The following is a 72089-nucleotide window of genomic DNA, read 5'->3' on the forward strand; positions in this document are numbered from 1 at the left end:
GGTTTCTGTCTTATGCATCTTGACTACGCACAGCAGCGGATTCTTCATCCAGGTGAGGACCATACAGGACCTGCACAGTGCCAGCCCTTCTAACTCAGGCTGTGCTATGCAGAAACCACCCAACGGAAGAGTGCAGGGTAATTAGGTTCTAGTGGGGATCAATTAACAATCACTTCAACATGTTTCCATAGAAAGAAGAGAATATGACTCAATGATTCTATCCACCCCATGGGTTTTTTTCAAAATGAATGAAATAAACATAGAAGTTTCCACAAAACAAATCAAAACTAACCAAAAAATCTAGCCATCTTGCATGCACTGAGGCTTCTGCAGGAGCCTGAGCAGGATCAAGCCCTTAACTTAAAATAAGGACAGGTGTAAAATGCAGAGAAGAGTCATTTATTTTTCAAGTGAACATCATCAAGTGTTCAGCAACCAACTTTGGACAGATGGCAAATTTGACTCTAGTTATTTTAGATTCTCTTTAAGAACAAGCATTTTATTTTGCTTTGAATACAATAGCAACTCAGATTGACTTTTCTTATATTACAAAGTTTTCATTGCCAAAGAGGAGAGATAAGTAGGCAAATATATACATATATGTTCAACTCATGTATGTATCAACTTTTTCTATATTATTAATTAATCTTTATATATGTATGAGTTGAAATCAAATCAGATCATCAGGAGAAGCATTGTTTTTCTTAATACTAAGCCAATAAATTGATGCTGTTTGTAAATATTCAGAAGTATAGCATATGTATGGACCTTAAAAGTGATCCTGAGAAGACTCGATTCCATATTTTCATTAAATTGTACCCCAGAGCTTCTGTCCAACATCCAGGTGTCCCAAATACTTCAACATAGTGACATCAATGAGTGACAAACATTGCATGGCCATATTCAGGATAATAAATAAGAATCCAGTTTTCAGATCATTTTCTTTATTTTTGAATAGGTAACAGAAGTAACAGCATAAAACACAGAGCAGGCTGACGGTGTCACAGATCCCAGTGGGTAGGAGCTCAACTTTAAAGCCGTAATTCAAAGAAAGTTCTATGAAAGAAAGGAAGACCTGGTTCTATATATTGAGTGGATCTATCTTTTATCTCAAAAAATTAAAAAAAAATCAATGCAGGACAATCAATTAGAAAACACATCCTCATAAAATTATAGAACTTTAAAAATAAAGAAAAGATCCCTCTGGGATTCCATGCAGAATCAGAAAGTTAATTACAAAGAAAAGAAAATCAGGCTGGCCTCCCACAGCCGTCAAAGCCAGATAGAGATGCAACAGCACCCTCCACACTTGAAGAGGTATCATGACTAGCCAGGCTGCTCCTCAGAGGCTGAGGACACCCAGGAGTCCTTCCTGCAGAACCCACCAGAGCGTGAACTTCATTTAGCAAAGAGATGATTAAGGAATTTAATGAAAGAGCTAGTAAAAAGGATTAAATATACTTACTTAAAGCTATCTGGCTGTTACATAGGTGGGAATGGGAAAGAAAAAAAATAGTAGACAAATATCCTTTGCTCTGTCAAAGTCAAAGTAACAAAACAAAACAGGAAAGACAAGTAAAACAGAATATAAAGGGTAAATACTAATATGTATAACTTTCACTTTACAGAAATTTATTTTCAATTTAAAAATAGATGATATGAAAAAGTACAAAGAAAAGAGAATTAAGAACTTGCACCTATTTTATCACCAAACATTGTGGATATGGTATTTTTTACACTAACAAGCCTTTTCAATATTTTTTGTCAGCCAACAGAAGTGACACTTAACTGCGAAGATCAGGCTATTCCTGAAGAGGAAACAGACCAGTACCTGTCATTCTGTCCCTCTGTCCCCTTCTTAGTGACACTCAGCCACTCTTGGTCCTTAAGCACAGATCAATCACAATTATATCCTGTAATTAAGTAAGAAATTTAATTATCCCAACTAAAAGTGAATGCTGATGGATATAAGAATCCACTGGAAGCTAAATAACTAGTTTTTACAATTCTAAATCTTTCCTACCTCCACACATTTCTGTTCAGATCTGATTGGATGGTCCTTCAATTTCCTTCTGGCACTAAAATGTGGTACTTCTCTGAAATGTAAAATAGAAAGAAACTAGGGCATGCATTTGTAAGTTAGTTTTTTTGGTGAAATTTTCTTAAAGTTATCTAAAAATCAATCCAGACCATGCCGTCTAATACATCTTGACATCTTCCCTTACAGCATGAAGTTAGTTGCCAGGCAAAAGCAGGTTCTTAATAATTTATGCTGTTTACTTTGTGATGACTTCATGAAGGCTGGCGAAATGAATCAATATTTTTTTAGCATCCCCAAAATAAATCGGAGATAATTGTTAAAGTAATACACATTAATTTAGCCTGCCAAATTAATTTCTTAACACTCCTTATACTACAAGAGTCTTAATTAAGAAACAACTAAGATTGCCTTTTCTTTTTATAGACACTGCTGAGCCACCGGCTCTGAACAAAGCCATTTAACTCCTTTGATGTATGTGATTTAAAGAACAGAGAAAATCTACAAAGCATTAGCTATAGCTTGAATTGTAAAAGGCTTTTTACAGTTTGCAAAGCAATTCCATGTTCTGTTCTGCAAACTGTTTTCTGTTCTGCAAGATGTAATCGAGATCTCCTGTGAAGCCATTTCAATACTGTGAGGGGTGTCCCATCCCAGGCGCCACATTTTCAGAGGCTCTATCATGAATTAGTGGCTCCAAGAGAGAAAAGTAAGTAATAAAATCTGTTGAAATTATAGTAAGAAGGAGGTTTGAAGGATCTGAAAATATTTAACCAAAACCCCAGATGTAATATCATAATAATTTAGGGGATCCTCTCTGTCCGGCATGTCTCATGTTGAAGAGGGCCTAATTTAATCTCTTGTTCCAGATACAGAGTCGGCACTGATGATGAATAATTACAAGGAGGCAGAGACTGTGTCACTTAAGAGTCCTTTTATGATAGAAAAGCCTTCCTGGTGAGAAAGCATTCCATGTGGTGAAGTGAGGGACAGTCCTCCAAGGCCACAGTCTCAGGCTTTCAATAAGTCCAAGTTTCAACGAATAAAATTCATTCAAGGAGCAGCCTCATATCCCTGATCCAGCCCCTACCTTGACCCTTGTTACAACTGTGAGATGGATATTTCAAAATTTTAAGGACAGGAAATTATCAAAATGCCTGCCCGTCCCGTATGGCATGCCACGCCAGGCTTGGGTGCTACCAATTATCATATTATAGAGCTGGCTACTATGAAGGTATTAGCTGGACTGTGTGAGACCAAGGGCATCATGCATCCTTCCAGAAGCTTGGGAAGGGCACTGCTGTTCATGCACAACCTGCTAGACTCTGTCAATCAATCTCCCCAAGCACTAACTTCATGATACTTAGTTACAATACCCTGATATGATGAGCTCTGAGAGAGCAGAAAACATTCCATTTATCTCTATAACTCCATGGCTTATCCAAATGTCAGCATTTATAAGATATTCAGTACATGATTAATCAGGTATAAATGCATTTCATTCCAAATAAGCATTACATCCATGCAGGCACTCTATCAACAGCAAGATTCAGTTAATATAAGACACTGTCCCTACCCTTACAGAGGGTGAGTGAGTGAGGGTGTGTATACGGGGGAGTTCTGCCTTTTAAGATTTCTTTCAACTTGAAGGATCTATAAATCCATGTTTCTTTCATCAATTAAGATATCTTAGATTCAAAGGCAGGAAAAATGGCCATGCTATATTAGGATTTTCATAGGCTTTTAATCTACGAGGGGCAACATTATTGATGAGCTTCTAGAAAATCAAATAATTCAAATAATCTATATGGGATTCTTTTAGTGAAAATGGATTTCTTTTAGTTAATTTAAAGAGGGAAGAGATCTCAGTAGAAATTTGTGTCAAATCCATACAAAGTGTACTTTTCTCATATTAAGAAAAAAAAAGGGTCCTAGAATTTAAAGAATATGGTGATTTTCTCTACATATTAACTGAAGAATCCATGCTATTAAATTTATATTAAAAAAGAATAATAGGCACTGACTATATTTACTCCCTACCAAACACAGGTTCCCAGATTACACCTCTTGAATGAGATGTGGTTACCTTTATTATGACTCTCCTTTTACAAAGCATGAGACCAGGCTTAGAGGCTGTCATTTTCCTTGTATCAGGAATAGGAAGTAGTGGAGCCAGAGAGTTGAGAACCAGAGTTGAGTTTCACAATCCCTTCCTAGATCGCCTTGTAGAATAATCTTCTCTTACATCATGATAGGAATTTTGTTTCTTACATTATATTTTCATTCTTTTTTCAAGAGTCACATAAAATAAAGTCAGTGATCCATGATTCTGATGTAGTCGAGGCCAAAGCCATGCACAGGATTTGAGTGCAGAGGTGCAAAGCAATATGGTACCCTTTAGTAGGAAAAGAGGGGTCAAGTACCCCAGCCCTTTATTCCACTTCTCTGCATTATCCATTCAAATCCATTTACTGGCTATCCTTTCCACCCCATCCCTCATGTTCAGGTTTAAAAGGTCTCAGTTGTATTAAATAAATGCTTATTTGATTAAATGCAAATATATTACGGTACACATTCACATATGTGCAAGACAAGTGGTCAACTGCATTCCAAAGGCATTTTAACTTGCTCAGAGCTAAGATGCTTGCTCTATAAAGCTATGTGCACTTTATTTTGGACCTGAATGATCTTTCCTTGACTTAGTTTTGCATATATTCTGTTTTTCATTTTGTACTCTAAATAGTTAGTTAATTGGGACTATTAAGCAGATTGTAGATGTTGCTGCTGGGAGTCATTGTATCTCAACAATAACTGAAGGAATTTCTACTTAATTTGCTCGTTGGTTCCAGGTTTGCTAGAGAAGGACCTTGCCCCCTGCAGTTGGATTCAAAGAGTTGAGAAGAGGCTGAAGTGTTCTGCTGTGGGAGGCCATTCATTTCATGTGCAAGTCATTCATATTCTTTTGTAAACAAATTAATGGAGAGTTGCCAGTGTGTTTTCATCCCACCAAATCACCTTAGCAACATGGCTATAAAAGCAGCATGAATCTGCCTGCAGAGGCTCAGTCGTTCTGACAACAAGGATTCTGCAACAAATGGGATAGCAAAATTCTCCATTTATTTTAATCCTTTACAGTGAGTGTTGGAGTTTTCATAGAACATTTTAGACTCCAAAGGTAAAATAGGAAGGGGCTGAATTCCTCATATATAGTATATAAAATGATTAGTAAACTCTCAACCGGCTGTATTCGATACCTTTCCTGACATGACAGAAAATACCACGGACCTTTTGTTCCACCAAGTTAATGTAGCACAAAAAGAAATGGAAGAGATATCTCCGAGAACCAGGTGAGGCTAATTTGAATAGTGGACCCTTTGGTTGCAAGTCACACTGCTTTACACTTCTGTGTGAGGAATGTGATCCCTGGACACTGAGAGCTCTAGACCTAGAGCCCAAGGAAGGCCTGGGATGGGGCTCACTAGAATCTCCACGGGCATCTTTTCCATCTCAGTCACATCCAGAAGACACCCCACTGTCTGTAGGGGGCACGGTCCCTGCCTTTCCTCGTGGGATGCAATCTTATTTTTGACTTTTGATATTGATAGAGATGGGCAATCTCATGCCCAGAGCTCTCAATCCACAGGCCTAGGACTGGATACTGGGGCTGTCACTGTCACCTTGCCACAGTTGTCCTTTTGTGGCCAGAGTGGAGTGTGGTCCTAGTGTGTGCAACAGTTTGGCTTTAGGTCTGCATCTGCTACTTGGCCCCTCCCTACCATTATGCTGACACGGGGGACTAGGTGACACTTTAGGCCCCTGGCTACCAGTGTTATCTCCAGTCCTATGATCAGGAGTCATTAAATGTCTGGGTCTCCTGCTCCCCAGTGTGAGGCCACCAATAGGCTGTCACAGCTGGAATCCTTACCACATCTACTTGCAGTGGTGCCTGGGCCTGTCCTAATGGGTGCCTGGTCTGTCACCAGTCCATGACTTCTGGGTCAGAAAACTGATTCCAGCTTAAAAAGAGGGTGGAGAGACATGACCTCTCACTGGAACAGCTTCCTGCTTCAGGCTCCTGATCATCTGCCCTTGACTTCTTCCATGGGACACATTCAGTGCTGCCTTGCTGACCTCCCATCCCTCTTGTCCCAGAGACACATGTTCTGTGAACCACTCCACAGCTCCACATGGCCAGGCCCCTGCCACCCCACCACATACTGTACTGCCATTAATCTAACCACGCCCTCATCATCAGGGAGCCAACATTAGCAGGTCTCCCATGGAAAGATACTACTGAGTCCTCAGAGGACCAGCATGTTTTTCGGGTATTGGAAAGCGCGTGTCTCTGGGCCGTCCACACACAGTTGGCCGATTCTTCAGCATGATCACTGCTCCAACCCCTATTGGCACGGAAATTCCAGAATTTCTAGGCCATAGGTGCAGGACCAGGGAAAGCAGGAGAGCCTGAACAGACAAGGGCTCTGGAATGGGTCACACCCATGTCCCCTTCTCAAGTTTGGTGTCTCACTGCTTTCTCCCCAGGCCCTGGCCTTAGCTTGACAGACGTGACGGGCAGGGGTAGAGCATCCAACTTTTCAAATGATCCAGTACTTTTAAAGTCAATTCTTCAAAAGTTTCTGCTCTTTCACAACAGGAAACAAAGTTGTTGTTGTTGTTGTTGTTGTTGTTGTTGTTGTTTTAAGCTTTTTTCCATGAAAACTAACTTTCATATTTTGACTTAAATTGGTTTTTCATTTTCCTGTGATGATTGAGCCATCAGATTCCCTTTCTCTTATTAGTACTCTTCCTGCTCACCTTCCCATGTCTGTGCTGTTTCACCTGCCTGCTCCTATGTTAGGGCATCACCTAGGAGAGTTTTGACAATCGCAGGCCAGGCGCTAGCCACATGCCTGGCCACATCTACCTACCACTGACAGGACCCTTCTTCCCAGCCAGCTGGCAGGCAGTACGGCCCCACGATCATCAGCCTCCTGAGACCACTCCTGGCATCAGTGGTCTTAGATTGAATTCCAAAGAAACAAACCCCGGGATAGAGAACGGTGTCCAGTGCCCTAGTGGCAATAGTCCAAGGAAGGACTGTGGGAGAGAAGGGAATGGGGCTAAGGGAGGAGGAATTAAATGGAAATGCCTTGGCTGGTCACTTGGGGAGCTCTGAAGCTGGAAAGCCTCATAGGGGAGGAGAGAGAGGTGGACCTTGTGATTTCCTTCCTTGGGGTCCTTGGGAGTCAGTGGCTGACGGGGAGGGCTGAGACCAGTGGACATGGCAGCTCCTTTTACACAAGAGAAATTCCTGGAGACATCAGCTATCAGCCAGCCACAACCCTACAGCCAGAGGCAAGTGCCCTGTCCTGAGGACTGAGCCATGCGCCAGACACCTACCTCCTGGTGTGGACTACCTGTGCTCTGGAGGCACCATAGGTAACTAACTTTTACTAAGTTGGTATTTTTAACACTGGTACCTACCTGAACAACCCAAACGACATGAACAGAGATGATCTAGACTATTTGGGGCAAAAGGAAAAAATAAAAATACACTTAACAAGCTTCAGAAGTACAGCACCCACACACCCAAGTAATCAAGAACTGTGTGTTGAGGAGTGTACAAGTGCCCTTGTGTTGAGAGCAGAGTTTCTTACTCTGTGGGTATCCAGAAACAGATCTCTACAGCAAGAGGGAAAGGAGCTGTCTTCTCATCTGACATTCTTTAGAGGTTGGTGTGAAGTATGAGCTCACAGTGCGATTCTTTTGCAGTAAAGAAAAAGAAAACGCCAGACTACTGGAGAATTACAAGTTTCCACAGTCTCTGTACCATACTTGAATGTGTGTGTGAGTGTGTGTGTGTGTGTGTGTGTGTACCCGTAAGCGTGTGTTACCATTATTGGTCAATGGTCAGCAATAAGTAGACTGCAGTAATGAATTAGGGAGGTTGGAGTTGTGATACTTGGTTACAATAATGGGACAAAAAACAAAGCAGGTTATCCCAAAGAGAACCATCTTTGTAACCAAACAAATGACCCAAGTGACAAAGATAAAGTAGATTTGAGAATGAGAACTTGTGTCTCTGGATGGCTGGTTAGCTTTGATTTTCTCAAGTGGCATTAAAGGCAATAATGGGCGACATGAGGACACTCAGATCATCCATTCTTTAGGTACAAATCATATAATCAGTCTTTTTAAAAAATGAAATGAATTAAATGTGAGCTAAAAATAATTATCAAAATTCATTAAATAGTAAAATAATTCAGAACTGCTTGAGCTGGCCACATGGCTGGTCTTCTTACTCAGACATCCATGTGTCCACAACACTAATGATATTTAAATGCATGAAACTGAACCATGTCACCAAGGTATTCATTTCCTTCTCATTCTTCTCTCATGCATACTATGTTTCAGACATTACCAGGTGCAAGGGATAAGAGAAGCAATTCCTGTCCTTAAGATCTCACAGCTTTTCAGGCAGACAGACATATAAGCATATATGAACAACTACAGAACAATATACAGAAGAGAGCAAGTCATTACGTGGGACATGTATTGACTGCATATCATGTTCCAGGTTCCGATATTCAAAAGGTAGGAATAAAACAAGTTCTCAGTGCACTCAGGGAGGGAGGGAATGTTCCACCTGGGTAGACTTGTGTTTCAACATGAAGACAAACAATTCATCATATTACCAGGGCTATGGGTGAGGAATTGCAATGTTTTAAGCTCATGTTTAAGAGTTGCAAGTGCCCAAGTGAAATAGGAAGGCTCTGGGTGCTCTCAAAGAGCTGGTGGTGTGTGTATGTATGTGTGTGTGTGGGGGGGTCCTCAAGCAATAACCAGCCCCCTGGGTATCGGGCATGGGGCTGAGAAGGGAAATTCAGCCCTGAAGGTGGGAAGTGCAGGCTGAGCTGAGGGTACAGAGACGGGAAAGGGCTGAGAGGGTCAGCAAGAGTCGCTCAGCTTCATGGACGGTCATGTTTCTGTACCAGAATGCCACGCACTGTAGAGCAAAGCGACTGTTGAAATTGCCTCCCCAAGAAGCTGGTGAGAGCAGGCAAGGGGTGAAGTAGAATCTGGAATGACGTGAAGTTCCACCTTGAGGGTGAGTCCCTGAGGTTTGGTATTTCGAAGGAGGAGCCTGCTAAATGGGAAAAGCAGCAGAGTTCAGGAGTCAGTGAATTGAGAAGGTCAAGAGCACAGAGGTCGCGTATCCGCAGTTGCAAGTGGACAGATGGTGGTAGTACTGGGATGGAGAGGAAGGTGGTGAGCCGCTGTTATCCCTGGTGGAAGGATGGCCACCACTCAGGAGCTCACTTGTCCTGCCCTCCTCAGAAGTGCATTTCCCTGGCCAGAGAAGGAAGGGAATGGGAATCACACCCCAACAGGCCCGTTTTACCTTGATCCCTACATCCCTGTTAGAAGGTGCCCAGGCTTCTAAATGGGCATCACAGAGGGATAATTTACCTCTGGACACAAGGACTGGGAGTTAGCGACTTTAAAGCTCTTTTTACTTTATTGAGTTAAAATTTCTCCTTAAAAAGAATATTCTGCCTGACTGCTCCCTAATTAGAAGGATGTGGGGTAACAGAAAACTCACTGTTCTGGGTCTCAAAAAAATCTTTATTGACCTAGTTCTTTATCCTGGATTTAGTTGTCTTTTATTCCTTACCTTCAGTTGGGGAAGAAGAGCATTTGGGAATAACCTGAGATGGGAAGAAATACCTTGCTAGAGAAATGGAAAGAAACCATTGAAGTTGGAAAAGACAGTGAGGGCTGAGACAGTCAAATGAATAGCAGATAGAAGTCCCCAAGACACCTGCTGGATAGCATCATTGTGATCTTATTTTTTTCTTTAACTAGGAAAAGAGAATTTGAGTCACTTTAAGATTCCTATCATTCAAGATAGAGCTAAGAAAACACAAGCTACTCTAAGACTTTCAAAAAGATGGATCTGGTTACACAGCTTCCCGTCTTACGATTCTCCACCAAGGACAGTGTGAGATGAGGATCCCTATGTGTCTGAGGATGGGTATTTTAGGAAGAGCTGGTGAGGGAGGAAGCAAAGCAAGGCTGCGGCTTAAGTTGAGTTCAGTGTTTTTGCTTGATCCACAGGGGAAGGAACTAGGATTCATCACAAAATTGTCTCCTCCCTGGTGCAAGAGAACTGCATTTTATAACCTGAATTATTGTTATCATTACAGCTGCCACAGGCCCGTCTTGGTGGAGGAGGCCAGTTCTGGGTCCTTAACAGTCTCAAGTTCACAGCAGGGGTTGTTGAGTGCATGGATCCAGTAAGATCTAGACAGCTAGAGCATCTTCTAGGCAGCTGAAGGGAAGAACAGAGAAGAGGTGATGGATGGCGAAGCCCCCTGGGGTGCAGCAACAGCCAGAATTAGCACCCCTAGGCCTTGGAAAAACAATAAGACCCCCCACCTCCCCACCCCACCTTGACATCTTGGCATTGGCCAGGGGGATTTGGGACCACAGAAAGAGGGTGCCTTGCAGAAATTGGAATTATGGAAGAAGTGTTGCAGGAGGCCCTGAAAACCTAAGGAAAAGGAAGAGGAGGAGGAGGAGAAGGAAGAGGAGGAACACATCACTGCTATCTCCCCATCCCTGACCTCAACCTTGCCTCCCGTGGTGTGAAACTTCCAGAGAGCACAAGAGCCTGGGGAAGATAGAGACCTGCCAGGCAGAACCCAGGAAGGCATGGGAAGAGATCAGATGCCACCTTCAAGTTAACGAGCTCCCCCTAGAGAAACCGAGGCTGTTGCCCTTAGAAGGCTGAACCCCATCATCTGATGACAGTGTTCAGTATACAATTTCTAGGTGGTCAGATTGTCTGAATTTGTGGCTCTTAGAGTTTGTGAAAGGAAAGATGTTAGGATGCTGGGTCTCTGAAGCTGCCCAAGGCATTTCAGGGCCCCATGGCCACTTTCAGCCCCCATGGTTGCCATATAAAGGAGTAGACCCCCTTTGCATTTTAAAGTATATAAGTAGACCCCCTTTGCATCTTGAAGTAAATAAGTAGATAAGCCACAATTCTTAACAATAATGCCTGGTGCATGCTCTGAGTTTACAGATGCATGTTCTGAGCATGTGCACCTTTCTTACTTTCTAAAGGAGTAAAACTCTATTTAGAGTAAATGAGGTGGGTAGGACTCCAAGACTCAGTCAGCTTTAGGGAAGAGAGACTTGCAGTGCTATTCCTGGCCTTAAAGTGCATTGTGAGATCCACAACTGTGGCACCAGCAGAGACGAATCCCTGGGGAATGGAAATGGAGCTGATAGTTGGGTTAAAACCATTATAGAAAGCAAAACAGAACAAGAGAGCACACAGGTTTTAGGAAAAACTTACCTTTTTATCTTTCACTCTCTGCTTAAAATGGATTTCTATATTTTTACATCTATTAATTTTATTGGTCACTCTGATTTATTTTGTTGATCACGCTCTTCAGTGTGACCATGAGATGTGCACTGTGTGACCTGTAGGACACCCTCCTGCTCCTACAAGTGACCTAGTATAATTTTGATTAAATGCTTTCTCCCAGTCCCATGCGTGGGTCCTGGTATTGCACAGGATCATTTGCAGGAAGTTCCCTGTGTTTAAATTGCTAATTTATAACTTGGTAATAGCATATGCAGGCATTTCCTTGTCTTGGGACTCAGGTATCTTAACTGAATTGAGAACATCGCTATTTGAGTCTCCTGAAGTATTCGTGGGCAGGCGTTTCTCTGCCTATGAAGGGGTTCTGGAGGCGGAAAGCTCTGGCGCATGCAGAAGGCACGTCCTGTCCCTGTGAGGACCCTACAGGGAGCAAGAGCGTGTTTTTATGCGAGAACTTGAAGTGCTCAGAGCAACTGCTGAGGCATCTGGGAGGCCTGGTGGCTTCAAGGGTCCTTCCTGAGAAATCCTAAATGTTAGCTTGCCAAGAATGTGTGATCAGAGGAGAAAGGGAAAGAGTGTGCTTGGTAGCATGCCCCCAAGGAAGCAAGGACGTTGCCTGCAGGAGAAGCATGGTCTGCTTTTAACTTTAGAAATTCCTCTTTTGTGTCCCTACAGGGTTGATCATCTTCGTGTCTTAATATTGCTTGATCGGGTAAGTGACAAGAAATAGAACGCTGGAAACTCAAGTGGCCGCGATGGGTAGGGACTGTATTTGAGACCCACTGGCAAGGGGCAGCCTCCAGCTACCATATTGTGGGCAGTGGGCAGAGAGCTGCGCTGCACTCTCTCTCCCATCCATTAAGCAAAATTACAGGAAACTTGTAAGAAACCCCTTAAAATATTACATAAATTCTAGTAAACTATTCAACATATGGCCACCCCATCTCTATGGTCACAACAGCTCCAAGTAGACAGTTGGATTTGTGCAAGTTACCAAAAAAAAAAAAAAAAAAAAAAAACACCAAAAAACCAAGAAAGCTCTCTTGGTCACATATCATCATCCCAGCGAGATGGAGACTTTTCTAGAGGAACTTAGTCTAGGTGTATGGCTTCCCTCCACTTTTCAAGGCACCCCCCCACCCCCTCACACACTTTAGTCCCCAAGTTCCAGAGGTTTCTAGACCACACAGATTCATTGGGCTCCCACCTGGAGAGATAGACACTGCATTGTTCTGCAGAGGGTCCAAAAGGAAGGGAGCTACTTCTGACATCCAGGAGGTGCCCACTCACCGCCTCCCTCACATTTCCACAATGTGATGATCCTCTTTCAAGATTGAGCACTTTCCGGCCCTCTATGAGCTCCCCATGCATAATTGTGTTTTCTGAGTGTCTCTGACTTTCTGGAATCAGAAACTACTAAAATAAGGGGAGAGAGTGGCTGCAGGCTGGAGTGGCTGGGAGAGCCTTCTGAAATGAGAAGATGTGAAGGATCAGCTTGTCAGTCAGAGTGGATCTGCAGGAGGGTGGAGGACAAGGGATGAGGGCCCTCCAAAGACTCAGGTCCTGTTCCTATTAAACCAAGGCTGAAACTCTGGATCACATAGATCAGTGGCTCTCAAACTTCAGGTCAGTTCTGTCCAGGGGAAATGTAATGCAAGCCAAACACATAACTTTAAAATTTCTAGCAGGTATGCTAAACAAGTAAAACATATAGGTGGCATTCATGATACTGGTGTATTTTTTTGTTTAATACAGAATGTATTATCATTTGGCATGGGATTAATTTAAAATATCACATATGTGATTTTTAAATTTTTATTTTTGAATGAGGCCTTTGAAAGGCAGAGCATCTTTATATATAGCACATCTCAGATTGGATTAGATGTTCTGTGATAAAGCCACATGTAGCCAAAGGCTACTATGTTGAGCAGCGCGGGTTGGAAATACATCCAGACTCTACTGCTGTATACCAAGGAGTGAATCAAGCTAATTTTTTAATACAATAAAACATCAAGCACACACTAACATGCCTACAAAGGCCGTGGGAGGAAGGAAACCAATGCAGGGTGAGGAGGAGTAATACCAGCAGTAAATCCGTAAGCACATACTGTCTAAATCACAAGGCAGCGTAGATTACACTTGTCAGGCCTGATCTCCAGGGGGCAGTCCTGTCCTGTTATTGTCCCCAATTCGTGTCCCCTCCTCTTGCTCCTACTCTCTCCCCTCCCAGGCCAGACTAGGCACTTTCTTCAAGATTCTTATCCTTTAGGAAGTAGGCTCTTCCTGAGCCTTCATCAGGTGAAAAACTGGCAAATGAGTTCTCTGGATCTTAGAATCAGCTAAAACCAGGAACCATGCCAGCTAAGGTCAGCAGCTCATGAAGAAGCATCTCCAGTCTTTAGGCTGAAAACGGGGTCAGCTTGGGTGGCTCTCAGACATAAATGCATGAGGAAGACAGGGATTTCAAGACCTTGGGTCACAGTGTCTATCAAGTGCCATGGGCACACACTCTCTGAAGGCAGAGATGGATTGTTGCCAATAAGCCACAGAACGTAGGTCAAAACAAGGCAACGGAGATAAGCCACAATAATAACTGACGCTCGTGGTAAGGGATGCCCACGGCACATCACCTGGTCTATGGAATTTGCCTGTCCCACCAATCAGTAACCAACAGAAACAGCTGAAGAGGTCTGGCAGGCATAGGTCAGCATGTGTTTAAATCAGCTATTCATGTTGATGGTGGTTTCTTTCTATGTCAGAGTTAGCAGTGCGTCCAGAGCTTGCTCATAGAAACCTTGATAAGATTCTTAACAAGGTTTTACACTAAGCTGCCATTACTGTTGGTGCAGGAAGAGATGTCTCTGGAAGGATCACAGCAGTTCCCAGAGGGGAGGGGACATTGGGCTCAGGACCAACAGGGTTCTCACTTAACAATCTCAGCTCACACCAGGCAAAGGCATAGACCAAGGTTTATTTAGGGACTAGATACACATTGAGGAGAGGATAGGAGCCATCCCAAGAGAGCCGCCATTGGGGTGGAGCAAGGACTGAACATTCAAGGGACAGTGGAGTTATCTACAAAGGGAGAGGACTGCGGCCGCAGTCTGCAGTGTGGGGTGGGGTGCTAACACCTACAGTGGACTGGTCCTCAGGCTGGAGAGAGTGCACCTGGTAGAGGGTGTGGTTTCATGCCAATCTTCCCTGCGCACACGCATGCCCTCCTGTTCCAAGGGCATGGCTAGGGGCACGTTCTTCAGGACCTGCTCCTGAGCACCCTGTGCATCTCAATGGCTCCTGGGCAGTTCCCTTGAGACTCAGTACGTCTCTTTGTCCTCAATCCCACCTCACCTTTACTCCATCCTAGATTCCTTTTCTCCCTCCTATATTTTCTTCCCATTCCCTTGACATCTCCTTTTTTAAAAAAATCCATATTCATTAAAAACATTCCCACCAAGTCCATTAACAAATTTCTGAGCCCAATTAGCAATTAAATTGTGTCCTTGAGCCTAATTTTAAATCTGAAGAGTCTCATTTCTTTTTACAACTTGTCCCTTGAAATTGCTCACTCAATCTTGCTCTGGGCCAGAGATTCTATTTTCCTAAAATAAATTTATCCCATTCCCAGATCCATGATCAGGATGCTACAGAGTGCCACCCATTGTCTTCCAGGCAATCCCATGACTTCCACACACTGGCTTAACCACATTTCTGACATCGAATGTGTGGATTTCCTGCACCAGAACTAACTCTCTCTGGATACCAGTGAGGTGTCCCGTGTCTTAATTCAATTCTGAGGCTAACCACCTGGAGTTAGAACAGACTTTATAGATCAGGAGTCAATCTTACATGCCTGCCCCATTCAGGCAAGTAGTACTATGCAAGGAGTGAGTCCCCAGATTATCCACATTGGTACTTGATGCGGCTACAAACTGGGGGTCTCTCCTATTTGAATAATTTTCTGTGACATCCCACTGAGCTCAGGGAAACACTTTATCTACATTTACTGGTTTATTGTAAAGAAATAAAATTAACAAACAGGTGGAGAGATACATAGGACCACATCCAGAAGGGTCCTGAGAACAGGAGATCTGTCCCTGTGGGGCTGAGAAAACTTTCAGCTCTAATCATTACTCAGTCTTTTGGGGATCAGCCCCAACTAGAGGCTATTTAAGGGTCCCCAGCCAGCAGTCATCTGTTAGCATACAAAAAGACACTCATCACTCTGGAGATTGTAAGGATTTAGAAGTTCCTATTGTCAGGAACCAAGAACCAAGAGCAAATATTGTTTTTAAAAGTGCTCCTAGTACCTCTATCACTCTGGAAACTATAATCTCTATGCTAGAAACTGAACAGAGACAAACTATATATTCTTACAATATTATTTGCCTTGTTAGCTGATTAAGAATAGGCAATTGCTGTATTGTAATTTCTGATTCTTCACAGTCATTGAATCTTGATTCAAAACAAAAGGTCTTGAGATACTTATTATCTCTGTCATCCTAACTTTTTTAAAAAAAATAAAGTTAAAGGTTATTTGGATTTAAAGCTTAAAATACACAATTAGTGAACAAGTTCAGTATTTTAAATGGTATGAATAAAAATGGTTCATCAAGCAGCTGGGGTTGTAGCTCAGTGGTAAAGTGCTTGTATAGCATGTGTGAGGCACTGGGTTTATTTCTCAGCACCACATTTAAAAAAAATTAAATAAAGGTCCATCAACAGCTAGGGGAAAAAAAAAAAGGTTCATCAAGCCTTTCCAGGCAGAAGTAATTCAGAACATTTAACTTGTGAAATTAATGAAACTGAAGTTTCAAAACCCTCATTTCTGAGACCCCAGAATAGAACGGAGTCAGCATCTATTTGAAGGACATCTTTAGGTGTTGATGTTCTTGTTACAACTCACATAAATCTTATGGTTCTTGTTCGAAGAAACTCAGCAAATATTTCTCCACCCAAGGAAGGCCTGATTGGATTTCTTCAAGGTGCTGTGCTGTGTAAGCTTGGGAAAGACGTTCATCAGAGCTTGCATTTCTGGAAAAGATTGTTCTTGCTAGTATGCTGAGTAGGCGTTGGAACATTCATTCTGGGTAAACTCCTTACAATGGAATCTGCCAGAAAACAGCTACTGCAGATACAATACCCATAGTCTCCTTTAATTAGCATTTTCGGAAACTTCTAAGAGAACTCTTGCACAGATCAGCACTCATGAATATTAAACACCAAGGATAAAAATCTTACAAGTAATCGCTGCCCTGTAAGCACTCACTTGGTTAAGCAAATCTTTTGTATTTATCAACTAATTCTTGACTGGATCTTAATTCTTTTCAAATGAGCTAGCTTCCTACTTGGGTCTCATGCAGATCACAGCTTGGTTTTGAACCTACGCAGCAAAATTAAGCCACACAAATATCATTCCACAACATGGTGCCCTCAGAAAGACCTGGTCTCACACAGCAGTACAGGAGTGCAGGCTGGAAGCCCTCGGTGGATCCACCCTCCTCAATTATGCTGCAAATCTTGGCTGATCTGTGAGGGGAAAAGGAAAGAAATTGGTGGAGAAAATTTTGATTCAAATTTTGATAAACGATGCTAAAAATTTGAAAAATACAAGAATATGGAAAAAATTTAAGCCACCCTCCCTCTTCTACTCAAAGAAAATATCAGCATTTTAATTATCATCTTTTAATGGTTTTTGAATGCAGAGACCCTCAGGGATAAGGCTGACTAAGTCAGAATTCCTGTAGGGAGGCCTCATAGAGATTAAATCTTAGGGCCTTGCTGTCACCTGAGAAGAATATAAACACAGGTATGTTCTAGAAGCACTGGTTCTGACAGAAAAAGAGGGTAAACTCTTGATTATAAATGTGTGTGTGTTAATGTGGGTGTGAACAGTGCTGCTGGGATTATTTAAAAGAATTGTATTTGTGTATTGCCACAAAGGGAAAACTTTTTAAATGTCAAATGATAACAAAACCTGGGAACGATTTCAACTGAAAAGGTAAAAGTATCGTACCACCTTTCATATGTTTCTCTTTGCCTTGGCTACTATAATATTCAAGACTCATTTTTTATATCTAACTGTAGTATCAAACCTAAATTCAAATCTCATCGTTTAAAAAAAAAAAATGTGGTTCCACTCCTCAGTCCCGGCTTGGCTATCACCTTTACATGAGTTTTTGGTGTGGATTACATTTATTTTTATTATAATTTGCTCCAATGACTATTTTTTTTTTCAATTTTGTATTGGTTTTGAGAAATAAATGGGACATAATTTGATTAAAAGTTAAACATAAAGCCTGGGGGAGGGGAAAATCCAAACTTCCTACAGCTAGCAAAAATGAAGCCAGCCAACCCGTTGCTAGATGATAACTCTGAGGACTCAGTGCAGAATTTAAGCTATGTTTCACCAGTGGAGTGGCTCACCCCCAGTCACTGTCCTGCCTGCTCTTGCAGAATCCTTCCTTCCTCCTGTACCTCCTCCACCCTCTCCCTCCCTCCCTCCCTGGCCTGCCCCAGGTGCAGCTAGGCTATCCAGGAGCTGCTTGACAGGCAGGTGCTGGGCTCGAACTTCTATTTCCACCAGGGGATCTTGCTGCTGTGCATCTACCCCTTCTTCTGGGCACTCTGGCTTCTATGGACAGATGCAGGGCTTCCTCTAAGAATGTCCCTGCCCTCTTCTCCTCAAGCACAGCTGTCTGTCTTGTGGGTTGGCCACTGTGCCCTTGTGTCCACTGGTTCCCATCTTAGTCACCTCTGAAGCCTACTGCACAGAGCTGCCTATGTGACTCGTGGTGAGGACAAGCGAGGATCCATGCTATTCCCCAAAATGTGTGGGAGCCATCTGTGGGAGCCATGTGGTGGTGTACCCCACAAAACCTGTGGGACCCAATATCTTAAGCAGCTTCCAAGATCACGGTATCTTCTCCTTCTGATGACTAAGCTTCTCCTCTAGGATATTTCTTTCTTTTTTCCCCACATTTTTTTATTCATGCACTGCAGTGGTGCACAGTGCTGGGGTTTGTTGTCATGTCCTCACACACGCATACAGTACAGCGATATGGTCTGGCCAGTGTCCCTCCCCAGCACTTGCCGAAGTCTGGCTGCAGCAAAATAACTGGGTGGCGGGGGGGGGGGGGGGGGGGTGGCGAGCAACTTGTGTAAATTGATACAGCAGGAGTGGGAGCCGTTTATTGTAGGACAGGAGGGGTATTTAGACATTCCACACAGCTTATGCTGTGATTCTAGTTGCTCAATTGTGCAAGCAGGACTTTTTGCTTTTATCTAACTTAGTACCCATTGAACAGCCTTTCTTCATTTCTTACCCCCTGACACATACTCTCCACAGCCTCCACCATCTACTCTCACATCTGTGGAACCAGCTGTTGGATATTCCACATACGAGTGACACCATGTAGTTCTTGTCTTCCTGTGCCTGACTCACTTTACTATCACAATGATCTCCAGTTCCACCCATGTTGTCACAAAGGGCAGGATTTCTTTCTTTTTATGGCTGAGTAGTATTCTACGGTGTAATTAATTGTATTACATTTTCTTTAGTGATTCATTGGTTATCATACACACACAGGTTGTGTTCATTTTCTTGGCTGTTGGTGATAGCACCACCACAAATATGGGGGAGTGCGTGCCTCTTCAACATACTTATTTTATTTCCTTTGAGTGTGTATCTGGGAGTGAAATTGCTGGATCACACAGTAGTTCTATTTTTGATTTTTTTTAGGACCCTCCATACTATTTTCCAAATGGCTAACCTAATTTACACTCCTACCCGTGGTGTGCAAGCGTTCCCTGTTCTCCACCTCTCACCAGCTCTTGCTGTCTCTAGTCTAGTTCTATTGAGCCACCATTCTTGTTGGTGAGGTGATTTCTCACTGTAGTTTGATCTTTTTATATACCTGGTCATTTGAATGCCCTGTCCTGTTATATGTCTACATAGGTCTGTTTCCCCCTTTTCACGCAGGGTATTTGGATTTTTTTCTATTGAGTTATTTGAGTTTCTGTGATATTTATTAGTTCATCCGTCCAAATATAGCCATCAATAAGTGAGGTTTACAAAGACAACGTGCTTAGAAAAGAAGCAAGTGGATGGTTTTCTGACTCAGAAAAGGATCTTTCACAATCCTATTAAAAGTCAAAACAAGAAGTAGCATTTTCGAGAAATAAAATTTGCTTAAACTTACTGGAAAGCCATGGGGTAAACCCATATTTATGTACTCTTGGAAATACCCTAAGCCACATAGAATACAAAGTCATTAACACACTAATGAAGAGGTGTTAAAATGTCAAAGAGGGACATAGTGCTTTTGTCAGTTTTTATGGATGGCAGTTGATCTTTTCCAATAATCCATTGGAATAATACGCTCACTTTTTCATGGTGAGAAAATGCCATTAAAAAGGAAAAAAAAATCAACTGCTAGTTTCGTGTTTAAAAATGAAGAAGTTTAATTAACTGCAGAATTGAAAACTAGCATGTATAACCTTTTAAAAAATTATCAAAAGCCCTGTGCTTGATGTTAGCCTGACATTTTCCCATTTGGAAACTTTTACAAAGAAACCAAGGAAGTTGCCTTGTGAGAAATTGTCCATCTCCAGGTCCCTCTGCAGGGATAAGGGTGGAGGGTTCATGCGGCTTGCTCATTTACTGTGTGCAGTAAATGACATGCCCACCTGCGACCAGCCCTCAGCCCCACACACTCCCTCTTCCCATCTGCACCTCCTGCAAGCAAGGCCCTCCCAACTCTTAATAAGCCACAGGAAGATTTAAATCCAGCCACCAATGGCCCTGTGGCGAAGGCATGCTGGCCGGCAGCTAAACAGGACACAGGATCCCAAGAAACTCTCTCACCTGGGAATAAGAACTGGGGATCTGGAGATGGTGACAGTAGCTCCTTTCACCATTTCTGCCTTTATAGAATTAGTGTCTACTAAGTCCCAGCTGTGAAAAGGCTTCAGGGCTGGTACCAGGAAACCAATACCATACCGAGTAAGCTCTACCCGGGCCCTGCCCCGAGGACACTCACGTTTTGTCTGGGGTTAGCACTAACCCATTCACTCCCCACAGTTAAATGACAGTGAGGAGTATTCCAGAGTAGGATTTGGGGGTGCTGTGGAAATGTGGAATGGTGACTCTGGAGACCAAGATGCTTCCTGGACACCATGGATCTGAGTTCTGAAGAAGCAGCAAGAACAAACAAGGCTGGAACAGAAGGAAGAACATTCAGGAAGATGTGGCGGACCTTTCCTCCAAGATCCTAACTTGGAAAGAGCAGTACCAATCATTGTTGCGTGAGAAAAGACCAAGAACATGATGTGCATAGATTAGACCTTTTGGGGAATGGTTTCAGTCCCTCTCTGCCAGGAAGACCCTGGGCAGTGGTCCCTGGGCCCATAGCTATAATCCCCTTGAGTGAAGTCTGCTTTAGCAACTTTAAAAAAAGTTAGACCGTGTGAAGGTGCTTCATAACCATACAACTGTGCACAAGGGGTTAGAAATTTCATTTTGTCTATAGGGAGGGGAGAATGTGACATAGAAAACTGTTTGGTTCAAACATCTCACGTTCTCTTATGTAATAACGAACACAAAGCTCTGGAGATTCTAGAGAGTCCTCCATAGAAACGACTTTCCTAGAGAGTAGTACAGTGTTAGGTCCTGCATCAGGTTCCCTGGGGGCTTCATCTGAAAGCCATTTCAGCTTCCTTCAGAGATAGAGAGGCCCACTCCCCTGGCCTGACGTGGAGCCACTTAACAGGGTTGGGCAGTCAGCAGACTGCGCCCCAGCCTGGCTTCTCTTTCCTCCAACCCTCCTGCATAACAGTCGCTCACCCAGGCGGACCCAGACCAGTGCCGCCAAGTTCATGCCAACTTCAGTCTCACAACCTGCTTCCCAGGGTACCCCATATGTCGAAGATCACGAATAAATAAAATAATTCCATTATCTCCACTTTTATTAAGCATCTACTGAAGGTCATTATCAATGCAAAAAGATAAGAAAAAGAAGAAAAGATACAAGGTTGCACAGGAGGAAAGAAAGCTGTAGATGGCTGTATGCTCTATTTGCACACAGACAGCAGGAGTGTACGCAGGAAACTGTAAATGTTCTATTAATAAAGTATCAGAATCAGTTTTTAAAATTAGCAATATTTCTGGAAACTTTTTTTATACATTCTAACCCAAAAATAATTTAAGTTTTTAAAAATATGTCATTTATGATAGCATAAAATAAGATGCCTAAGAATAAATTTAGTCAGTGGTTTTCAAGACATTCACACAGAAAACCAGAAATTATGATTGAGAATAAATTAAAGAAGACCTAAATGAACAAAAGGAAATGCCAAGGTTGTGCCCTGGAAAACTCAGAACATTGCAAAGATGTCAGGGCCACTCAGGTTGATTTATGGAGTAAATGCAATCCTGATTTTATCAGCAAGCAGTCACGATGACAAACTGTGGATCAAGCCATCCTCACAGTCACGGCTGCACAGCCAAGGTCATCTGTTTCTCACGGGTCCATGGCGAGGGGTTGCCCACATGAGCTGTGGCCAGTGGGCTCCAAGAAGAAGGCCGATGTAGGGGTGCCCCGTGTGCCTTGGTTGCTAGGGACCAGTGGATGCCAGAGGTGTATATTCTTATGTAAGGAGAGAGATTCAAAAATTAAACCCAACAGAGCAAGCCCATTGCCAGCTGCTTCCCACATCTGTCCACAAACTCCATGTCATTGCCAAAGCCATTCACGTGGCCAAGCCTCCCATCAACAGAGGAAGAAGCATCCTTCTTTTACAAGGGTTCCTGGGGAAACTGGGTGAACATTTGCAAACCACAATTACATCTTCCGCATCTGTTAAGCTGAACACCATTATGTACTTTTCTATGTGTACATGATGGTAAAAATGAAAGAGAAAATTTGAAAAAAATATTTTAATCTGTATGACATTGAACAATACGGTCTACAAAGGGTTTAAGGCACAGCAAATAGATCACATGTAACTTTTCATTTAATAAACTTTTCTTGAATTGTTACTTTACGCCTCAAGCTGGTGAGCATCATGGGTGACACTGTGTGCTGTAACAGACTGTGTGCTGCCTCTCAGGAGTCAAAAATACTCAGAATGACTAATCTGAATAAAGAGAGGGTATTTTAAACAAATACATGGGAATAATTTATTTTAACATATTTTCTTTGGATATGGCAAAGATGATATTCCCACAAGCTGGAAGTGCCAACTACTTTATTATATACCCTTCCCAAATCCTTTTAGATTTAGATAGAATATTTCTATCTTTGGAAATCTTTATGACCAGAGTAAATATACTATCATGTGCTTCATTCTTTCCTTTCTCATTTATGAATGGTCTCCCATGTATTCAATTATTCCACATTTGTGGCTCCCAAATGACAACCTAAGCTCCACTAGTACTTCTAGATCATTCCATTTATGAAGCCAGTTCTCTAGATCTGACTTATTTTCAAATTTTCATTCTTGAGATTTTCTATTTTCAAAAGCATGTGTTTACATTGTGTGTGTGTGTGTGTGTGTGTGTGTGTGTGTGTGTGTGTGTGTTCTTATTCTGGCTTATTTTCTCAGTGTGTTTTTTAAATAAACATTTTATTTTAAAGAAAATTTCAATGTTACAAACAAAAGGAATCGACCTCCTCAGTAAGGGCGTCCCTCCTCACAGCGCTGGAGACCTGGGCGGTACACGCCCAGCACAGGGCTCTGTGCTCACTCTGGCCTCCAGAGCTTCATGGAAATCCTGAATATCTCACGTTGTGATTTTATTACAACCTTTAAGGCTTGAATTTTCAAGATTATCCAAATGAGTTTTTCTTTCCTGGATATGATTTAACCAATCACATTTGTTAGAATAACGAGAGTCAAGGAAGAAAATAAATTAAATAGGAGTAGCTTTGATTGAGTGTCTACTAAGCGCTGTCTTCACAACTCGTCTGTGTTCTATCATTTAATCCCAACAACAACTCAGAAGTGTTGGGACATGATACCTCTTCAGGCAAAGGCTGTCCAAAGTACCTGGCTTGTAAACCAGAGAACACATTGAATTTGTTTAACTGCAAAGTAGACCATAGTTCTAACCCAACCTGAACGCAGTTCAAAACCACATCACAGTTAATAATTATATTTCATTATTTTCTAAATACACACACCATCCCTCAAACACACAAACACATGTATGAAAGAAACTAAAAGTATTGGAGGCTATTATAGGTCCAAACTTTGGGGAAACTGTGTTTATTTGTCCCCCAAGTCCTCCAATAAGCTTAAGGCACACACACATTTTTTGCCATTATGAGAGCTGATTTGCACACCTCACATGTTTTGTTATTCTCAACAAAGACAGATCTGCTCATAAATATTTTATGAAACCTTCATGGGCTGTAGCAGAGTTTAATTTTCATATATATTAGAATTCAACTGGAACAAAGCATTTTGATATTTGGGCTTTATATTTACAAAGGCATATGATGACTCATCTCCTTAAAATGGACTTTAATGTTTCTTGAGAATAAAGACGCAGTCCACAGGATAACTGAGAGCCTGTGTTAGCAAGAGAGGCAGGAGTGTGTTTTTTTCATCTCTTCCAGTCCACACTTGGTCTACCTAAATTTCATAGGTAGAAATGCCCATGGGTTCTGCTGGAGGCTTTATTCAAAAAAGCCTCCATTTGACAGCTTAATGTTTTAGCAACATCCACGACTTCATCTGAAAACCACAACAGAAGAACTGCAAAGGACAGTTGCTAGAACCTCAGGAAGAAAAACCGTGCTCCTCAATTGGATATGAAGCACAGGGTGGGCCTGCTGGGGAGATGGGCTGGAACTGGACATAGGCTTTTCTCTCTTACCACGGAATGGGGTTGAAAGGAGTGAAAAGCATAAGGCTTGAATCCTCTTGGTCCCCATGGAATGCCCTTAAGGCCTTAACGCCCAAGTCTACCCAGGAACACCGGCCTCTTGTGGATTCAATTCTTCTTTCACTTCTTCCTACCCTCTCTCTACCCAAGCAGGGCCTAGTCAAGGCTCAAAGGAGCCTCTTTCTTTTGACAGCAAGATGAGTGATAATTTAATTTGGAACTTTGAGGGCTGTTTCAATTCAAGGTTCAGCTCAGCTTTTATACACATGCAAAGACATCCAATCCTGAGGATCTCACTCTGGGGTAGGTAGGTTACAAAGAGGCTCCAGCAACCCCACAGCCTCTCTGTGCAAACACTCCCCCCCTCTCCACTTGAGTCAGGACTGGCCTTGTAACAGGCTTTGACAACAAATGCCAGAAGTGACTTTGGAGGTTTCTGAGCCCAGGTATCAATACTACTGATAGCCTTTTCATCTATATCCAAGATGCTTTCTTTTGAGACCTAGGAGAATCTCAGTGGAAGCCCAAGCAGCCCCAGGAGGGTTCCATAGATAGGAGAACCATGGCCAAAGAACCACAACTATGGCTCAGCACTCACCAGGTGTCCAGCTCCCACCCGTGTCCACACTATGTGGACATCTTAGATTTTCTAGTTATCCCATCACTCGACACTATGTAAAACAGAATGTCAAAGAATCTTTAAAAAGAATAATTATTTATTTCAGTTACTACATTTTTTAGCAGCAACATATAGCTGAAACATACTCATACAATTTATTAATCTTAATCTATAACAGTGTTTCATGACATTATAGTCCAGAAACATATGGGGAAAGACCAGGAGAAATAAAAATTTAAGGCGAAGGACAAAATTTTAAATATCATTCAATTCTTTAAAAGATTTTTCATTCATATGAACTAGCAAGTGAAAAAGACTACATTATTACCAAAATGGGATCATACTTTAAATACTATTTTATAATCTTATGTTATCATTAAAAAATATATTTCCATTTAAGCAATTATAAATCATAATTGCACTCAAGGATGCTGCAAACTATTTTATTGTGTGAATGAATTCCTATAAATTCCTCTATTTTGCCTCTGTAGTCTCAATATGGAATTTCATTATTGTAAACACCATGCTAACATAATAAGTAAGTTATATAATCTTTTATCTTCTTATTTCATTGAAAAATTGATGAGTCAAGGATCGTGAATATTTCTCAGCTTTTGCATATGCATTTCCAAATCGCCCTTCCTGGAAGTGTCTAACAATTTATGCCCTCAACTGCAGAGTGTAGATATCCTATTTTCTCACTCGACATCCTTCTGTGACATAAATTAATGTGTAAATACATAATTATCCATGATTTTTATCTGAAATGAGTGTGAGGCATTACCATGCTTCTTACCTCCTGTTCAAGCTGACATCCGGGAGATATGAATTGCATAAGTTTGCTCAAATATGAATGGATTGTCTTAAATACATGCCACTCAAACTGCTTCTCAAGACATACACAATTCCCGGGACTCGGTTGCTGGCAGAGCCGTGAGTCTTCCTGTCAGGGCTCGGCAGCTGCACAAGCAAGTGCTGGGGAAGCTGTCCTCTCCTTGCCGCTACCCCCCCCCCACCCCCGCCCTGCTTTGATCTGCAAAATTCCTAAACCTGATTTGACATGAAATGTATCCTCATGAGGTACAATGAGAATTTTTAAAGCACAGTTGAAGGGGAAGAAAGACATAAAATGACTTGTTAATATGCACTTCATCCAGAAGCTGGGCTTCCAAACATCACATTTGGGGCCCCATCAGGTAAGGGTAGGGTAGAGGTGTGGGTAATTAATTATGCCTGCATTTTCTTATTTTTCTATCCCTTATCTTAGATTTTTCCACAGATCTCCTTACTACCAAATTAGAGTCTCCGTAAGCAGATTTTGTTTTGTAAGATTCTCTTTCATTTTTTTCTCCCCTTTATGTTTCTTCTTTTAAACTGAGATTTTCCCAGTTTGGACTTGCTGGTGAATTTTTTTCGTATGGGTGACAATTAAGACCTTTCTCTGACGCTGGAAAAAAACAAAATAGAAACTGAGAATGAACTTTGCAAAAAAAGGTTAGGACACAGTGGTAAAGAAACTAGGACAAGGGGACAAATTAAAATATTAAGAACAGCAAAATCCCCTTAATCTTATGTTACTTCTTTGAAATTTCTCCCTAATGAAGTAAGGTAAACTGTTAAATGGAGCAAACACAGATGACCTTTTATAAATCAAGAAGTGAAACGTTACAGGCAGAATATTTTGGTCACAGGCAGAAGGAGTCAGGAACTCAAGGTTCCCTGGGTCCCCAGCACTGGAGGGAGCCTGGAAGGCCCTAGAGGAGAAAGACAACCCCAACCCCAGGGGCTAGATCTTTTCTCTTACAGCATCAAGATGATTTTCAGTTAACTGTATCCGCCTGGAAACCTTTCCATAAAGGACCCACGGAGCTCCTTGGGCAGTTCATTGTCACCCTAGAGATAGAGAAGCTAAAACACTATTGAAAATCTCCATCATCCAGAGACAGAAGTGCTCAGGAACCCCCACCCGCCACACCACCACCATCCCAGGTCTCTGAAAATTTGGAACCTAGAGCTTCTCTTCTTTGCTGAGAAAAATACAAATACGGAAAGAAAGGAATATTTGTGCCCACCTGGAGCCTTCAATTCAAATGACACAACAGTCTCAAAGGACAATTTATTTTCTTCATTGGAAGTAAATTTTCTAGTTTTCACTCTGGTTTGCTTGTGCTAATCCTTGTGTTTTTCCCCATCCCAACGTCTTGTAAGAAATTGGAAAACTTACCTTAGGTGTGGAATTTTTAGATTTTCTAAAAAAAAAAAAAAAAAGTAATTAAAATATTTATTGAAGTTATTATTTATAGTCTCATAGCTGGATCTAACCTGACCCCGACTAGTTGTTCGATTCATCTCCTCTCACTCTTCCACTCCATAGAAACTTCTGCTCCAATACTTCAAGCTCCTTCCTGATTTAGGATTTTGAGGGCCCTGGTCTGTCTGCCCTGAGGACTCAGTCCCCGGCTGCTGTCTCACTGTTTAGATTTGAGATCAAATGAGAAAAGTTCTCATTCACCCTCTGGTCAAATTATAGTTTCAAAAAGTTAAAATCACAACTCTCAGCTTAATGCTAAATGAATACTGATTTTTTTTTAGTTCCTTAATAAGAGAACTGGAAAGTTAACTTTCCTTTTTCCAAGAAGAAAGAACAAATGTTCATATCAGTTGAGAAAGGTATTACTGAAATAACTTTGCTATCTCAGAGACAAAATAAGTTATATCCTATGGAATAATAAAAGTGAAATTTGGGGTGATCTTCTCTGCCTGATAGAATGCGTTAACATCTCTACTGGGCAAAAATCTTTGTATTGCCTGGTGTGGTGTCTCATGCCTGTAATCTCGGTAGCTGGGGAAGCTAAGGCAAGAGGATCACAAGTTCAAAGCCAGCCTCAGCAACTTACCAAGACCCTGTCTCAAAAAGAGCTAGGGTGTGGCTCAGTGGTTAAGCACCTCTGGGTTCAATTCTTGGTAGCAAAATCATCATCTCCTCCTCCTCCTCCTCCTCCTTCTCCTCCTTCTTCATTGTCATCATAATCTTTGTATTATAGAACTTTGCAGAGTCCAGATCTTCATTATTAGTAATCACTAAGTCAAAGATAACAGCCCTAGAAAATTAAATAATTGTTGAGTCGCTCTGATAGATAGTGCTCTAGGGTGGCCCTAAAAGGGCAAGCACAGCCAAGTGGGAGGAACTGAAGGGCTTTCTGTGGAGGGAAGTAGGCCAGTCAGAAAGACGAGTACCAAGGTTCCTTGTATGTGGATGTTAAAAAAAAAAAAAAGTCATTCTGAGTGTGGAATAGTTGCTACTAGATGGAGGGGGGTGGATAAAGGGAGGCTGGATTTGACCCATGCACACTGTACGCATGTACTGAAATATCACACCAAACCCCATTAATATGTATGATTCAAACATTTTATCAAAAAAAAAATCAAAAATTAAAAACATGAAGTAAAATTCGTGTAGTTTTTCTTAAAAAGCAGGAAAGAAAGTTCTCACCTCCTGGTACTCTGATTCATCTCACCTTCCTTTAATGAGTTACTTTTCATTAGGCTTGTTGCTCTATGAAGTCATCGTCTCTTCCTTTGTTGTTTGATTTCTTTTCTATTGCCTGTCTCTCCCCTGTCACATAAGTCACCAGGATGGAGCAATTGTCTTCCTTGTGCTATAGGCTGAGCCCTCACAGCAATGCCTGTTGTGAATAGGTGCTTGGGAAGTGCACAGTGGATGAGAGGGTGTCCCCTGCTTCTTCAGCTACTGGGGACAATGCATAAGAATCAAAGAGCAAAGGAAATGGGGTCTCTGTCTGGTTGAGAAGGACAAAGCATGAACAAAAAAAAGAAAAGAGAAAGGTAGAGGCAAGATAGTGGAGCGCTGAGTTACAGGGCACTTCAGAAGGACTGTGAGGACGGTGGCTGTGCACGGGGACATTGCAACTCCCAGATTTTGAAAAGATGAGGGCTGCACCAGAAACCAATCAGAGGCTAGAAACGTTCTGTGGTTCTATTTTACTAAATAAAATAAATAAAGATAAAAATAAAAGAGTTAGGAGAGACTATCAAGAATTTTTTTTTAATATTGGGTGATACACACCTATAATCCCAGTGACTCAAGAGGCTGAGACAGAGGATGGAATATTCCAGGCCAGCCTCAGCAACTTAGTGAGGCCTTGTCTCAAAATAAAAAATAAAAGGGGTTGGGGTTAAGCTCAGTGGTGGAGCACCCCTGGGTTCAATCTTTAGTACCAAAAGAAAAGGAAAAGAATATATACATACACGCATGTGTATATGTGTGTGTTTAACACATCTAAAGTAAATGGGTTATACAGCAGATCAGGCCAAACCAAAAAGGGAATTAGCAAACTGGAAAATGGATTTGGTGACAGGATACTTGCTTTGAAACCAAAGCTGGGTAAGGGAGATCAGGAGGGAAGGAGGGCTAGGTGCAATTTTGAGAGGTGTCCCGGAGGCAGAGGTGAGGGAGCCAGCCGCATGAGTGACTGGGTAACCATGTTCCAGACAATAGGAGCAGGCATTGGTTGAAAGACAAACCAACCAACGCACGTCACTCTGGAATTCCTGACACTGAGGATAAAATAAGGATCGAAGAAGCTTCCAGAGAAAAACTGTCACCAAGTCCACAGAATCATAATGACTTTCTCGATAGCAGCATTACATACTAAAAAATCTGTAAGTAAAGCCTTCAAAATTCAAAAGAAAAGTTCTATAGCATTCTACACAAACTAAACCAACTCTGAAAACATTTCAGAAAAGCAAAGGTCCAACATCTCCCTCACTCCCTCCCTTTCCCTGAAGCCTTTGGGAAAGGTAATGCACCCAGATGAAGAGCTAAACCAGCAAGGAGACAGTCCTGGTATGGAGTAGGGGTGGTTTGCCCCAAGGGAACCCCAAGCGAGGTGCAGAGGGAGGGTTCCCAGTGATGTGCCAAAGAGGGGGAGCCCCAGGGTAGTGGGAGTCAGCTTCCTGGCTCTGGAAGGAATTTCTTCTTCCAGAGGCAAAACCACAAGAATTCCAAGCACATCTTGAGAATTCCAGTCACATGTCTTAAGAAGAGATCTAGGAAACCAGAAAGGGGTTGAGCTGTATTATGTGTAAGTACATAGAAAACCCAGAAATGAAAGGAAAGAAGGCAAACACTGAAAGTTTGTACGGAAGGGCAGTTGATCATTGTCCTCCCCCCCCCCCCCCCCCCCCCCCGCTGCCTCCCTTCTGAACAGGCCTCCGGTATACCCGTCTGAGGATACAGAGACTTCCTGGAATGGGAAGTGATCCCAGGGGACTGGATTGAAGTCAAGAGAGAGTGGTTGGGACTGAAATATCAAAAAGTCACACAAAAGCATGTTAATGGGGGCCAAGGTTGTCAATACCTACAAAATCAGCCTCCTAAAAGAGGTGAAGAGGCCTGAGAAGGCTGGGACTGCAGAGGCCATAGAGAAGAGGAAGTTTTTCCTAATCAACTCGAGAGCTAGGGGAGTGCTTTCCAAGGAAATAAAATGAGAGTTGCTATGTAAGTGCAAATTTTATGGTAGCCACATTTAAGGAAAGGTATATATATACATATATTTAATATCTCAGGATTCTTTGCAGGTCAGGAATCCAGATACAGCTTAGCTGGGATCCTGCAGATCAAGGTCTCTCATGAAGCTGCGGCTGAAGTGCTGACCGGGTCTGCAGACCCCCCAGGTCCCACAGGGAGGCTGCATTTCCAAACCTAGTCATGCACTGTCATCTAGAGACACCAGCCCTGTCTGACTGCCTGGGCCTCTGCATTGGGCTCCTCACGACATGGCAACTTGCCTTCTGCAGAATGAGGGCTCAGCAGGGTGGGAGCAGGCCAACAGGATGGAAGCCAAAGTGATATATGACAGTCCCCCAGGTTACCCCTCTCATCACATTATGGGACGCTGTTCACTAGCAGCCAGTCCCTAGGTCCAGCCCACACTGAAAGAGAGATTGCCCAAAGGTGTGGCTAACAGGAGCAGAGGTTCTAGGGCCATCTGGAGGCTGTCTTCACCATGACATCCAGCGCCTTACTCTTGGAAAGATGCGTTCATTTCTTCCAACATTTGTTACTGAGATTATGCCAGGCCCAGAAAATCTCCACAGCCAAACAGATGTCCTCACAGCCTTCAAAATACACACCATCCAGTGTCCTCCAAACTAAACCTTTAAATGATTTTGATCGGAAGAATAAAGTACTTCAAACAGCAAGAAATCACATGTCAAGACCTTTCTGTCTTACTAATTGCTTTTCTGAACTGCTACTCTTATAAATCAAATACTGATGACCTTTTCAGGAATTAAATCAAAAAGAGGAATTACCCTGGTCTCCCTAGGTCACAGTGCTGTCACAGGCCCGGGTTGGGTGTGCGGACTTCCCTGCTTGCTTCAGGCCTGCAGGGTTTTCTTTCATTTTCTGCACTGACAATACACCCTGAGGCCCCCAGAGGAGAGGCTGGAACTCACCCAGCCACGGAAAAAGAGGCTGACTGTGAATTCAGCGTCTTGTCCCTCTAGAACCGAGAACTGACAGGAAATCTGGGAAGCCCGTAAGGCCCTATTCAGATTCCATGACCACGCTTGGTCCTCGAATGGTAAACTTGAAATTTTTTGACAAGAATTAAAAACAGGATGATTGCAATTTCAAAGTCAATCAACAAATGAACAATGATTGAAAGGGCCTCAAATTCTATTTCCCATAATTCCAGAGGTTCTTCCTGTTGGCCTTATCAGATTCTCCACTTAGAAAGCAGGCCGTACACTTCTGAGTGTCCTACTCTGGTCCATTTTCAAGACAGCATATTTCAAGAGGGTTCTATTTTCTTTTCAGAGGTCATAACACCTTCAGGTTTTTTAAGCCACCAATTTGAGTAGATAAACAATAGCTTCACACACACACACACACACACACACACACACACACACACACCCCTGCATACACACCCCTCCTTGCTCATCCAATACAGGTTTCATTTTCTACTTATTTGGGCTTAGATCATCTAAGCATTCCAAGGCAGCAGAAAGAAACATCTCAAATGCATCATCACAAACATCACCTTAAAACAGGTGATTAAGTTCATGGAATAATATCAAGGTGTCCATGTGAAGCAAGTTCATGCTTCAAATCTCTTCATTTAATTGCAGATAAGAATGCTGCCTCATCTAATAAAAATATGCCTTATCTTTGTGATGTAAATGTTTTCTAGAAGAACATAGATCAGACTTCTATGCATCTAGTCCTTATAAAATTCACTAAGGCTTGAGAATCCACCTCAGATTCTCAGACTCCTGCAGCAGCTCCCATCATAAATGACTTAACACATTCCCACTGAGTTACATCTTTAAGAATCATCACCAGAATAATAGCCTGTACCCACTCATACGTTGGCAAATCACTTTTACCATCAAGCTGTGAACAACAATCTCTGCTACTTGGTCAGTTTAAAATATTTTTCTCTACTTTAATAACAAGTATGATTCAAAGTCACACACATCTTTTCCCCAGGTAGTTGAGACATAATCTCGTTCAGAAGGTGTACTGATTGATTCAAAATACAAGAATTCAGTTTATTCTGATTTTTTAATTAAATATGATATAAAAAATATGATATAAAAAATCATTTTACCCACTTTTTCAAAGTAACGGATGGGTATTTCATTAATAAAAGCATTTGTAGAAATGTAACTTTCAGAACAAAGACGTTTGAACTACAAAATATTAGAAAAATATATATATAACCTGAGAAGATGGGGAATCCTTGGAGTTTATTTGGTAACTACCTGGTGTTGGTAAGTTGGGAAATATCTGTATATAGAAGCCAAAATGATTTCATTAATTTAAAATTAAATAAATGCATGATCAATAATTTAAAAAAAACTGCACATTCTGTTTCTAGGACTCTATCTTCGACTCTATCTCCCATAGAAATTTGAACACTGCACAAAGGTACCTGTATAAACATATTTCTTGGTATATTATTTACAAATACAAGGGCAAAAAGTGAAAACCTTGAAAGAAACATAAACTTCTGTCAGTAGGAAAGTGATTATAATTCATGAGAAACTCTTGCTACAAAATATTTTTCTGCTCTTAAAGAATATGAAGTAGAACTGTATCAATGATCAAGAATATAGTAAATACAGAAAAAAAACATACTGCAGAATAATATGCATAAGCATATCATTTTAAAGATAAAAATAATACAGTTTGTCTTATTCAAACAAGTAAGGACTATTATAATATGATCTCATAGCAAAACGTTTTAGATACACACAGCTATTAAGAGTAGCTACCTAAAGAATAGAATTAAAGCAGAGGACAAGGGGGTACTTTCTCGTTTTCATTTTTTATCTATCTATGTTGCTTGGTCCAGTATGATCTTACATACTATGAAGGTAGGATATGCTGTTACTTAGAAGATCAGGCTCTCTGTGGCTTCTAAGCCTTGACTCTTTACATACTGGGAAACCATACTTCATTGTTCACGTGTGTAATGAATCACAGACATGTTGACACATAGCTTGTCAGTCTCAGTGACAGCAAATAGCAGTGTGACGAGAGCTGTAGTGCACAGTGCATGTTAGGTATGGGTTGTTTCGCGTATGCAATAATCGTGAGGCTGTGAGCTTGTCTTCAAGAGCCAGTGGCTGCGGCTCACTAACCTGTAAGCAGGAGGCTTGTTCCAAAGCTGCCACCAGCCTTTGTTTTATCCATGTCTCCATCCGTAACATTCCATAGTCCCAGGTCTGTGTGGTTTCACGGAGTGTCTCAGGAAAGGAGTGGATAAAGTGTCAATGCCTCAGGTTAATTGTTACTGTGTCTATAGGCATCACATTGCAAATAGGACAGAACCTGAGGAACTACCCCAGGATTCGAAAACTCGTCTGACTCCCCAAAGTTGCTTATGTCATTGACGCTAAAGTGAAGTTCCACCATAAATCTTCAATATTTTACTTTCATCTGACTCATTAACAGAAGCAAAAAGATAAATATCCACGCAGCTTCATCACAACCCTGGGTTAACCACGAGCACGAGAGCTTGGCCAAAGCCAGAGAGAACTGATTGGCTACATGGATTTCACAACAATAAACCTTGTATATTTCATTAACATTTGTAAATTCTGTGCTTCACATCCTTCATAGTAGTAGCCTCTCTCTCTCTCTCTCTCTCTCTCTCTCTCTCTCTCTCTCTCTCTCTCACACACACACACACACACACACACACACACACACACACACGCATACCCATTTTCCCCAGCAGGTTGCTGAGCATTGGCCAGCACACTGCTGCAGAGCGTTAAGGGAGAGGAAAAGGCCATCAGCAAACCTGGTTAATGTATCTGTTCAGGTGAGCTCATGCACCGTGCCTGACCAAATTGGCACAGGTGCGTTCAGAACAGAAAGAACAGAAAGCAAAATGTCACCTTCGAAGCCAGGCACAAACTTTCCCGTGTACTTTTTATCCATAGTCTCCCGTGAAGACTATGGATAAACATCCTTGATAGGAGTTAATTAAAATTGCATACCTAGCTACCAAAACTGTTCTGAAAATAAGCCTGAGGAAAACAGATTTGATTTAAAAAAATCATCACAACTTATTTCATGTTAGAGAAATGAAGTTTATTTTAACTAACTTAGGCTCAAACTTTTGAAAAAAAATATTTAACATACACATTGCCATACCAAAGGTACCATGACCCTGGAGAAACTGGGGAATAAGAAAGGAGTCTGGTAAAGCATATTCATTTTACATGGCAATGCAAATTTGAAGTAAGGAAATCATTGGAAGTTAGAGATTTCATCCATCACAACAACATAGCTTGGTTTTAACTTTTAAAGGTTAAGTAAGTCACAATACATTTATTAAAGTATCTTATTACTTTGCATGGTTTTAATTTTAGAAGATTCTAGAATTCTTTTTGTCTGCATCCCATTCAGCTTTCTTATAAACACACACACACACACACATACACACACACACACACACACACACATACACACTCACACACACACGTGGTTGAGAGAAAATGGAGATGTGTACCATCAACAATAACAACAGTGAAAGAGTTCAACTGCCTGATCACATTTAATGCACAGCCTGCTTTTGCACAATACTCAGTGCAGGCTCTACGTGAGACCAGCCAGGAGCTTGCTAAGTGTCTCTCACGTATAAATTTCAAAGGCTCCGCTTGAGCAGCAGGTCCCAGTCACAAGCTGGGCCTGCCGGTCCTTTTGCCTTTAGCTACTGTTTAACACCAGCTGTTCTTTCTGGGCCTCCCCCTTCTGTACCTCCTCCAGGTCTCATTTTAAAAACCTACCCCACAGATACCCAACTCAATCCTTTTGGGTTGCCTTGGCAACCCTCAAGACAGGTTAGCTCCCAGCTTCCAGGCCTAGTCCCACCACTTCCCTCCTTGCACTAAGGTAACTGAAGCCTTTTCTGAACGGTCAGCTGTTCCTCAGAACCTCAGTCAGGATGGAGCTCACCCTCATTACCTTTACAGGTCTCCAGGGGCATTTCCTTTGTGGATCCCCAGGGCATCTCTTGCTCCAAGGTCCCTTTCTCTGACCCTAGAAAGCAGGGCAGAAACTGTACATCTCCTCTTCCTTCTTCCTTCCATAGTCAACCTTACCTTGAACGTTTACTTCTATAGATTGTCATTTGACAGGGTCCCTTGGTGGGTAGTAATTACTGGCTTTCCAAGCTTTCTGTGGTCCTCAGATGAGAATTAAATTGTTCGTGTTCTAAGCAAAATATCCCTGTGTATGCAGTGCTTGCAAAGCACACAGGGATAGGTCGTTGTTTGTATGTTGAGAGAAGCAAGTCACCTCTGGCCACTCTTTCACCCAAGACTTCCTCCCACACAGAGGTGGCACGACTGCCAAACAAGGTCAATTCAAGTCACTTAGCCTGGCTGAGGAGACTCTCCAGAGGGACTTACCTGCTTCTTCATGTCTGAAGAGAGCTGTGTTTACTTAGAAAAAATTAGGCAATGACAAATTCTTGTCATTAGAATTAGACAGTTTCTCTTTTAAAAATCTACCTGCAGTCATAGAATCCATGTAACACAATAAGACATGGAGGCAGCTAAGCATTTTTTTAAAATTAATTGCATAAAATGTATGAATTAATTAAGCAGTTAACACCACTCTAAAGAGGGCAGCAGGTAAGAAGACACAATTTTGAACTGACTTCACTGTCTTACATAAGGAAATTGAATTTGATTTGTAATGAGTAATTTATGCAAAATTAAGCCAATGGTTTGCTTATTATATATTTACAATGAATGTAAAAACAAGGCAATAGACATAAAATTGAGATCAAGAAATAATTCACACGTGCAGCCTGATGAAGGAGAAGGATTCCACAAGCACTGATTCAATTTGGAAGGGCCACTCTTGGGCTCATGCACCAGCATGACAGCTGAGTTTGCCTCTCCCAGTCCCAGGGACTTGTGAATTCTCATGGTGAAACAAATTTGTTTCCATACTGACCTGGCAAATGAGCATAGAGGAAAACTGAAACCACTGTCTGTAGCAATACTTCCAGCTGCTGGGAGCATTTTGCAGTGAAAAACTAGTTTCTCTCTTGTATTTCTCTTCCTTCAAAATATGTGTACACTACACATTTATACCAGGCTGAGCAAAAGTGGTCCAATCAATGTTGACTGCTTACAATAACTTTAGAGAAAAGCAACCAAACCCACAATTTGTTAGCCTTTGAAGAACTGAACACTTCATAATTTGGTCACACTCTTAACAACCTAAAAAGAACGGAACTAAGATGGGTTCCACCAAAAGCTGTTCTCACACAGTGTTTGCTCATTTGTTTTTAAATCCAGAAGCCCATGAACAGGTAGATAATTTTTTAAAGTATGTCCCTGATCTGAGAGGTGGACATACAGCCCAAAGTCATGAATCTGAGAAAATAATTAAACATGGACCTTGACCATAAAGACTGTCCAGTCCATATGCTAACTCAAAACACATACTTCAATCTATTGCCTTAATCTTTCAAAGCATGCGGTGTTGCTGGAATTTCCCTGGATAGTAAACAGCCTCCGCATGCTACTACATTTTTTGATGTATGTTTTCTGTGTGCAGATGATGCTGGGGAACCTACCCAGGGCCTCAGACACCCTTAGCCAACACCACCAGGAAACTACATATTCAGCCTACATATTCAAGAGTCCATAGACTCTTGCAAGAGATCTGACATCTTGCAACCGTGGTCCTAGAGCCACTCAGCATTGCTGAAGAACATTTGGTTGTATTTTTTAGGTAAATATAATTATCCCCTATTCCTCTTTTATGCAATTGAAATTACCAGAACAGATTTCTGTGGAAGTAAAAAATAAAGCTGATCGTTTCTTTATCAGCCTGCTTCATAAATGTCTCATTATAATCTGAAGTCTACCTACTTGTTCATAAGACTGATTAACTGCCCCAAACTCTTCTCAGGGTCCCACTCCAGTCACTGGGTCCATAATTTTTCCTTGATAGGCTTCCATCCAGCGAGGGGAGGGAGGTGGTGTTTGTCTCTGGGGCAGCTCAGCAGGAACACTCAGCCTTCACTTTGAAAGGTGATGAGAAGCCTCCTGCTCCCACTGGTGCTTCTGTGAAGGAAAAGAGTTTCATTAAATAAAAGAAAATAAGTCAACTCTTTTGTATTTATTGAAAACACTATCTAATGTAGCCTAGAACAGCTCGTGGAGGACATACACAAAAGACTTTGAATCCTTTCTGATGTTAAGAGATATGAGCCCATATCATTAGGAACTAGTATTGTCCTCACTTATGTCCCCAAATTCATAAAAATCCTTGCAGACAATGGAAAAAATATACAAGTTTGTCTCACAGTGCTTCAGTGAAGGCACTTATGTAATTAAACACTGAAATTCTGGTGGGATTTCTTTTATCAAAGTAAATTAACCTTACAAAACAGTCTTCTGGGACTTGGGGGACGTTTCAGTTCTGCTAATGAGACCATGTCTTCGCATTTACACAGAGTTGCTTTCATCTTGTCTTCCCACCTCTGCGTCTCTGATAGCCACAGTCCTTGCTCCATCTTCTTGCAGTCCCGAATCAGATCGCACAGAGAGACCCATCACCTGTCCTGCTCGCAGCCTGAGGGACCTCTTCTCATCAGCTCACTTTCCCTTCCTGGCCGGTGGCAGCAGCTACTCTGCATTGCTGTGTGTCCAAGGTCTCCTGTGCACATGGTTCACCTGGCACTCAGAGGAATCCTAAGAATTGTCAACCAGGTCATGACTTTTCCTCTGCTGGAAAGGGCCTCCTTTCCACTTTAGAACAAACTCCAAGTTCTGGCCCATGGTCATCCAAGCCTGGCTTTGCCCGCCTCTCCAACTAGCCTCTTACCAACCAGGGTGCTTGGGAGGCTCAGGCACAGGGGATTTCCTACTGTTCCTCTCTGGCTAGGAACTCCTGGGCCTCAGGACCCTTACCCTGATCCTCTCTCAGCCAGGAAGGCTCTACCCTATAGCTTCTCATGACCACACCCCTTCATTCATGTCTCAGCTCAAATGTCACCTTCTAAGAGTTCTTGAACACCTTCTGTATCTCCCCCCATCACCCTGATGAACTTCTCACATAACACTGGTTATTATAAATGTTATCTCTTGTTCTCATCGAATGCTTCCTCACTGAAATGGCCAGTTACTGAGCACTTAGACTTTGCTTTTTCCACTGCTGTATTCTTTCTTCACAGTGTTTGCTACATAGAAAGCATTCAAAGAATGTTTGTTGATTGAATAAGTGAATGGAAAGTATTTACTCTTTCAGAGATGGATTCTGTTCTTAAAGTCCCATTAACTAATGTTTACTGTTCACTAATGTTTTCTCTTATCTACCTTATCTTTATTTATTTAGGGGAAAAAAGTTTCTTTGATTTTCTCTGAAACCCTTGTTGGAAATAATGAAAGAATTCAGAAAAACCTACTTGATTCATAATATGTTACCAACTATTGCAGAATCATAAAGCTACCTAAAAAACAAATCATAAAATTTCTTCAAGTAATAGGTTAATTTCCATGTGCAAATAAGTCTACAGGTTAAAAGTTCCCACTAATAGGAAAGAGTTTGCAAATATCTTCCTTTGATACTGGCTTTCCAGCCCTTCCCCTCTTTAGTAGTTTAAAATCAATAATTATGTCATTTGTCATCACTAAGAATGTTCTTAACCAGGACTCTGTTAGTCATAAGCCCATCTAAAAATTGATGAATGTCAGTCGCCAACAATTCTGGTGACATTTTTCTGCACTGCTCTCAGCAGGGACCCTCTATAAATCCTAGAGGTCTCAGGAAGCCCCAGGTGACTACTGTATTTCCCTGATTACAAAAAGCTGATCAGAGTTCTAGGCAGCTGAAGGCTTATTTTTCCTTCATCTGAATTGATCCGTCTGTTATTGTGAACTTAAATCAAAGCACTTTTAATGGGGTTTCCAACACAATCACTATTGTAGACAGAATATACAGAAAACGATCTGGGGTAGCTTAATAACTGAAGTATATACGATCTTATGGACCTCAAATGCTTAAATTAAGAATTTAAGTTGTGGGGCTGGGGGTGTAGCTCAGTGGCAGCGGGCTAACCTGGCATCCTAGTAGGCAGGAGGCCCTGGGTTCTATCCCCAGTATTGAAAAAAAAAAGAATTAAATTGTGATAATAATAATGACAATGACAATAAGCTAGAGTGATGTTAGTTTACTTGGGGGGCTTTTAGGAAGCAAATGTACTAATTTAGTGGTCAAGTGCTTCCTTCTTCCTTAGTCATGTTTTTGGCCCTTGGTCACATTGATGAGCAAGTATCCCTGACAACTAGAAATATATTCTTTTTCACCAGCGCATTCCAGCATGAAAACATAGATAATCACTTCCCCAAACGTGTTCTGTGGAACGCCACCTCAGAACATCAAAAGTTACTTTGCTAATAATAATAATAATAACGAAAGCAAAAGTGTTTTGGTCAGTAAGCTAAGAATTATCAGGCTAATAAAAATTTAACTCCTTTATGGAAAGACTTCTGGAGCCGTAGATATACTAAAGTGAACCATACGTCTCCAAGAAGAATTCAGCATAAGTACTGAATCCTCTGACAAGAATTCTGGGAAAAGCTTCTGCAGTTCCCTTCAGCAATGCCCATATCTGCAGTTTCTCTTTTCATGGTTGGTTACCTGTGCTCAGCCACAAGTCAAAAATGGTGAACAGAAAATTCCAGAAGTAAACAATTCATAACTTTTAAATTGTGTACTCTTCTGAGTTCTGGGATGAACTCTCTCCCTGGCCAACTCTAGCCCTCCTGGGACATGAGTCATTCTCTTCCCAGTGTACCCACAGTGTGTGTGCCACCCACTCATTACTCTCTCGTTTGCCTGCTGGTTCATTAGATATACTGTCACAGTGTCACGGTGCTTGTGTTCAAGTGAACCTCATCTTACTTAATAATGGCCCTGGAGAGCAAGAGTAGGGATGCTGGCAGTTGGAGTTGTGCCAGAGGAACCAGAGGTGCTGTTTCCCCCAAAGTGAAAAGGAGAAAGTAAAGCAAGATGTTGAGAGAGAGCGAGGGAGGCACTGGAATAATTCATTGCAACATCTTGATAGGATGGTCCTATTTCATTATTAGTTATTGTTTCTGTTACCACCTAATTCGTAAATTAAGCTTTATCACAGATGTGTACCTATAGGATAAAGCATAGTATACATAGGGTCCATCCTATCTGCAGTCTCAGGAATGCCCTGGGGGTCTTGGAACATACCTCTTTGGATAAGGTGGACACTGGCTGTATCTGCAAACTTTTGAGCTTTGCTTTGACCCTCCCTTTAGGGCAGACCACACAGCCTTCCTGTAGACTTAATGGACAAATTTCTCAGCAGAACTGCTGTGGTCAAGCTCATCTCTTCTGTCTTTTGCTTGAACTTGGAAATTTCAAAGCTTAATGTTCACGTTCATTGTTCAACACTTTCCGTTATTAACCAGTAACTCAGCTTTGTGGACCTGTGACCTTAGTGTGAAAATCCAGAGGACCTTTGTGCATTTACCTCTTCGATCTCTTTGGGGCACTTGATGCTTCTGATCCCTCAGTTCTGATCTGAGGTTGTTAAATGTCTGGTTGCTCCACCACCTCATCTCTTATTTTTCAGTACAATCCCTTTTCTCTGCTCACTCCTCATGTTTTTCCCGTATTTTTTTTTATTAGCCTTCTTTTCTTCCTTAAATCCTGTCTGTTTTATCTCATCATACTTGTGGTTTCAAATGGTGTGAAAGACCAATGGCTCACGAAGCTACAACTTTAACTGAGTTTTCCATGACAACCAAGTGTCAACAAAAGCTCTCTGCTTGAGTGTGTAACCTCCAGTTAGTTATCAGCCCTCTTCACTCTGGTGTCCATAGGAACCTCAAATTCAATTTGCCAAAAACAATGTATTGATTATCTCCACACTTTCCTCTAAACATCCTACTTCCTGGTAGTCCTTATCCTCAGTGTCGAGTCACAGAAATGATCATGGTCGACAGTGTGATGTGGTGGGAAAGCACTCAGCTCAGAGGCTGATTAAGAGAGTGTGCGCTGTGTGGCTGCATGACCAGCACTCACACGTGTGCAAGCCTGGGAGGGTCAGTCACTGTTCTGGACCTTCGATCCCTTCTGTCCAAGGCACGAGCTCAGCGGATGCTGCTTTGTTACAGACTTTCACTATGTGATACTTCCCTCCATTCAGCGAAGACGTTACTCCTAGGTCATTGGCAGTTCCTCCTTCCTCCAACTCTGTCCCTTAGTGGATTAATCCACTTGAATTACCCTTCCCACATCCTTGCCACTCAATTCTTGGAATTCCTGTGCTGCAGTTGTCATGTCCTTTGTACCTCATCAGCCACTGGCTCACATGATCAAATCTTAGATCTTGTTCCTACAAAGGAAGCAACCCCCTGAACCCTCCATTCCAAGTCCTCCTTCAAGCATCTCACCCCCTCAATCCTCAACTACACCAGACGTACACTCAACTACACAGTCCACTGATGGATACCTGCACTCTGACTCTCCATTCTCCCCTGCCATCACTTACCTACATCTCACCTGAAAAGGTTCAATTCCATGGCCAAGTCTAATGGTACTCCCTTGCTACACCCTCAAACTTTTTTACCCTGACTTTTTTTACTCACTAGGGAAAACACCCACTCTGTTTAAATCCCAAACCATAGCAGTTTTAAATATATGTGGGAATGGCTGGAGGAAAAGTACAATTATACAATACGTTAATTGTTGGCCAGATGTGGTGGTGCACACCTGTAATCCCAGTTACTTGGGAGGCTGACATAGGAGAATTGCAAGTTCAAGGTCAGTCTGGGAAATTTAGCAAGACACTGTCTCAAATTAAAAAATAAAAATTGAATAAACATATATATCACATATTTCATATATATGTATATATCATATATCTTCCCTCACAGGAATGTTAGCCTCAGGAAGGCAAAGTTTCCTTTTTCTCTTTCATTTACTAATATGTCCCCAGTACCTAAGGCAGCTCCTGTCATACAGCAAGTGCTTAATAAATGTTTGTTGCACCAGTAATGAAGCATATGTTCTCATAGTTCCCACATAATTTCATTGGCTCCAGTCATGAATATGATTCCCATTTCTTCCACTAAAAAGAACCTATGCATTATGGAAGAAGCTGGCCCAACTTTCAAAATGATAAATTAGCAAACACTTCATGTTTATCTTTTCGGCAGCCCTTAGCGTATTTGCAAATTATTGAATCCAAAGTTAATATTTTCACTTTGACTATGGAGCTTTTATATAAAATGTGATGATTTGGAGGAACCGTGGCATTTTTCTGCCTTGAAGCGTTGAAATAATTATATCTTTAGCTAATTCATTATTGCAAAAAAGGAAGTTTAGACTGGAGTGTTACAATGTTAGTGTTTTAATGATGAGAAAGGGCCAGCAAGGCTCCAGTATCTATAGCAACACGAAGTTCTTCTTTTCATCTTTTAAGTGACCAAAGATGACTATTTCTTCTTGTTATATTACTAGATCAAAATTTCTCACACTGGAAAAGAGTGCGTGCTGGCTTCCAAGTGCAGGGCGATAATTATCACCAAAGCACATCCAACCACCACCTAACACCCCACGAAAGTGGCCTCACCCCAAATAAGGAAATTTCCAGCTCCTATTACTCAGAAATGCAGGGATTAAGAGCAAGACCTAAAGTACAGCACCAATGTTCAAATAAAACTTTCAGCTAGATTGAGAAGAATCACAACTATGATGTGTAAATTTATGATTTAAAAGTGCCATCAGATCTTGGGCCACTGGATGAGTCGCAGTGAGACCTAGGCAAGTCTAGAAATAAAACCCCATTGAGATAAGACAGAATTTCTTTAGGTGTCAAGATTTACAAAATGAGAAATTATACCCCATTTGATTCAAATGTATGATATGTCAAGATCATTGTACTGTCATGTGTAACTAATAAAAATAAATAAATAAATAAACAAATAAATAAATAAAAGATTTACAAATGGACAGTGAGAGAGAGAGAGATGACCATGACAGAGGTGGAGAAAGATCTAAGGACAATACAGCAAAATACCAGGCTACGGGTGATAGGATAAAAAAGGTTGTACTATTCCCAATATTTCTCTGCACACTTGCAGTATCACAGAATTAAAATAACCTTAAGATTAAAAAGAGAGATATCATAAGATGCACTTAGAGAAATGAGATGATAAATTGCAAACTTAAGTGCTTAAAAATAACCTAATTTCTTCTTAAACCATCTTTGCAGAGTGTGATTTGGTTTTTTAACTGACAAATGATTGGGGAAAAATTCTTCAAGTAACCCAGCCTTCAAGTGCTATTTTCTTCTAAAATTTATGTTCGCCTATTTATAAACTTCATTTATCTATGACTCAACTAGTTCTTTGGTATTATTGGCCTTATACTGTGGACAACTATGTCTGATTTTCTAGGAACTGGTAGTAGATTGATTTTTATTTTATTTCCAAGAGAAGACTCATCAAACTTGCAGTTTCCTTCTGCCAAAATAATAGTAGTATCAACATTAATAATTATAACAGTAGCCGCTGCCACACATGCTAAGTGCTGTCCTAATTATATTTTAATTTACTTGATCCTCATGTCAAACATAAAATTAGATACTATTAACATCTTCTTTTTTTTTAACCAATAATAACACTTAGTTACAGAGACATTAGAAATGTATCCAGGGACATAGCAACCCCAGGATTTGTGCCCTTAAATGTGACTCCATACCACCTCTTGATCTTGGCTTTCAGAAGCCAAGGAGCTTCTATTAATCGTAAGCTGTGATTTGCTCATGCTGTAAATAGCTCTCCTTTGGAGTTTAGGGGACAAGGCAGATTCCATCCCTAATGCCAGGAAAAGAGGTGGTTGAATAACTAGACACAAGATAAGCAAAGGAACTCATATAATTAATCCAGGGTAAAAAATATATATATAGTACAATTCTCATTTTACATTAAAAATATGTATCTCAGTGATCATTTCCTGCAGTTTCTGGGTTTTGAGTAAATGCGGTATTCTGGTGAAGATTACATGATGCAGTGTCACCCAAACAAAGGTGTCCAGATAGCAAGTGCTCCTGAAATGCTTTAAGATCTGAGGTTTCTTCATGATTATTGTGACATTGTTGCAAAAAATAAATTGTTGATGTTGTAATTTCCTGTTTCTGTGCAATTTTAAAAGGCAGTTTGTAAACATTCATATACAGTTTACCTGAACACACATCTTCAGGGCTTCTATTGACAAGTCTTGTTGTTGTTGTTGTTGTTGTTGTTGTTGTCACACATGAGCTTTTCTCCTTTCCTTGTTTGACAGTAGCAGAAGTCATGGCCACCTGCTTCCTTTGTGCTTTGTCTTCAATAGCTTTCCCCACCTCATCCTGTCCTGATTTTAAATTATTCCCTTTGAACTCGCTGTCATGGAATTCAGATTCTCTCTAAAGTTACCATAGAATGAAAAAAAAAAAAAAATGAGAGAAGGCAAAAAATAATAGATGGAAAAAAAACCCAAAAATTAGTATCCGAAAAAAAAAAAATAGAAGGGTTAGTGAAGTGAAAAACATGTTAAGTACAGTCAATTCTTCTTGTAACAGAGCAAGAATAATTTGAAAATTCCAAAAGTCTTCAGGGTAGTGCCATTTGCCACAATTATTTCCTGAATATGAACACATGTGCTAACAGCCAGACTCCTAGTTTTAATAAGGTTAGATTCTTCCCACTTCCCTCTCAGAAATCACCCAAAACCCACAAGGAGAACAAGTAACAACATGCAAACTCCACGTCTGATATGAGTGGAAGGGCAACCAGAAACTGTGAAGGTCAAACAGGCCCAGAGAGGAGGAAGATTTCTTCAGGCGCAGGAAACGGTGGCAGAGGAAGAGTACTCATAAAGACAAAAGTGGCTGTGGTTTCAAACAAACACATCCACATCGAGGAGGTCATGACATCAGAAACAGGGCAGGAGTCAGGTGTGGATGCTTCTGGAATACCCTCAGTGTGGCTCTGGGGAACACATGGAGCAGGGCCAAGTGACATGGCATATCTGCAGGAGATTCACCACTTGTAAGCGGAGAACAGCAGAGACAGGCTTGCTGCCAGCCCTGCCCTGCTAATCCTGGTTGGGCCTTTAGGAGAAAAACCCCAAAAGAATTCACATGCTGAGTTATTCAGGCAATTTCTCCTGCCATGAAATAATGGTTTGGCCCCTCCCTTCCAAGACCTTCTTGCAAATACCTGAGGTAGGAAGAAACCACTTAATTTCATGATAAATAAAAATTAGAAAGGATCCAACACAGACATATACAAAATAATGTATGAAAACCAGAAGGACAGGAACACCAAAAATAAATACAACATAAAGAAATTAGAAAAAATATAGACTTGTAGGAAACATATTTAAAATGTAATCATCTACTCCTCCCATGCTCCCCCTCCTTACCCCACTATGAGTCAGCCTCCTTATATCAATGTGATAGACATCAGCATCCAAAGTACATGTGTGAAGACACGAATTGGTGTCAACATATTTTATATACCACCAGAGATATGAAAAATTGTGCTGTATACATGTAATAAGAATTGTAATGCATTCTTTTATTTTTAAAAAAAATTTTTAAAAAAATCTCAATAAAGGGGGAAAAGTATTGTTTGCTAATAAACAATAATGACTTTGGGGGATAAAATGTAACCAAACTAATTGGTGCAATCTTTCTTTTAAGTTAGAGAGACAAAAGGAGACCACACATGAGCTGGCAGAATGCAAGATAGAAAAGATGAAAACACTACAGAAATTGCACCAGGAAACATATAGGAAATCAGGGGCAGACCCAGGAAAGCCATTAGGAACAGGACCAAGGAGAGCAAAATACATACAGAGAACAGAGATTCAAAACACTTCAGGGGTTGGGAGTGTCATTCGGTGGTAATGCCTTTGCCTGACATGCGTGAGGCTGTGGGCTCCAACTCCATCATCCCCAAACACAAAAACAAATAAACAAACAAAACTACTTTTGAAGGAAAGGGGTGAAAATGGGGAATAGGGACATAGGCATGCTGTATGCAGAACTCGTGTTCTCAGAAAAAGTAAATAGTGAAAGACAACAAATCATGGTTTAAGAAAAAATTTCAGAAGGGTAAGTTTCTAACTGAACAGAAACACTGTACCCCAACCCAAAACAAAAGGCACAGAATAGAAAACTTTGAGATATTACTCTAGTCAAGTGTTGGGATTCTAAAACAAAACCCCCCATCCTTGAACCTCCAAGTATAATAATTAACCACCTCCTCCTAATGAGAAATAAGCAGGCTGGCCACACATACTACAAAACACATTCCGTTTTTTAGTAACATTAGAGAAGTACCTTCAAAGGCCCCAAAGAGCATGTGATCCAAACACTCTGTTCTTAGCCTTCTAGAATGTTCTGCAAGTATCAAGGTCAATGGGAAAAATCTGAATACACAAGAACCCGAGAACCCACTTCCCATCCCAAGACACACCACAACCAACCTAGAGAGGTCCCAAGGCCCTGTGGCCAACTGATCAGCAATGAGTTTCAGTCGTCTTATCCGTCAGACTAAAACAAACAAAAAGGAGGGTGATGCCTACCCAAAAATGTGAAAAACAAAACAAAAACAGCAGGAGCTGGAATCAAAAAAAGAAGGGAAGTGAAAGTGCCCTGATTCCCTCGCTCTAAATATCACATCAAGGTAAGAGAACCGCATGGATTCAGCATCATGTCATATTAAATGTCAAATATTGGAGATTAAAAACATATATATTTTACTTAGTAAAATGGCTAAGGGACATATAGAGCAAAATTTGTATTCGATTTATATCCAGAGTCAACTAATGTTTATCAGACTTCCATCATGGCTAGACTTTGATGCATAATGTCCCCTGAATTCCTCTGAGATGTGCATCTTAACATCTGTTACTCAGATTGTATAACTTCTGTGAAAATACATACTACCAAAAAAATTCCATTTTTAGTAACATTGTAGAAGTACCTTCAAAGGCATTATATAGTTGTAGTTCTTGTAATTCTCTGACAGATAATTTTCTAAGTATGTTCCCCCATCCCCCCCAAAAAATCACCTAGTGGCAACTATTTTTAACAGTTTAGTGTCTTTCCAAAACTTTTCTATGCTTCTGTTTCCCATAGTTGCAATCAAATTATATCATATTTTATATCATATCATATAATTTTTCCAAGTTACTTGAATTCTTTTTTATTTTTTATTTTTATTGATTTTTTTTGGTACGAGGGATTGAACCTAGGGGTACTTAAACACTGAACCACATCCCCAGCCCTTTTTTATATTTTATTTATAGACAGGGTTTCACTAAGTTGCTTAGGGCCTTGCTAAATTGCTGAAGCTGTCCTTGAACTTGCAGTCCTCTTGCCTTATGCTGGGATTACAGGCATGTGCCACTGTGCCCAGCACTTGAATCCTTCTTAAATATCACTTAATAGCTTCATAAAAGCCCAGCCTATAAATGTGTTATCACATCTAAATATTTGAGGTAATGAATACCTCTTAAAATTAAGTGCTTTTCTATATTTGTAATTATTTATCTTAAGTAGAACCTCAGGGATAAGAATATTTGGCCATGATTAATATTTTTAATGCTTTAATACATATTTTCAAACTGTTATGTGATAAACTACATAAAGTATGTAGAATACTTCTAGAAGCTTATAAAACTCTAAAATAATTTCATATGATAAAGGACTAACTTTTGATTCATCTCTTTGTTTTAAGTACTTCTCTGTTATGAATTGTCCTATGTGTTTATGCATATACATATATATACACACAAGTTCATATATAAACCCATAAATGCATATATATAGGTAGTCTCTTTTTAAATGTATAATGTTCCATTTTAATCACATCTATTGACACTTGTGATTCTAATGTATTTTAATACTTTTCATCTAATGAAATCTTTCCCAGCTAGATAACTAATATTTTCTATTTCTTCATTTAATATTGTTAAACCATAAGCCTTATATTACTTTTTAATCTCACACACATTAGCTACATTTATCTCTCACATTCTACTTACATTAATGAGATTTACGATCTAGATGAAACATTGAAGTTACCGAAATTAGTTCAGGATTCTTCAAAATTTGATGCATCTGCCTCAAAGCAAAAACGTTGGAAGAAGTTGCTGGGAGTCAGAGCTGCACCTCCTGGTTGCTGAATCTCAGTTTTGTGTTTTCAATTTTTATTTATTTATTTTTCTGCTCAGCTAAACAATGTCCACCAGGACCACAAGAGAGAACCCTCAGGCAACAGGAAGAGCTTAGGTGGCTCTCAGAAGCTGCAGCTTCAGCGCTGCATGGGAGACCCACTCGCTGCTCAGGGATAGCGGGTGAGGTCTTGAGTTCTTTGTCCCATTGGCTGAAATACAGACTTGGTAGGAATTAGGAACTCAGAGCATCTCCCGAGCTCCCCTCTCCAGCCACCCACTGTTCCTCTGGGGCTATCCATAGTCAGGTCCAAGTGCAGTGCCTGAACGTGCCCAGAAACTTCACAGAAAAGGAAACTTCTGTATCTCCAAACGAAGCCCCCAAGTCAGCATTTCCTGAATTAATAGAGGAAGCTGAGAGACAGCCACTGTTGCTACAGGGTGAACTGGCATAGGGAGGCAAGCCGGGCTGAAAGGGTGACAACGGAGCCTCTCGAGTCGAGGTGGTTTGCGGGTCTTACCCTACTCTATCACGATTTTGTCAGATATGTGTGGAACTGTGGTTAATTTATCTGGAAAACACTTGTCTTTTATTTCCAAAAAATCCTACATTTAAATGGAGAGTTGGCTGGGCCTAGCTGTGTGGTAGAGGCCCCAGGTTCAATCCCCAGAGCACACACATGTGCGCGCGCGCGCGCACACACACACACACACACACACACACACACACACACGATGAAGAAAAGAAAAAGAAATAGAGAGTTAGATTTCTAATAATTTTTCTATGCTCTTGGGCAACAATGCTTTTAGAATTTAAATTAGATCCTCTTTCTAGAAACCACAGTGCAATAGTCAGCACTTCAGAATCAATAGGCATCCGTGTGTATATTCTAATGAATAATATTTATATGGATAGAGTTAAAATTAGCAACCAAAAACCTTGAGCATGGTCTCCGTTCCTTGAGAGCACCACGCTGACCATATTTTATCTAGGTTCTATTACATGAGACTACTTAACTCATTTATTAAACAAACACTTGCTGAGCATGCACTGTGGGTCATGGATTCCAACCACATCACTGAATAAACAAACAAAGCGTTTGCCCTCCATCCTCAAAAAGGAACTGCTCTGTGTTTTTACTGTGGTGTTGGTCACATGAATGACTCTTGAGATAAAACTCCATGCAACAAAAACACACGGAGGAGAGCCTATAAATCCAGTGAACCTGCATAGCCTGGATGGACTCCATCAAGGTCAGCCTTCTGCTTATGATATCACACTAAGGTGCTGTAAGGTGTTCCTGCTAGGGAACAGTGGGGGATGGAAGAGCAGGACTTTTTTACATGACAACCACCTGTGAATAAACCACGTGTGAATCAACAACCATCCAAAAATGAAAATTTAATAATAAAAAAATCCCTCCCACCTGGCTGGCAGAACTTCAGGGTAAACCACGTTCAATTTGCCTGTGGGGAAAAGCGTGGAGAGCAAACAGCCATTGCAAAGCTTGGAGACAGAAAGGGGCTTGGGGCAGAGGAGTCTGAGGGGCCAGGGCCTGGAGCAGAGGGGGCGGAAAAATGGTGCCGGCCATGGCCATGAGGTCACCCAATGGTGGAAGATACTGGGGGCCATTGTGTAAGGCCTGGCTTCTTCCCTGAGCAGGAAGCCGTGGGTGGGTTTTGAGCAGAGTGACGTGTTTGAGAAGGGTTACTCCAGCTCCCATGTGGAAGAGATGCGTCTGGAGGCTATAGCTTCAGAAAGAGAGCAGCAGCTGGCGCAGGAATGGCACTGAGAATAGACCAAAATTACCAGTTTACCACTGGGTGCAGTTACTCTCACACCTGTGCCTGAGACGACCAGGACAAATCCCACCAACTCACGATGATGTATTTCAAGGAGAAATGTTCGGAAGTAGATCTTCCAGTGCATGACCTCTACAGATTACTAAGTAATGGGAAATCAGAAACGCCCATTTGTAAGTGATGCCTTTTTAAATGAAACATCAAAACACTTAAAAAAATATTTTTTTTCCCTATCTGATTCACATAACTTCTGCTCCTCTTGTGGCTTGAGCTGATTGCTTGACAGTGAGGGAGGCTCCGTGGCGGCATCCCTCCTGCAGGTCTGATCTAAGCATCTGAGGTCAGGACCCTGGCTGGGTCACTCTGGCTCCCTCTGCTGACTTCACCGGAGGCCCAACAAGAAACCAGATTCACTAGCCCGAGGTAATTAAGAAGAAAACCCTCCAAAGACTTTGGCCTCTCTGTGGTATCCAAGTGTGGTGAGAGCCAAGAGAAGCAAATGTGGACTTTTGAAGATCAGACCCGTGCCTTGCCTATTGTTCAGAAACCGGATGTTCTCACAACCCGAAGCACAGACACAGGCCATTCATGCTGCAGGGTCTGTCCCCTCACTCTGACTTCATCTCATGTACTTCGCTGTTCCCATGATCCCCACATGAGACCTCTTTAAACTCACACGTGGCCTGGCTTGCTACAGCAGCTGGTGAAATTCTGAAACAAGTCAATCTCTTTCGTAATTGAAGCAGTGATTCTTCTGTGAACCTGCCAGCCAGGTGGGTTGTTTGGGGACGACTTAGCCTGATTGACGCTGGAGCAGAAGACACGGTCAATGCTGTCCTCAAAAGCAACCAAAGAGTTGCACATGAAAACGCTGACAATCGTCGATGTTTCTTTTGGGGACAGCAGGAGATTGACAACAAAGGCGTCGATTCATCTGATCTCGAATATGGAGATAATGATGACCTCAGCGCTACTGTTTCTAGGACGACCTCCACATTTGCCACTCTGGGCTGTGCATCCTGTTTCTCTGTTTCCAGACACCCCAGCAAGGAGAGTGGCCTCCTATGCTAGTGTGTCCCTCAATAAAGGGGTGCTCCATGTGATGGCTGTCTTCATGCTTTCCAGCAGCCATAAAGCTTACCAGGTAAAGCTGAATGAATATTTTAAATTTGATTCCTGTTTGTGTACAAAATAGCCATTAAAAGTAGAGCATAAGTCTGATTTAAGGAGACAATCACATTTATGTTTCAAAAATGCAGACTCCATAAACCCAGTGCTTTTAGACATTAAAAATCAACTTGGATATGCATCGTTTGTTTAATTACACATTAGTTTTGTAACTTATTTATTAATTTAAAATGTCATCATATGACATCATGGTGAGAGTGGTATATACTCAGGCTTTAAATTTAGAACACAAAACAACCTTTAGCCACATTCATTACATTTTACATATTGTCAATAAATCTTCTGATTATTGACATCAATTATATTTTTAAAGAAATTATACTTTAAAAGAATTTTATTCATCACCTGGTCCTTTTTCAGTTTTTAAATAATCAGAAAGAGAAGGAAATGATTTTACTACTTTCTTTTTTGATTAATTTTATTTCCTACCCATGTAGAAAACATGCCTTATTACATTTACATCTGATTAAGTCTCTCACAATTAAATGACCCCCAGCTGTGCACTGTGGTGCACACCTGTAATCCCAGCAACTCAAGAGGCAGAAGTAGGAGGACTGCAAGTTCAAGACCAACCTCAGCAACTTAGTGAGACCCTGTCTCAAAATAAAAAATAAAAAGGGTATAATTTAGTGGTAGAGCACTTGCCTAACACACATGAGCTGGGATCAATTTCCAATACCGAAAGAAAAAAAAAAAAATATCTCCAAACTGTAATTTCACTCAGTTGCAGAAGAAATGATTCTTTCATTCCTGCGACTCAATCTGCATTTCCCTGTCCTGCTCACACCCTTTATGCTGGTCTGTGTGAGTGTGAAAACTTTATATCATCACACTGTTCCTAATGCTCCCACTGCCAGCTGCATTTCAACAGAATGAATTGCTGCACGTCTTTCTGCTGTCTGTCCCCCTTCCTGTTGTCCTTAGCATCACATGACACAAGTCACACTTGCCGTCCCTGAAGTGACTCAGCATTTCAAAATGCAATTTCTACATGGGGGCCATAACCAGTGTTTCTTTTACAGATGATCCCATAACTTCCTCTCTTCACTTTAGAAACATCTCTGTTACTGTGTTATATGAATTTCCCAATGTGGACGTGTACCCACATGCTCTTCACTTCTTATATGATTCAATTTAATCTCAAACAACTACTTATTGTCACTTACTTTATAGAAACACAATATTAACAATGAAGGCGATCATTTATTTGATTTTTTTTTTTTGAGCATACTACAGGAACTTTAATATTGTGTTAAATATATAGGTGCTATTATAACGCAGTATTATAACACAGTTACTGTTCTGAGTGTCGATGCCGTGCTAGGAAAGAACTGTTGCTGACTTCACGTCTTCTGAATCCCTGGAACTTTATCATGCACAAAATAAACTTAGGTTGAAGGGTGGTGTGGGGTGCATCTGCCAGCTCACCACGCTCCAGCCAACATTCATGTTCTGTAATCATCGTTGTTGCGATTTTCACATTAACTCCTCCAATCCAAAGAACACACCCATGCCAGCATGTGCACAAATGCATACAAATACACACACACTTTTTTTTTAGTGACATTTAACTTTATTTTCAAGGCCCTGCACAATCAGTTCCTTGTTGACTAACCTTACCTCATCTCTCTTCACATCGCTACACAAGTCAGCAGCCCCAATAGCAGGCACAGGACAGTGGCTTTTCTCCCCTTCCAAGTCCCAGGTTTCAGAATTTTAAAACTTCTTTTTTTCTTAATTTGTTCTAATTAGTTATCCATGATAGCAGAATGCATTTCGATTCATTGTAAACAAATGGAGCACAACTTTTCATATCTCCTGTTGTATAGGATGTAGTCACACCACATGTGCAGTCGTGCATGTACCTAGGGTAATGATGTCCTTGTCATTCCAACATCATTCCTGCCCCATGCCTTCTCCCCTCCCCTGCCTCCCCTTTGCCCAATCTTAAGACTGCTTTATAAACAGTAAAGCTAGAAACACAGGACAGAACAATGTGGAGAAAATATTCCAAGGTTCTTTATCCAAAAGTCACTCTAGCCAAAAGCAACAAAAAAGCAACAAGTTAACAGTGCCTAGAAATTCTCCTCTGCCTTTGACACAAACCACCTGGAAGGGAGATTTTATAAACTACAAAGTTACACCTAAGGCTTATTTACTTGTTTACATTGAAGCCTGTTGCCATAGGACAGGATCCTATTGGCCAGGGCAAGAGGTAAATGTGAAAGGCAGTTTTGGCAAAGACTTAACTAGTCCTGGTCAAAACCCCAGTATCTCTTGGCTACAGTCACTGGGTGGAAAGCAGGCCAGGCCAAAGTTCTGCACGCTCACACTATCATGTGCCTCTCTGTGCCCAGGAGGCCTGGCTGACCCCTAGCCATTTTCCCCATGAAGTCAGGAGCCCAGCTCCTCTTTGTTCCCACTGGCTGAACTGGATGCCTTCACCTCACTTTATGCAGCACATTCACATTTTGATAACAATATCCCACCCAACACCTGTGTTAGTCCAGGTCCTCCAAAGAATACACACACACACACACACACACACACACACACATACAAGCACTTACTAGAGATGTCTGCAGTCAGCGAGCTGGGACCCTAGCTCCATTGTAAGCTCTAAAGCCTGAGAAGCAGAAAGTCCATGGCTTAAATTCCAGTGTGAGTCCAAATCTGAAGCCAGGGGAAGATCCACCTCATCTCAAAGACAGTCCAAGGCAGCAACCCCCCTGAGTCAGTGCCCATGCTGTGTCCAGGCCACGCACAGGCAGGGTGAGGCCCACCCACAGGTGCATGAGCTGCCACTTCCTGATTTTGTGACTATTTCTTGACCACACCCAAACAACCCCTTGGCATTCTTTTGTCCTTTGAAGCTTTGCAGCACTGACGTGCACACATGTACATGAACACAGAAAAGGGGACATACGCTAGAAGATGGCAGATGCATATGAATATTAAATTAAGTAATTACTATGTATACATTCTCTAGACTGAGCCAACCCGAGGACATCAGGTGAGAACAGGTTGACATAAATATTTAAGGCACAGCCCTCACCTCTATATCATCTCTCAGAATCACCCTTTCCCCCAAAGGTACAGACTTTGATGCTACCTAGGCATTTCCATGTCTCTACATATGATACACTGGGCCAGGGCCTCTGGACCTGAGGACTACAGACTCAGCTCAGGTAGCTGTCCAGCAAATACTGTTTGCGAAGTTCTTAAGAGGTACAGGGCTCTGATCATATTCTCAAGAGTCCATGACCCCAGGAACCAGCCTTGTTGGTCATTTTCTCAGTGACATCTGTGGACATGAAATATTTCTCTTCTAGTATTTTTAATGAGTAAGTTTAAAAACAAAGCATGTAGAATTGGTTGTATTTATATGGAATGCTTTTCTATTTTTTTTTATTGGTTGTTCACAACATTACAAAGCTCTTGACATATCATATTTCATACATTAGATTGAAGTGGGTTATGAACCCCCAATTTTACCCCAAATGCAGATTGCAGAATCACGTCGGTTACACATCCACAATTTTACATAATGCCCTATTAGTAACTGTTGTATTCTGCTACGTTTCCTATCCTCTACTATCCCCCCTCCCCTCCCATCTTCTCTCTCTACCCCATCTACTGTAATTCATTTCTCTCCTTGTTTATTTTCCCATTCCCCTCACAACCTCTTATATGTAATTTTGTATAGCAATGAGGGTCTCCCTTCATTTCCATGCAATTTCCCTTTTCTCTCCCTTTCCCTCCCATCTCATGTCTCTGTTTAATGTTAATCTTTTCTTCCTGCTCTTCCTCCCTGCTCTGTTCATAGTTGCTCTCATTATATCAAAGAAGACATTTGGTATTTGTTTTTTAGGGATTGGCTAGCTTCACTAAGCATAATCTGCTCTAGTGCCATCCATTTCCCTGCAAATTCTATGATTTTTGTCATTTTTTATTGCTGCATAGTACTCCATTGTGTATAGATGCCACATTTTTTTTATCCATTCATCTATTGAAGGGCATCTGGGTTGGTTCCACAGTCTAGCTATTGTGAATTGTGCTGCTATGAACATCGATGTGGCAGTATCCCTATATGCTTTTCTATTTTAAGGATCAGTTTCAATTAAACTCTATCTTCGGGAAGTGGCAGTTAACTCCCGTCTCCCTAGGCATTGCTGTGTCATAGCCACACAGCCTGAGATGCTTAGGACCAGAAGCTTTCTTGTACTCAGGAATCTGCGAGTCCCTGGGAAAGCTCTGCTCCACAAGCCTCACTTGCCCTGAGACCTCACATGCCCTGGGTGTGCTCTCCAGGGCAGCGGCAGAGGACAGGAGAGCCAGCCCTGTGTGCAAGCACTGTTCAAGCCTCTGCCTATGTTAAGTCACATGGCCAGGTTCAAAGTCCATGAAAGGTGCAAGTATATCCACCTTTAGAGAAAAAAACTGCCAAGCTCCAAAGCAGATGGGTAGAGGAAGGGATTAAGAGTTGAGGTCGATACAGTAAACAAAGACGAATGGGGTGAGAGAAACAGAGAGAGAAGGGAAAGCACATGGAAATAGTAGGAGACCTTCAATGATACATAGAATTATAAGAGGTTATGAGGGGCAAGGGGGAGGGGGGAAAAGGGGAGAGAATTGAACAACAGCAGAGGAGGTAGAGAGGGAAGATGGGAGGGGAGGGGAGGGGAGGGGGGATAGTAGGGGATAGGAAAGGTAGCAGAATACAACAGTCACTAATATGGCATTATGTAAAAATGTGAATATGTAACAGATATGATTCTGCAATCTGTATTTGGGGTGAAAATGGGAGTTCAAAACACAATTTGAGTCAAATGTATGAAAGATGATATATCATGAGCTATGTAATGCTTTAAATAATCAATAAAAAAATGAAAAAAAAAAGAGTTGAGGTCGAGTCAAACTACCTTATTTTCAAACACAGTAGCTAATAAATTGTTCCACAGAAAATAATAAAAGCAGGTTCAACTTTGAGGTTGAGAGTTCTGCACCTCACCAACAACATCCCATTTAATCCATATGAACTTTTAAAGTGAACTCTATATCTTATGACACATGGCAAGCGGGAGTTCAGAGACTCTAAAAGACTTGCCCAAGGATACATGAGCTAGCATGGGAGTGAAGAAGGTTCTAGAAATAAAATGTTATGATGCTACTACAGATCAGTTTATTCTCAAATGACAAAAAAAAAAAAAAAAAAAAAAAAACTTTAGGGGAAAAAATAGCAGAGGGAAGGGATTTCTGGCTGCATTTGAAAAGGTGGACAAGATGGGACTGGGGCTGTGACTCAGTGGTGGAACACTCGCCTAGCACGTGTGAGGCACTCCCTGGGCTTGATCCTCAGCACCACATAAAAAAATAAATACATAAAATAAAGGTATTGTGTTCATCTACAATAAAAAAAAAAAATTTAAAGGTGGACAAGGAGAAGCAGGGCTCCCTCTCAGCTTCCCAGGAGCCTGCATCCCATGTTCCCCGCACCAGGCACTCCCTGTGCAGGTAGGATTCCTTCTCCTAAACAGGCTCTTCTCAGAAGAAGGAGCCCTACCTTATGGAAGCCCCTGATTCACACCTTGTTTACCTGTGACCAAAGAGGAAACAACTTTCCCAAATCTTCAACCACGGAAACTCTGTGGAAAGATCACCTGGCTGGATGGAATCACAGATCCACCCTAACCTCTCCCTGGTGTCCAGGAGGGAGGGGACTGTGATCAATGCAGCCTGAGAGGGCCTAAGCATCACCTACTGTGGCCTGGCAGCCAGGCTCATAGATGACACAATCACCTAGGGGGAGAAAGGAGGTGTTAGTTAGAAAAGGACAGACAGAACAATTCTCAGTGATGCTGAATTACAATGATTTCAGAATGTTCTCAAGTGCTCGATTTAATTGTTTCTCTTCCAATTTAAAAAATTATTCTTTTTATTCTTTGTAAAACCTTGTTCCAAATGTTCATTTAAGCAAGTCAGTAAGATTCTGTCTCTAAATAAAATACAAAATAGAGCTGGGAATGTGACTCAGTGGTCGAGTGCCCCTGAGTTCAATTCCCGGTACCCTCCCCTGAAAAAAAGAGCAATGATTTCTTTGTCAACTATCATAATTTCAACCTGTTTCTGAGTGTTCCACTAATCAATTCTGTATTTGCAGAGTGAATCAAGTCTTCTTTTACCTAATTGTCTTTCCTGCAATAAAGCATAACATAGTCATTGAAAACAGAAATAATGAAAATCAATTCTGTCAGGAATGAGCTTCATCAGTGTGATGGCAGCAAAAATAAATAAATAAAATAAAATAAGAGAGCAGTAGGGAAAAGAACAAATTTTAAAATGATTGTTACTTTCTCTCAGCAAGTCACATGTACTGTAGAGTCTAAGACATAATTTCAGCAAAACCAAAGGAAGATAATTTTATGTTGGTCAGATAAGAGATCATTTTTCTCTGAGAGGAAGTGGATTGGGTCCAGGAAACTCCATGACCAATCTCCCCAGCTTTACATACTTAGTAGAATGAGTTTATCTGTGATGCGCTAAACTTCAAGTTGTGCTATTTCTGAGGTGAAGTAAAATTTTCAAATAATTCACTGATCAAAGTTTTCATTTCAATTGATGATTAAAACGAACTCATGTAATATTTGAATATGTATAGCAATGTGACCTGATATTTTGGGGACGCTGGTACTTTGGTACATATCACAATCTGTGAGTCTCAGATTCTATACAAGAATGCTGCTAATGTCTTTCAAGAAAACCACCAACTTCCTCTGGCCAGCCGTGTTCCTCTAGATGGGGACCCAGTATCTGGATTCCATGATACTCATATGCAGTCTCTCAATGCAGCCATCAGAGTGTGTCAGTGCAGACTCCTAGGGTTAGGACAGGTTGGCATCTTCATAGGTAGAAGGGAGGGAAACTGTCGAGAGAGAGAGAGAGAGAGAGAGAGAGAGAGAGAGAGAGAGAGAGAGAGAGCCCCATTTCAGGAGGAGGATCTGTTTCGTGGAGTAAGGTGTTAGGTGTGTTTTATTCACCTTGCACTGATAAGCTTGTGTTGGCCCAAACTCTTGGAGGTTCATGGAGCAAGACAGGAATGGAGGGATTTAGGGGACTGATTGGTCTCATTCTGTTTGCTACTTATAATGTCTTCTTGATGGTCTCATCCTCAAGCTACCTGCCCTGTAGGGGAGGCTGCTAGTTATCCCAAGTTCGCGATCCCAGAGCAATAGAGACTATGTGTCCTGGTACTCACTCATACACTGAGCTCCATGGAAAGGCCCTGGTTGAGTTGCCTGGCTTCCGTCCCTGCCCTTAGGTCCCACTCCGAGTTCCAGCAAGTAAACAGAGTAACCGACGAGTGATTTCTCCAAGGCACATTTACCTGTGGACGGGAGTCACTCTCAGCATGTTATGAACACTTAATTACGTATGTTTCCCTGATAGACTCTGAGATGGAATAAGTTGTGTTTTGACTCACGTCTCTGTGTTCAGTTACTAATATAGGAATTCAACTCAGTGATGCCCGGTGATGCCCATGAAATCAACAGGACATAAGCAAGGTAAAAGACTCCCCAGGGACGGGAGATAGAGAAGAGATGGCTCTGCCAGGAGGCCTGAGGCACATCAGAGTATGCAGGACTCCCCTGCACTGGGGAGGGGACCAGACGCCCCAAGAATAAGTAACTCTTAACCTTTAAATCACTTGGAGGGTGTTCCTAAGAGGGTAACAGCCCACTCAGCCGACATCAAACACAGCTAGGCTGCATTTAAATCTCAACACTTCACTTTTAATAACAGATAAGAACACCCAGAGGATGATTAAATTAGTGACACATTCTTACGGTTTTTTGTGAACTCTATCATGGAATCCCTGATGGTTCTACTAAGTGATAGGAACCTGAGGCCACCCGGTACTTGTGGTCAAAGCCAGAAGCCTCACCAGCTTTCTACCAGCTTCTCACCAGTTTAACCTTCAAGTCTTTTGATGGTGGAAGGGTTCAAAGAGCAGAAAGCCCCAGAGATCCCTAAGCCATTTCTATTACACACTAGTGTTCCGTGTCTCCACCCCTGAGTGTTGTTCTCCTAAGGGTGAGCTAGAGGCTGCGGGAATGTGCCATGTTAAGCTGGGGCCAGTGCAATGACACGATTGCTAAGTGGTCCAGCAATCATGAGCAGGGTCATGTCTCAGTGTCCAGGGAAAACAATTTCAATCAAGGGCCAGTGTGGTCCCGTCAACAGGAGCTCAGAGGCTGCAGGCCTGAGTACACAGGACAACCTGAGAGATTGTGTTCTGGTCTGAGTGTGTGACCCTCCAAAAATCACACTGGAACTTAAGCCCCTCGGGTAGCACTAAGAGGGATGGCCAGGGGGAGGGGATTAAGTCATGAGTCACCCTCATGAAGGGGACAGCACTCTCGTGAAAGAGCAGGAGTGGAAGGGCACACCAGTTTCCCCTCTGCACAGGGGAGCAGAGCAGCAAGGCACCCCAAATGCAGAGCAGCCACACACAAGGCTGTGCCTCCATGAGATGTCTCTCCCCAGAAATGCAGGAGGAAAGACTCTGCGTTGTAATCGACACCGTCCCTAGTAGTTTGATACAGTAGCACCAACAGCCTGAGATGGAGTCTTTTGGTAAGAGATGTTTGGCAGGCAGGGGGAGTTTTCAAAACATTAGGCAGTAAAACAAACATAAAGGAAATGGAAAGAATGGTGGGGTTTTTGTTTGCTTGATTGCTTTTATGAATAAGGAAAGGTTGGTACTGTTTGGAGGAAGAAAAGTCAGTCAAGAGAGCCCACCATGTCTGGAGAAGGAGCTATTTCCTGGAGGAAAGTCCAGGTGAGGTAAAGGCACTGAGGAAAGCTCAATAGGTGACTAGGTGAGGAAAGACAGCAGCCAAGGTATGCCCCTCTTTAATAATCAGGTCATGTTATTTAGTAGAAGATGTAATAGTTGGATAATTTTCTTATCCAACCTCATTTCAGGCAGCACTAAACAAGTATGTTTCATCAATTTCCCTTTCTTCTTATTAAAAAGGCTCAGATTAGAACAAAAAAATTCAATAATAAAAATCTTTCCTTCTACTTAGAACATCATACAGTAGAAAAGTTTATATAAATCTAAAGTACATACACTGAGAAAATCAAACATATTAAAACATTAGGAAAATAAAACCAGGAGATCACTCAAAAGCAGATTAATTCAGAATACTTGTATATTCTGAATCGGATGTTCCAAGAAACAAAAATATACTTGTTAGTTATTGGGCAATGAGGAATAAAATGTTTGAAAGAGCTTAGTATCTGTGTTAGAAGTGTATGCCTGATGCACAAAGAAACTTTAAAAAGCAGAAAAATACTTTTGGTGTTATAAGAAAACAGTGCATACATACCAATTAAAAGAGAGAGAGAGAGAGAGAGAAAGGAGAGAGTAAAAAATCAATTATTTGCCCTGAGAAATGGTACATCATTTCTTTGAGGTCACTTGAGTCTTTTTCAAATTAACTTATTCAAGACACCAGTTAAAGCCTTTTCAATGCAAACAGTAAATCATGAAAAACAAAAATGAAGGCAGTAGTTGACCTTTAGTCCTTATTATGATGAAGCAAAGTACATTTAGGATAATTCTCTGACAACCAGCAAAATATAAAGTCACCCAAGAAAAAAATAATGTAAACCTACTTATGCACATATCTCTGTCTGTCTTCTCTCTATGGTGGGAAAGGGTTTAGTTACCTAATAAATCAGACAGACATGATCCTGTTAAAGGGAGTGCATGAGCTAATCAGTCAAAACTGCAGGTAGGTATTGTGAAACTGGCTCCACACCTGGCAGCAAACTTAGTCACCCTCATCTTGTCATCACCATGGGAATTTTTGAGTGACTGTCACACACAGGAGCCACAGGACTTCAAAAGACCAAGATTCAGGCAAATAGATTGCTAACTTCTACTTCTTGATATGGGTTTCTGCATTCCTTTGGTCTATTAAACTTGGGGAAGCAGCTTAAGATTCCCTCTGATGGAATCTTCCCAGAGGTGCCAAACTCCTCTGCCCTGTCACCAGCCCTCTGGCCCCAGGTGTGCCATGCCTTCCCTGTGCACAGCGGGGCAGACCTTGTCTTGTCCTCACTCTCTGTTGAGGATCAACAAATATTTTCTTCACTCCAGCAGTCCTGAAAGTGAAAGGAGTCTTCAGTTAATATCGACCACAAGACAGGAGATTAAATAGGGACTGTCCCAGACAAACTGGAATAAGTGTCCCCCTTCACACGGCTGCTCTGCTCCTGTAGGTCCTCAGGCAGTGCGCCTGCTTTCCCGTTCCTCACCAGCCCTTAGGGTAAAGCAGATTCTCCAAATTCTTCCTTTTCTTCATAGAACTCAGACTCATCCATGGGACTGGGCTAAGGGGCAGGCAGAGTGTCTTCTCTGTTGTCCACCTGCCTGACCTGGCTGCCCACACACCAGCCTCCATTTTAGAGGCCCTCCATCCTCCAAGACTCTTCCAGGCCAAGATGCCCCAAAACAAAACATAAGGTAAGACTCCACAGAATAGCAAGCCAGCCTCAGCTCATAACTAACACACCGTCCCACAGGGGGAGAAGAGCAGAGGACAACCTTTCTTTGCCAAGGTCATTTAATAAGTTTGCTTGTTATGAATGTGTGTAAATAAAGCTTGACTATCGCCCTTCTCTTTAACTATCGATAATTGCATCTGCCCTATATCTCGAAATATGCATGACAAAGCAATATTCGTGAAATTGAAATCAAATCTATAAAGCATTATTGATCCCTTAGAAAAGGAAATCACATTAATAGTAATAATAGTGTTGTCTTCCAAAGAGATTAAATAGGAAATAGCACATTTCTAGCAGAAAGGCATCCATGCAATTTATTTAACATGGATTATTTAACATGAATATATGAGCTACACTGTTGGCATCCACTGGCTGTGGGGAATCTATAAAGAAGGAATGATCACAGGCTAATTTAAGTGTGTATGTTCCACAAGAGACACAAAGCCTTTGAACAGAGTTTTTAATAATGGACTACACAACAATCATATGAAACATAAATCTCTGGAGAAAAATCATGACATAATTATATGCACGACTTAAAAGAAAAATAGTTTTAGCGCAGGCCTTAACAAGGATCTTTGCTTCCTGTTAGCACACAACAAGAGAACATGATATTCAGTTAAATGTTAGACACACATGCTGCCAAGCTTGGGTCTGTTCCACTCATCTAGCCGGCCTCCAGGAGCCTACAAGACGACAAACTTGGACAAACACAAAACAACATACTTTGCACATGCTGGCTGCCCAATGGCCATTTGTTGATTTGATGACCTTGAATTGTTCCCAACCTGAGAAGTGTCACAAGTCTGGAGGAAGAATCCTGACTGTAAGCTAAATCCAGAGGATGCTATTGTTGAGGGGGAGGAGTGGGGGAAGAAGGGCTAAGTGACGGGTAACTGGAGTCCCAGGATAATGCAACAGCTCAGGATGCTACATCACCGAAGACCTCAATATGAGTTTCCCTAAGGTCACTGGAAAGGGCAAGGTTACTCAGATCTGCACTGAACTAGGCTCTCCTCCTCTCCATCACTTTCTTTCTCAGTGCTTGAAGATCCACCATGACAGGATCACTCTCACATCATAAAATCTTTTCAGTCTTTGCCAGGCGTGGTGACACATGCCTATAATCCCAACAACTCAGGAGGCTGAAGCAGGAGGATCACAGGCTCAAAGCCAGCCTCAGCAATTTAGGGAGGCCATAAAGACCCTGTCTCTAAGTAAAATATATTTCAAAAAGGACTGGAGGTGAGGCTCAGGGGTTGAGCACCTCTGGATGTCTTTTTGGTCTTTTAGAATCTCTCATAAAAATTAAAATCACCACTGAGAAATTAAGATATTTAGTACAGCTTTTCCAGAAAATATAGACTTCTTGACCTTGGAGATTCTTCATGGAAAAAAAAAAAAAAGCTACTCTTTTAATAGTCACAATGACAAAGATTATATTAAATAAAGGCTCTAAAATACATTTCAGAAAAAAGCACCTTATTGTGTAAAATCACTTAACCCAGTGCTTGTGAGATTTTGGAATACTTTTCAGCATCCAAAACCCCGTAGTTTCAACATGCAAGTGACACCTGGGTGTCTGGGGACATAAGCCACGGGATCAGTAGCGAGGAGCCTGAAGCGTCCCTGGGAGCCTGGAGCTGTGCCATTGCAGATACTCATGGGACTGCTAGTTACTGAATAATGGCCACACTGTCAGTGTTTTCTACAATTTTAGCCCCATAGAGAAGCACATAACCCGATCCACACTTCAAAATGTATCATCTCCTTTATTTGAGAAATAAGATAGGCACAGGTGAAAAGCTAATGAACAAGGAAGTACTCAACTGAATGATGAATGTTGAAGTTTGGGAGCCCCTCTAGCCTGGGTGTCGGGGGAGCTCTGACAGGTGAGGGAGGAAGGAGAGTGTTATGGGTAAGGACACAACCAGAGCAGAGGACAGGAGGCGGGCCCCAGAACAGCTGCCAGAGAAACAATCCTACTGCCAAGAGGGGCACCCAGAGCCACTGCAGGGAGGGACCCAGCTGTGAGGTGTTCCTCTGGCCAGCTTGGGGCTCATCAAGGGCCTGCCTCCATACAGTCCTACTTAGTGGACAAGAGCTGCTGCCCCTAATGCACCCTGAGAACCGGACAGGAACCTGGTGCCTGCACACAAGCCCACCAGGAAGCTGCCTCTGACCAGCCAGTGCCAAAAGGAACCACCAGAACTAGGACCTGTGAACCACTGGGCTGATGTCGCCTTGTTACTCAAGATGCTAGGCCTCCAGGGTCTCCCGGGAACACCCCGCATATGTGCTGGCCTTTAACTAGTGGTGGCTCTGAGAACACGCTGCTCAGATGATCTGCTGCTGGAACACAGCTGACGGAGGGCCCAGCTGCTGACCCTCTGGCCACAGGCCGCTCTCAGGCTCAGGTGCTCTCAACCGAGGCAGAGCCTGTGGAGGGCACTCCTGCAGGTGTTCCTGGCATGGGGGACTCTTCTGGTGGGCAACTTTGGTGTAAACCTTGCCAATGACTTGGCCAAACAATTCTTGGAAATGTGCTGCCACCAATCAGACTCTTCCAACCCATGCTTCCTTCCTGTGTAGGTGTCCTGCACCGATGTTTGACCAGCACTGCGGTCTGAGGGACCTCTGCCTTCTCCGCCTCTTCTCCTTTAATCTCTCCATCATCTTTCCTGCACATCTAATACCAGTCCAGCCCTTATTTCTCAACAAACTGTACTACAGATTGCCAAGTGTGACAGAATCCATGCTGAGGTCACATTCTGTCATGCTTGACTTTAGGTGAAGTCTATCTCCCAGAAGCACCCCGTCCTCAGCAGTGAGGCAGGTCGGGAGGACTCTCCATTTCCCATCACCACTGTAGCCTCAGTCTTGAGTACTGGACCCAAAGTTGCCCTTCCTCCTAAGTGAGATTCTATTTGGAGATGATAAGCATTTGATACTTGAAAAGGAAACAAAGTTAACACTGGGAAAATGAGCACCCAAATAAATGGATTGGAGACCGTCATGCCTTGTTATAGTTAAAGCTTCGTCCCAGGGTTTCATAAACTGACCACTCACGTATAATCGAATCAAGCCTTTATTGAAGCACACAGGAGGCGGCTGACCAGAACATAAGGCTGTTCCCCTGATTAGCCCCGAACAATTGCAAGGGCACTCCTTATAAGCCTGAAAACTGCAAAAGGGATGTTCAGGGGGTCTAGCCAATGCAAGCAAGCCAGGTTACAGAAGCGGGACAGTGCAGAGGGAAGCCTAACCAATCACAGTTAGCCCAGTCACCCCAGTTACAGAAACAGAGCCCTGTTACCCTAATTACAGAAACAATACCCCATTAGGTAGTTCTGTGTTCTTAAAGGTTTCTATAGCAAAAGGAAAAGAACATCTTGCTCCAGTCATGACTCTTCTACTTGGCATGGTTGTTTTACAGGATGAAGTCATAAAACAAAATGGAGTCACATTTGCTCCTACTATCACAGCCTAATGGGAAAAAATTAAATAAAAGCACATCCTGAAGAGCCTAATTGAAGGTACTACTGATTTTTCAATTGGCACATAGTTATTATTTTTTCATACTTGGTATATTATGTCCCTAGGGGTACCTATCAAAGTACCCCAAACTAGAGAGCTTCAAACACAAGAAACATACTCTCTCATGGTTCTGGACCTAAAAAGTCTCAAATCAAGCCATGAGTGTGGTCAGGCTCTGTCCACGGTCCCCAGTGGAGAATCTGTCCCTCATCATCCTCTGCTGTGGCCCACAGTCCTTGGTTCCATTGCTGCTTCTGTGGCCACACAGGACTATCCTTGAGCACCTCTTCCCTTCTCAAGGAGACTTCAGTCCTAGAGGCTTTGGGCCAATGTTGTGGCGTCCTGTTAGCATGACCACACCTGCATGAATAACATGGACCCTTTTCCACATAGGACCACATGCACAGGTGCCAGGCACTAGAGTCTTTGTGGTGAGACACAACACAATCTAAAACACATGGGTAGAGGCCTTTCTAAAATGGTAGTTGGAAAGCTGCCTGCCCAAACAACATTTCCTACATAAGACAACAAACAGTTCTACTTTTTAGCCAGAGAATTGCACTGCGACTTATTCTATGTCTTTATATCTGAGATTGCACATTCCTCACACCTTCAGATTTAGTTGACATTTAGCACTTTGGGTCACCACTTGACTTTGCTGGATGAGAATATAATGAAACCAGTTTGAATCTTCTAAATGTTGGCTTGTGGACAATGTGAATTGATAGGCATATTTACCACAACTTGTAAAAGCACTGCTGGTTTGAAGCGGTGACCTTTCTAGCTGAAATTAATTGGGTCTCTTCACTGACACTACTTGTACATGAATACACTTTTGTCATCCAGAGAAAAGAGAATAAAGAACACCCAAAGCAATCAGCCAAAAAGGATTTCAATGAGGCACTTTTGAAAAAATAAACCACAGCATTCTAAGACTTCACATGTGTGACTGGACATTTTTAGCAACTTCCAAACTCCTGCCCCTTTTACCTGCCCCTTTTACAGGGAGGTCACTGAACTGAATGGAAACATAGCCAATGCAGCTGATGGGCTATTTACAAACCACTCTGACCACACTTTTCCCTTGCCTGATTCTTAAATACAGCCATAAATATTAAAAACTTTGAACTTCTAGCCTCTTGTGCAATGATTCTGGCCAATAATATGTGAATCACTCCAGAGGGCAACCCTCTCAGTAAAGAGAAAGCCTTCCTCTTTAAAAGGAGTGTGCTTTCCTCTAGGGCTTGGCTCACTGGCCACCTTCCTGCCAGGACTGTGTATGTGGTGCCTAGAGATACAGGAGCCACCCTGCCACCAGGCGCCCAAGTGCCTCTGTAAGCACAGCGGAGGAGGACAAGTGGAGGTGGCACGGTGTACTGGACTCGGAATCAGGAAGATAAGCTTTAATAATATTCAATCTTCCTTTAAGTGAACTTGAACTTTCCTTTTATGGTAGTGATTATTGACAAGGGTCAGTTTTGCCTGCCATCTTCCCAGGTGACATTTGACAATGTCTGGAGCCTTTTTTGGTCATGACTGCATGGGAGCACATCTAGTGACATTAAGGGTATATGCTGGACACCCCACAGCCCAAGGGTCACTCCCCACTATGAGGAATGATTGACGCATAACGTCCGTGGAGCTGAGGCTTCTCTGTTTCTTCAGTGTCAGACAGGCAATGTTTAAATGAGGACATTTATGATCACATTTATGATTCCTTATAAAAATGACAAGGAACACCTAAGTGATAGCCTGCCCGCTTCATAGCAGCTTAAAGTATCTTTAAAACGTTGATTAAAAAGATTAACAGTAGCAAAAGGTTCATATTTATTTTTAAAATCAATATACAAAAGGGCAGGCACCAAAATGGTTATTGCCGTTTAAAAAGAAAGTAAATATAAGTGAGGAAACCAAAGGAGCAATTGGTGGTCATTGTATTGAGGACTTTGTGTGCGTTTGTTCCTCCCTGCTTTGCAGAGTCACTCAATGGGATGTGCTGTTTTCATAGTTTGGACAATAATTTTTGAATAATGAATGAGAAGAAAAATTAATATATCCCTTCAGAGTTTGTTTATGGAACATTCTTGAAATTTCTTCTTAGCCTTTCAAAAATATAGACTATCATACTGAGATATTTCATGCAGTCTAATACAATATATTTTGATTTGTCATGTCAGAAACATTCCTTTTCTAGTCTCTATACATATCTCCCTACGTGTGGAATTCTCAGTTCAACTTATATTAATTTTTCTTCTCCAGTTTCTTCATGAAAGTATCAGAATTACCTGCAACACTAAACTGATTGTGTGAAAGGTTTTCACTGAAACATTTATATTTGCTTGGGATTCCTGAGCTGATACATCAAATTATCACACTGGGTGGCTTAAAGTAACATAAATTCATCTTTGTCAGCTCGGGAGTGCTGGTGTCCAAGTTAGCACCATGGGCCAGATTCAAGGTGGCAGTGGGCGGCACTCTCGGCAGGCTCTGGGGACCCCTGCCCCATCTCTCTGGCTCCCAGAGAAGTGGGTGTTATTTAGCTTATGGGCCTTTTATGCCAAGCTCTGCTTTACTTCCTGTGACCTTCTCTGCCTGTTTATCATGCTCCCAGCCTCTCTCCTGTCAAGGTACCCATGAAGATATTTAGGGCCCATAAAACAACCCTGGATAGATGGTGACCAGGGTGTCAACTGACAGTGCTGGTAATTTCTGGTTATTTCTTCTCATGGTCACATGAATGATTCTCCGTGCTTCAGGAGGCCTGAGCCCACCCCTCTTCGGCTGAAACCTAGGTGGTCTGGCCTTTGATTTGATGACTGGGCTGGGTGGGGTGTGCTGTGAGGGTGTTTCCAGAGGAGAGGGGCAGAGAGTCAGTGCTCAGTGGGGAAGACCCACCCTCCGCATGGGCTGGCACCATTTTGATGGCTAGGGACCCAGATGGAACACAAAGGTGCAGGAAAGGCCAATTCTTCCTCATGCTGTCTTTGGAGCCAGGATGCTTTTCATTTCCAGGATTGACCCTAAGAATTCCAGGTTCCCAGGTCTCTGAACTCTGGGACCTGCCCAGCAGCACCCTGGGCCTCAGATGGAGGTCACACCACAAGTTTGGATTGGACTGAACCTCACCACTGGCTTCTCCAGCTCCTCAGCTTGTAGATGGACTGTGAGAGGACGTGTGAGCCTCCATAGGCCACAGGGCAATTCCTTTGACTAACCACCCCCCCCCCATCGCAAAACTCCTAATTTTCTTTTTTTTTTCTCATTTTAAAAATATTATTTTATTGTTGCATATTAATTTTACAGAACAGTAGGTTTCATTGTGACATGTCTGTAGATGCACAAAACATAACTTGGTCATTATTACTTCCTGACACCTTTGCTAATCTTTGCCTCTTCCTTTGCACTGTGCCCTTCCTTCACCTTAATGATTCCCTCCTCTTTTCAGAACATCCTTTACTTTCTTCTTTCCCTCTAGCTTCCACATATGAGAGAAAATATAAAATATATGTTTTTTGGTGTCTGGCTTATTTCCCTTAGCATGAAGTTCTACTATTCCATTCATTGTCCTGCAAATGACATGATTTCATATTTTATGGATGAATAAAAACTCCATTCTGTGTATACACCACATTATTTTGTTCCTTTCATCTTTTGATGCATGTATAGGTTGACTCCTTCACTTGGCTATTGTGAATTGTACTGGCATAAATCTGGGTGTGATTATATTCCTAAAGTATGATGATTTTTAATTCTTCAAAGAAACACCAATACCAATGCTCTTCAAATTGTACCATGAAATAGAAACAGAAGGAACATTGCTAAACTCATTAAGCCAATATCACCCTGATAGCAAAAATCAGATATGGATCCTTCTAGCAAACAAAATTATAAACCAATATTCATGATGAATATAAATGCGAAATTTCATCATAAAATATTAGCAAATGGAGTCCAACAGTTCATTTCAAGATAACACACCATGATCAAATCAGTTTAATTAAAGGGATGCAAGGTTGGTTCAACATACACAAATCAATAAAAGCACAAAAATCTATACACCACATAATATAAGCAAGAACAAATATGACATAATCATCTCAATAGCTGCAGAAAGTCTTCAACAAATTCAACATTTCTTTATGATTGAACTATTCTTGTATTTCACCACTGACATATCCATGGCTGTGGTTTGGATATATTGTGTTTTCCCAAAGGTTTATGTGTTAGTAAATTGGTCTTCATGCTGAAGAATTTGAGAGATGTTAGAACCATTTTGAAGTGGGACCTAGTGAGGATTCCTCAGCCTAATAGGAATATGTCTTTGAAAGGCATTGAAGTATTTCTTGTGGAGTCTTTGTTAGTTCTTGTGAGGGGATTATTATATAAGCCTATGCCTGATTGTGAGTTGCTCTCTGGTTTAATTTTGAAGATATGACCAATCTTCCTACATATAGCCTGTCATCCACACTGAGGCCCTTACAAAAGCCTATGCTGTGCTGTCTAGAATGAATGCCAACTTCCAAAACTGTAAGCTACGTAAGCTTATTTATTTTTAATTATTCTGTTTGGAAATTGTGTTATAGTGATAAAAAGTTGACAAATAGATTCACCTTAGCTTATGTACATTATTTTATGAATTCCTTGGAAATTCCAAGAACCCATTTCTTTCTGTAATCCTCCCTGCCTTTTGGATGTCTTTTCCTCCTCTACCAACCCTTAATATTCAATTGACTCTTCTATCTCTCCTTTTCATTGGGTTGATATAAAATTTATTTGCCCATGAGCAGTTCTTTTGATTATTGATTCAGACTTTTCTTCTTACCTTTGAATTCATTTGTTCATCTGCCACTTGACATGGCAGATTTATAAGACATACATATCTATAATTTTTAAATATAATCTCATGAATCCTGTGGAGATTTCTGTTGTTTTATTCCTTTCAGAATACAAAAATATCTAAAATAAAACTTTCTTTTTTAAAAAATTTATTTAATTATTTATTTTTTCGTATCATAATTACATTTTATTTTATTATTTTTTTTATTGGTTGTTCACAACATTACAAAGCTCTTGACATATGATATTTCATACATTAGATTGAAGTGGGTTATGAACCCCCAATTTTACCCCAAATGCAGATTGCAGAATCACGTCGGTTACACATCCACAATTTTACATAATGCCCTATTAGTAATTGTTGTATTCTGCTACCTTTCCTATCCCCTACTATCCCCCCTCCCCTCCCCTCCCATCTTCCCTCTCTACCCCATCTACTGTAATTCATTTCTTTCCTTGTTTATTTTCCCATTCCCCTCACAACCTCTTATATGTAATTTTGTATAGCAATGAGGGTCTCCCTTCATTTCCATGCAATTTCCCTTTTCTCTCCCTTTCCCTCCCATCTCATGTCTCTGTTTAATGTTAATCTTTTCTTCCTGCTCTTCCTCCCTGTTCTGTTCATAGATGCTCTCATTATATCAAAGAAGACATTTGGTATTTGTTTTTTAGGGATTGGCTAGCTTCACTAAGCATAATCTGCTCTAGTGCCATCCATTTCCCTGCAAATTCTATGATTTTGTCATTTTTTTATTGCTGCATAGTACTCCATTGTGTATAGATGCCACATTTTTTTTATCCATTCATCTATTGAAGGGCATCTAGGTTGGTTCCACAGTCTAGCTATTGTGAATTGTGCTGCTATGAACATCGATGTGGCAGTATCCCTGTAGCATGCTCTTTTAAGGTCTTCAGGGAATAGTCCGAGAAGGGCAATAGCTGGGTCAAATGGTGGTTCCATTCCCAGCTTTCCCAGGAATCTCCAAACTGCTTTCCAAATTGGCCGCACCAATTTGCAGTCCCACCAGCAATGTACAAGTGTACCCTTTTCTCCACATCCTCGCTAGCACCTGTTGTTGTTTGATTTCATAGTGGCTGCCAATCTTACTGGAGTGAGATGGTATCTTAGGGTGGTTTTGATTTGCATTTCTCTGACTGCTAGAGATGGTGAGCATTTTTTCATGTACTTGTTGATTGATTGTATATCCTCTTCTGAGAAGTGTCTGTTCAGGTCCTTGGCCCATTTGTTGACTGGGTTATTTGTTATCTTATTGTCTAATTTTTTGAGTTCTTTGTATACTCTGGATATTAGGGCTCTATCTGAAGTGTGAGGAGTAAAAATTTGTTCCCAGGATGTAGGCTCCCTATTTACCTCTCTTATTGTTTCTCTTGCTGAGAAAAAACTTTTAAGTTTAATTAAGTCCCATTTGTTGATTC

Source organism: Spermophilus citellus (genome assembly GCF_964194105.1).
Source record: "Spermophilus citellus genome assembly, chromosome: 7".
In the NCBI taxonomy this organism is placed as follows: domain Eukaryota; kingdom Metazoa; phylum Chordata; class Mammalia; order Rodentia; family Sciuridae; genus Spermophilus; species Spermophilus citellus.